The following is a 72,089-nucleotide window of genomic DNA, read 5'->3' as shown; positions in this document are numbered from 1 at the left end:
ATTTATTGCCTTAAATGCCCATATTAAAAAAAAAAAAAAAAAAAAAGAGCAAAAAATTAAGGACTTAAATGCCCCCCCCCCAGGAGGAACTTGAGAAAGAACAGCAAACTAGCCCAAAGCAAAGAGAAAAAGAGAAAAAAATAAAAACTAAAACACAGTTAATGGAATGGGAGAACAAAAGAACAATAGAAACAAAAATCAAAAATTGGTTCTTTGAGAAAATAAACAAAATCTATTAGCCAGTATCAAGGCTAACAAAGAAAACAATAGAGATGATGCAAATAAACAAAATCAGAAATGACAGCATGGTCGTTACCAGAGTCCCAGAAGAAATAAAAATAAATCAGAAATAAGATACTTTGAACACTTATATGCCAACAAACTAGACAACTTAGATGAAATGGGAAAACTCCTGGAGGCACATGAATAAGCTACACTGACTCAAGAAGAAATAGAACATCTCAACAAACCAATTCCAAGTAAGCCCAGGGCCAGATGGCCTCACAGGGGAATTTTATTAAACATTTCCAAAAGAACTAACACCAAATCTGCTCAAACTTTTCCAAAACATTTAGGAAAAAAGGAACACTACCTAACTCATTTTAGAAAGCTAACATCACCTTATTACCCAAATTGGGTAAAATTGTTATACAAAAGGAAAACTACAGGCCAATCTCCTTAATGCACATAGACGCAAAAATTCTTAACAAAAGACTAGCAAATTGAATCCAACAAAACGTTAAAAAAATTATACTCCATGACCTAGTGGGGTTTAAACCAGGAATGCAAGGATGGTTCAACACAAGAAAATAAATTAATACAGCACATTAACAAATCAAAATGGAAAAAAAAATCACATGATCATCTCATTTAATGTTGAAAAAGCATTCAACAAAATTCAAATTCATTTTCTGATAAAAATACATCAAAAGGTAGGAATCAAAGATAACTTCCTCAATATGATAAAGGGCATATATGACAAACCAGTAGCCAGCATCACACTCAGTGGAAAGAGACCGAAAACTTTCCCACTAAGATTGGGAAAGACACAAGGATGCCCTCTGTCACCACTATTATTCAACATTGTACTAGAAGTTCTAGCTAGAGCAATCAAGCAGGAAAAGGAAATGAGAGGCTTCCAAATTGGAAAGGAAAAAGTAAAACATTCATTATTTGCAAATGACATGTTAGTATAATTGGAAAATCCTGAGAAATCTACAAAAAAGTTACTTGTGCTAATAAACAAATTCAGTAAGGTGGTGGGTTATAAGCAAAAATCAGTAATATTTCTATACACAAGCAACGACCAAGCTAAGCAGTCAGTTAAGGAAAAAAATCCATTCAAAATGGCAACTAAATGCCATTCAAAATGGCAACTAAATGCCATAGGTATCTAGGAATAAACCAAACTTAACTAAGGATGAAAAGGACTTGCACAGAGAAAACTACATAACATTACTAAAAGAAATCAAAGAATATCTAGCTAGGTGGAGAGACATTCCCTGCTCATGGATAGGAGGAAGGTTAAATACAGCTAAGACGCGAATTCTACTCAAATTGATCTACAGATTCAATACAGTACCAATAAAAATATCAACAACCTACTTTGAAGACTTGGAAAAGTTAGATACCAAATTTATCTGGAAGAGAAAGATACCCTGAATAGCTAAAAGCATCCTAAAAAAGAAGAATAACATGTGAGGATATACACTTTCTGATGTTAAAACTTATCATAAAGTCAAACAGCACGGTAACGGCACAAAGATAAATTATTGACCAATGGAGTCAAATTGAAAGTGCAAAAATAGACCACCAAATCTTTGGTCAACTGATTTCTTACAAGGCTCCCAAATCCACTTGACTGGGGCAGAACAGTCTTCAATAAATAGGCATGGGGGAATTGGATATCAATACCCAAAAGAATGAAAAAAGACCCTTTTCTTATACCCTTTACAAAAATTAACTCAAAGTGGATCAAACACCTAAATAAAAAAGCCATTAACATAAAGCTCCTAGAAGAAAATATAGGAAAACATCTTCAAGACCTAATAATAAGAGGTACCTATCTATACTTTACACCCAAAGCACAAGTAACAAAAGAAAAACTAGATAAATGGGAACTTCTCAACATCAAATGCTTTTGTGCTTCAAAAGACTTTGTCCAAAAGGTGAAAAGGCAGCCAAGTCAGTTGGAGAAAATATATGGAAATCATGCATCAGATAAAAGTTTCATATCTTATATACATGAACTCATACAACTCAACAACAAAAGGATGAACAACCCAGGTATAAAATGGGCTAAAGATGTGAATAGGCATTTTTCTGAAGAGCAAATACAGATGGCTCAAAAGCACATAAAGAGATGCTCATTTTTATTAGCTATGAAGAAAATGCAGATCAAGACTACAATGAAATACCACCTCACACGAATAAGAATGGTTACTATTAAACAAACAGGAAACTACAAATGTTGGAGAGGGTGTGAAGAAATTGGAGCACTTATGCACTGCTGGTGGGAATGTATAATGTTGCAGCCACTATGGAAGACAGTCTGGTGGTTCCTCAGAAAACTAAATATCAAGTTCCCTATGATCTGGCAATATCACTACTCAGTATATACAGAGAAGAGCTTAAAGCAATGACACAAACAGACATTTGCACCCTGATGTTCACAGTAGCATTATTCACAACTACCAAAAGATGGAAAGAATCCAAGTGCCCATCAACAGATGAGTGGACTAACAAAATGTGGCATGTACATACGATGGAATATTATGCAGCAGTAAGACAAAATGATATCTGAAGCACAGCACAAGATGTATGAGCCTTGAGGAATATGCTGAGTGAAATAAGTCAGACACAAAAGGATAGATACTGCTTGATTCCACTTTTATGACCATGGTAAAAGTAAAATCAGAAGCTTATAATACAGAATGTGGGAGACCTAGAGATACATGGAAGCTAGAGATGGGTGAACGGTTAACTGATGAGGCTGAACTTAAACGTATGGGAATAGATGGAAGTGTAGGCAATTCACTAGTGGGTCTAGGGTTAATATTACCTTATTCAAGGTGAACATGTTTGAAAGGGGATTCATAGAGCCATATGTCCTACTGATTAACACTAGAAATAGAAATAAGTTCTTGCATGAACAACTACAAATGAGTAAATCTTGTACAAAGAGTATATAAATTTGAGGTATGGGGGAAAACTTCTATTGCATGCTATGGGCTATGTTAACAGGAAAACATCAATAGTACTAGAGCAACACCAGGGGTAAATAATGGGGGGAGAGATAAGAATTAGGGGGAGGTTTAGATTTTCTATTTGGTGAGGGTGTGTTTATTGGTTATCTTTTCCTTGGGAACAATGAAATCATCTAAAATTGAGAGTGTTAATGGACTGTTGACTTCAGACATTATACTTGATGCCCAATGAATGGAGGTGGCTGAAGGATCCACTTAGAAGTAGATTGTAGAACAATGATGTATACATGCGATTGAATATTGTGCTGCTACATAAAGGAATGAAGTCGTGAGGCATGCGACATTGTGATTGAACCTTCTGCACATTTGGAGAGGCAAAATAAGCCAGAAACAACAGAACAAATGTTGTATGGTCTCATTGAGAAAATACTTAGAAGAAAACAGGGGCCTAGATTGTAAGCTCTTATAGCAGTCACATTTAGCTTTGAGTGGTGATTGCTTTTTCTGAATTTTGAGAGGCTATTTTACATATGTTTAACCTGATATTTAGATATAAGAACAAAACTGATCAGGTCAAGATTAAGGTAATTCAGTATACAGGAGTAAGGAAGACATTGTCTATATTTTAGAACTTCATCTACTCTTTGAGATTGTAGGAAGAAAAATTTATTTTGTCCAGAATCTAAATTTTCTGTAGCACATAATCTAACTCAAACTGTCTAGATAGATCATTTAAATGATCAAAACTTAGGGATCTCAGAATAAGAATGAAGGCATTTATTCCTGTATGGCTTAATAAAATGCCTGGATACATCCCAGAGAATATTAAGACGATAATCAAAACGTATTGGCAAAGACCCATGAATGTTGGGAGAAAAAATATAGAACTATTACACTTTAACACTGGGGAAACCCCTGATACTCTGTCAAACATTAGGGACACCCAAATCAATAGGCCAAGTCCTTGAACTTGAGGATTGCTCGTGGGAAGCTTATTTATGTAGTGGAGAAGTTAAGCTTATCTATAGGTATGCCTAAGCATTACTTCCAGAGGTCCTCTTTTGTTGCTCAAATGCAAGCCCAGCCCTGCAAGTGAAATCACTGCCTTCCCCCTTTATGTAGGACATGATATCCAGGGGTGAAAGTCTCCCTGATGGCATGGGAAATGACTCCCAGGGATGAGCCTGACCCTGGTCCCATGGGATCAACAATGTCATTCTGACTGAAGGGGGAAAAGAAGTGTAACAAATAATGTATCAGTGGCTGAAAGAGTTCTAATAGAGTTGAGAGGCAACTCTGGAGGTCACTCTTACCTAACTTTAGTTAGACATTTCTATCTACCATAACTGGCCAACCCCCAACCAAAACCATTCCAGCCAATCCTAAAGAACACCTAGCACATTATATAAGACTCTAGAAAGATTCCACGCACTAGGGTAAATTTCCAAGAACCTACAACTTTCAGATGGGTCCCTGGACCAGATAAGTCCTGAAATGCAGAGGGGCCAGTCCTTTCAGAAAATCATCTAGTTCCCTATCCCTATCACATATTATAACCAGCCCCTTCCAATGTCAAAAAGTTAGAATGGGCATAACCTAAATACCCCTAAAGAGTGTGAAACAGATCAAAGGTAATGGTGGAGTTATACAGAGAAGGTAGGACTTAACAAATGAGTATGATTGCTGAATTATTATATCGAAATTTCTTTTAGTCTCCAGTATCTTAGAGCAGCTAGGAGTAAAAAACCTAAAATTGTGGAATAGTAACCCATATCAAACTTCAAAATCTGTTCTACAACTAATTGTTGTGATGTGCTTTGAATTTTATTGTTTTTCTATACATGCTATTTTTCACAAAAAGTGTTGATTGTGATGATAAATGTACAGCTATATGAAAAAGACTGAATAAAAGATGCAATTTTTAAAAAAATGTCCAAAAAGGAGAAAGAAATGCATCAAGGAACCAAAAAAAAAAAAAAAAAAAAAAAAAACAGTGAAGAGAAGGTCCAAAAGAGCAACAAACCTTAAAATGTTTTATTTCTTAGGAGCAAAAAAAGGTGAGCTATTTTGAACTATTTGAAGGAGACTCCAAGGAAAAATAAAAACATGGATTTGATAAAGACATCAGACTATTAGTTGCAAAGGTACAAGATGAAAGTAAAGGAAAAGTATCTAGAAACTCAAAAAAAAGAAGGAAGAAAGAAAAGAATATGAAGAAAGGTCTGTGTTCTAGTTTGCTAGCTGCCAGAATGCAATGTACCAGAAATGGCCTTTAAAAAGGGGAATTTAATGAGTTGCTAGTTTACAATTCTAAGGCTGAGAAAATGTCCAATTAAAACAAGTCTATAGAAATGTCCAATCAAAGGCATCCAGGGAAAGATACCTCGATTCAAGAAGGTCGATGATAATCAGGGTTTTTCTTTCTCATCTGGAAAGGCACATGGCAAACACAGTCACAGTTTCTCTCTGGGCTGAAAGGGCACATGGTGAGCAAAGCATCTTCTGCTACTTTCTCTCCTGGCTTCCTGTTTCATGAAGCTCCCCGGGAGGCGTTTTCCTTCTTCATCTCCAAAGGTCGTTGGCTCGTGGACTCTCTGTTTTGTGATGCTGCTCTTTCTGAATCTGCCATTCTCCAAAACATTTCCTCTTTTACAGGACTCCAATAAACCAATCAAGATCCACCCAAATGGGTGGAAACATGTCATCACTTAATCCAGTTTAACAACCACTCTTGACTAAATCACATCATCCAGGGAGATGATCTGATTACATTTTCAAACATACAATATTGAACAGGGACCATTCTACCTTTATGAAATGGGATCTTGATTAAAACATGGCTTTTCTAGGGGGCATACTTCCTTTCAAACCAACAAAGTCTGTAAAAGAAAGGCATTTATATATATATATAAATTAAACCATAGCATGATTAGGGGTGATTAGAGAACTTTAAGAAAAAAAGAATCAATTTCACATTGATGTTAGGAAATGGATTAGTGGTTTTTATTGGCTCCCTTAAGAATGAAATATTATCACCAACAAATACTTGGTACAATATTAAACACTATTAGCATTATCAAAATAGTTTATGCTGTTTATTAATTTTTAATTTTTGAAATCTTAAAGATAAATCACAAAATACTTCATTATAATGTTCATTGATAACATAAAAAGTTTTCTTTCTTTTTGTAACAGACACACAAAAGTGAAATTAAAAAGAAAGGTGAAGGAAGAGAAGAACTTTTATTTTATCCTACAAGATAGGGCAATGAAGGTGTATTGTTTATGACTGATACAGTAAGGAAGGGAACTTTAGGTGCCTGGTTGCATACCAGGACTGATCATTATAAGAGAAGTGCTGGTGTAAATGAAGAAGGGTGTGAGCAATTTTCTTTTTCACAAAGAAAAACAAAATCAATAGATAATCTCTAGCTCTGATAAATACAAAGATAATAGATTGTGCTTACTGTTTAGAGATAAAGTTACAACAAAATACATTAAGAACAAAAGCATGTAATTAAATGTGATTATTTCTAGGTAGTAGGACTAAAAAATAAAGAACAGTGAGGAAGGAGATTGTTGTCTTTCTATTTTAAATGTTTTAACTCTATTAAATACTATCTCCATGATTTTCTTAAAAATGTAATTGTATAAAAATTGAATAACATGAGAAATAGTTACATAATAATCAATTTGAACACAATATATCCTAATTTTATATTTCATACAAAATTTAAAATCCATTTTCTCCACAAAAACTCTAAACTGTATTAAAATATTTAACTATAATATACATGCAAGTATGTGTACAAAGACTATATCAGGGTTAGGAAGAAATTCTGTTATCTACCATCAAAATAAAATTTATGTTAAAAAGTAATTGTCATTTAAGAAGTAAATGCAAGTTCTAACTTGTACGTTGACATTTTATCATCTTGTCTTACTATTTTGTTTTACTCAGCATTAAATTCTAAGAGTACCTGGGTCTTCACATGTCATTTCTCCACTTAGTCTTATTCTGCAACACACAAAGAACAAGTTGCTAGCAGGGTGCATTTTTGCTTTGAGAATGTCTTAAGTCATTACAGCCCTTATGTTGTTTATGTTTCCTGCGATGCCAATACACGTCAATAAAGGGCATGAGAAGATGACTTCTGCAGGGACATTTATGTTTTCCATCTTGCCTATGTGTTAAAAACCCACGGTGTTTAAAAAAAATGAGGATTGCTGTTTTGTAGTATCAGTTCAAAAAAGAATAATCACTTGGGAAATTTTACTCAGTGTCTGTTGCAAAGTGATCCAGCAGAGAAGAAAGGCTTACAAAACCATACAAGGCAGAAAATGTCAGAAAAGGTGGGTCATTCTTACTTGTAACCATAAGGGCATTTCACTTATACTCAAGCTCATTGTTATGCTTAGTCAACTATAACCTTATGTCAAGTTGATCTTTACACTGTGGAACTCTACAAGTAACTACAGACTGAAAACTTTGAAATAACACCCTGTTCCCAAATTGGGCTAGAACTTGGCAGGCAGTTAACCCTGAACAAAATTTAATTGCATTTAAATATAACAATCAAAATTACGTATGGGCTCCTTGATTTCTAATTTTCTTCATGCGAGATTCCCAGATGCTATTTTCAGTTTCATTAATTATTTAGTTAAATTTTTCAAACTCACAAGCTAGTATATGTTCTGATATACTAAGCAAATCCAAGCAACTCTCATAAATCTAATACCTTGTATGTCTGTGTGATTAGCAGTCATATAGCATTCAGAAAAAAAAAAAAAAAGAACACTGGATTTCTGATCAGAACAAGAAAATGTAGTATTATTTTGAAATATTTATCTTATTTAACTTGTTTTTAGTTCCGTGAGTGGACCAACATTTTATAAAATCAACAAATTAAATGAAGAAACACTTAAAGGAGTTATTTCTGTTGGATTATCTCTCAGACAACTAATTAGTTCTGAAAAATTACAAATTTACTTCCTCTACAACTTGAAAATGCAAATAAAATATGTGCTTATTTTTTTCTCTAAAATATCCATCATTTAAAAAATCCATCATTTTCTAGATAGAAAGTCCAGTACATGGGGCAGGGGTGGGGCAGAAACCTTTAATCCACTGGAGCTCCCATTCAACATTTAGGAAACTAATTTTCTATAACTTTTTAGTTTGTCTGATACCTGATCCCTAACAAAATGTACTCTTTCTTCCCAAATGGAATCTGACTATGGATAAGTGTAGAATGTGGCATATTGTGTTTGTGCGAATTTCCTATTATCCTAGGAACAAATTCTTAGATGGTACCCTTGGATTAATGAAAATATACTGTCCTTACACTATGAAAGCATATATATGTGATCTATCTATCTATCTATCTATCTATCTATCTATTCATAGCTGCCCTTTTGATACCCATTGGTGCCACTGCCTGAGGTCTATGACAGGTACAAATTTTAATCCGGTTCATCCTCCAACTGAATCAGAAACCAGTAGGCGCTCACTGATAAACTTATCTAGACTAATTTCACTGCAAGAATAGATATGTGAGTTTTCCATGAACTCTTTATAGACTCTGGCTTGGAAAGACAATTTAGTTTTCCAAGCTGTCAAGCAAATACTATTAAATGGGTTGGGTTGAACAAAGGGAATTTATTTGCTCACAGCTCTGAGGCTGAAAGAACACCCAAATAATGGTATTATCTAGGTGATGGTTGTTTCCTAAAGACTGGTAATCCGTGGTAATCTGTGACTGGCTGCTGGTGATCCTTCATCCTTAGCTCCTATGTTATGCGGCAGTACAAATAGTGGCCTCTTTTGGCCTCTCCATTCTTTCCTGGGTTCCACTGAATTTCAGCCTCCTGGTTCCATTGCTTTCTCTCTGTCTGAATTTTCCTCTGTCTGTAAAGAACTCCAGTAATAAGATTAAGACCCACCCTGGTTGAAGTGGGCCACATCATAACTGAAGTAACTTCATCAAAACGTCCTCCTTACAATAGGTTCACACCCACAGGAATGGATTAGGTTTAAAACAAGTTTTCTTTGGGGTATATATGGCTTCAAACACCACAGAAGGCTATCCCAAACAATCTCTGTTCCTCTCACAGCATAGGATACCACATACCAGTCTCCTGAATACTCAGTACAGTTGCTCTCAATATATCCCATTTAAAATTCCTTTCAGTCTCGTGGGGAAACTGAAGGGTATGAACCTTGTTAGTCAGTGTGCAGACCAGCAAGTTTGGCATCATCTGGCTGCTTATTAGAAAAGCAGACTCTGAGTCTCTTTACATGGAACTGCTAGATCAATATCTGCATAATAATACACTATGAGGATTCGCTGACCTAGAAAATTAACTCAAACTCCATTTGTGCCCAACTACCCTATTCTGCCATTTTATCTTAATGTGTTCACCTCCAAGTGTCTGTAGTGAAAACCTACAAGGCAACCTTTCTCCGAAGTCTTAAATGAGAAGTGCATTAGCATCCTTATATAAGCCAGACAACATTCCCTCTCCCTCAGACTCAGGGCTGAGATCTTACTATGGACAAAGTCAGCTTCTGCACGATATGATAAGCCATGTGTCCTGACTCCTCCTGTCTTAGTCTTTGATATGATGAGAGGGTTTCAGGGACACATATGATATGGCAACACTCAGCCTGACTGACTTCCATTCTCTCGCTTACTCTACAGAGGTCATGACTGTTTCACATGACAATACCTAAATAGTCATCATTTATATCAACGTGGATTCATGGATATTAACTTTGAGCATTGAGTTATAATCAAGGCAATAATTTTGTCCATGATCAAAGTTATCACCCAAATAGTTACTCTAGAGTCCCTCTTTTCCAAAGTTCAATTGAATTTCTGTAGAAGAAATGCTTAATATTCATTGATCCAAGCAGGGGGGAAGTAACACACTTTTCAATGTATAGAAGATATATTTAACTAATCCCTCATTTTTGTATATTTAAGCTGTTCCTATTGATTCATAATTATATATAATTGTCTAATAAGATTTCTCATACATGTTAATCTCATATCCACGATTATAAGGATAAATTCTTATAGAGTTGAACTGCTATGAAAAACTTTATGTATGAATTTTAAGCACAGCCAATTCCACTTTAGAAAGTGAAAAGCAACTAACTATCCTACCAAGGAGTATAAATAGAAGTATCTGCTCCTATATACACTCTCTATAGCCCTGGCCATTTATTCTTATCCTCATTAACTGCATTCTTATTTTGTTCCAACCAAAATGTTATCAGTAACATGACGGGAATGATAGTTCTGGTTCATTTCAATCCCAATAGTCTTGACTAATGACGGGTCTGGGTAGTTCCAATGACTGTTCTGTCCACTGTGAGGAGAAGGCAAGTCTAATGGGCACTTCTGGAAAACAGTTTCTTCCCTGATAAAAAACTTTTTTGGTGAGAGGAAACTTTTATTATAAATATTAATTTGTATACTTGTTAGTTTATTTATTATTGATCTTTTTACCTGTGTCTTTACTTTTTCCGCTGAAGGCCTCCTCACTAAGGTTATTACAGCAGCTACCTTAACTAAAGAAAAAGTTACAAGACTCCAAGATATTCATTGTAGCACTCTGAAGTTGCTAAACCACAAAACCAACCCAAGAATTGGCTAATTCCAGACTCATTTTTGCATGAAGTAATTCAGTGAATTTGTACTTCAGCTGCTATTATTTCAGCATTATGTCAATTTTAGCAGAAAACCATTAGTACTAAGAAAGAGCATTGTCATACATGTTTATAAGAATGCATTACTTAGAGAAAAATGATGGTTAAGGGAAAATAATTTCTATTCTTTGTGGATATTTTATGCTCCTTCATGCAGTATGCGTTTCTGTAAATATGCTTGCTTTTAGGGGCTATTCTTCGGTATGTATAATATATAAAATTCAATGATTAAATGGTATAGATTCATAATATTTTGAATTGATGTTTCCTTCACAAGTGAACCACAAGGCCAAGAGGATGCCAAATTCTGTAACTATTCTCCCTCTACTGTTTTATTGTGTGAACTTCCACATGCAGATTTCCATTCGCCTAGTACACTCTGCTATCAACTCACGCCTGGTTTTACTCCTCACTTATTTTCAAAGACTCATCTCCAGTCTCTACTGACTCCAAAGCTCATAATACCATCAGAGCCAAATGACTTCAAAATGTCTTTTTTCCCCATTTCTCCTGTCCTTAAAAATCATCCATGGCACTATCTAAATCTCTACTCAAGGCATTTAAGTTTCTCATCTTACGACTATTTTTCTTAGTGATTTTGCCAGCCTCAGGAAAATAAAATAAATTCATTAGTACTATAAAATTTGGCAGCTGCTTTTTAAAAATGTTTTTGTAACATTTGCTACCAGAAAAATCATGCACAGCTTGCAAACCATACACCCGAGAGACCTATTATTTCCTCCTCTGCTCTGTTTCTCCACTTCAGGGGCAGTTTTCAAGTGGCTACTGTTGCTTTGAATTATTTAAGAAAGGTCGGGAAATTAGTCTTGACCCACCAAAATAATCAAGTCATATAGACTTCTGGTATGTATGACTGAGAATAATAAGTTTAGCAATTAAAACTGTTTTTCCCCTGTAAAATCTAAATGTATTCATTAGAAACTACATCGAACAGAATATGATTAAATACAGATATATATTTCATTGCCTGAACTTACGAAGCAATTAAAGATTTTAAATCAGTCAAATGCTTTCTTAATTCAGGATGCTTTTATACAAAATTCTTGCTAGAGTAGGGTAAGAAAAAGCTGATTTATCTAAAAATAATCTCTTAATTAAATTCATTAGTACTATACATTGATATTTAAAAAGAGATCATGGTATGTTGACATAAATACCTCCTTAGTTCTTAAATAAACTTCTGGTCAAGATAATAGCACCTGTTCAGAAGGAGAATATAAGGGCAGGATGTAGTAACATATGTTTGAAATATGTATTTTCTAAAGTGGAACAATAGCTTGAGGCTATTGATCATTCTTTAAAAGTAAAATGCTCTTGGGGTGAAAATATGTTCTCCTCTCTTACGAATGGTTCAACCAGTGTCTTTTAAGAAGGCCATGATATAAACATGATTTCAAAGTTAAACCTGATAGTTTTATTGTTTACCTGCACACACTGGAAAGGAACTGACTGTTATTTAGAATTGCAGATAGTTTACTATGCTGTATCTCAGACCGATCCTACATGTAAAAAATCTTACTATATAGTTGATGCATTGATAATATTTGCTTTTTTCTATTCTCCGTCTGCTCTGGCTCCTTCACTTTTTGAAAAATTTAGAACATCAAGTTGATAATATAACATTTGCTGCTAACATGAATACAACCTTTAGTTATATTTAACCCATTCACGATTGCTTTTCTGATGAGATAGATTTGGAGTGTGACAGTTTGGATTTGTCAGATGGGGTAATTAATTCCAGTGTTGTGACTGTATCAACGTCCATATATTGTAACATATAGAAAGACCTATATGTTCAGTTACGCATGATGTAGTTAATCAGGCAAGTTTACATTAAAAGATAAATAGTTTATTAGGGTGCTACTAAGGGAATGTTATTTTATACTCTACCTGTTCACTTGCTACAGTATATCATAAAGGATAAAACATGTTTTTTATTATTATAATTGAAAAATGAACATTAGTCAAAAGGAACTTGATTAAGTCACTCTGACTCTTAGGCCTCAATTTTGTCCCTGGAAAATTTTGTGTGGTTATGAAGAAAATTTATAGAGATTCTTCTAGATCTAATTTTTCTAATGAAAAGAAAGATATTCTTGATTGGTTAAGATAAACATAGAGTACACCAAATACACTTTATATCATAGAAATCATATTTATACTTCAGATTAAAGGTTTATAAATATGTCCTCACCTATAGAGATTAAGAGCTCCTGCACCTGGTAAGTATAAATGCACCACTCTATTTCTATAAGCCGTATTCCTGAAAGAAATTGTAAAATTCAAGAAAGTGCCTAGTGATTGAGAGTCACCACAGTTTAGAAGGAGGAACCAATATTTAATGGGTTCTTATACATATTAGTCTGGTCTTCTTACCGTCTTATTACTACTCAATACCTAGCAGTTTACATGAAACATGACATTCCTTCATCTATTATTTATTGAATTAATATATGAAGCAAGTTAAATAAATTTTCCATTTTTAATAGCAGATGAGTTATTAGGACCCAAGTAGCAGATGAGAAAAATGAGGTAAAGAGGTCAAGTATGTTTAAAAGTTGGCTAAGTTTGAAGGTCAAAACTGTCATTCAAATTCATAGCTGTCTGACTTCAGGAACTTAGCTTTTACACAAGACAATTATGTAAATGAGAGTGTGAATGAGTCAGAAACTATCTCACCTGTTTAACTCTAGATGAGCTCAGAATGCTGCTTTCTGCCAATTTCCATCCCTATTTGACGTTTCGGGAGGTATAACTTGGATTTTCACATTCATGTACATTCCTGTACTCTCCTATTACTCTCTAACACATGCTTAAGCTCTTCTCCAGCATTCTAGCGACTTTATGTATTTTGAGTTTGCACTGTTTTTCCTTGTTTAATGCCTGCATTTCTCATGTTAGAGGGTAAATATTTTGTAAATATTGACAATAATAGTGGTTCATTTTTATCTGCATCTATATTATTTAGATACTATTCAAGGCACTTACATGTTATTTTATTTCATTAATTCTAGGAATAATAGCTTCTATAGTTTGTCTTTTGCTGAAAGGTAAACAAAGTCCACTTTTTATCTTTATAAGATGTTTTTTGCTATAGCAGCCTTTCTCCAAATAGAGAAATACCATACATCACAAACTTCATTTAGGAATAGGCTCATTCCATTTCTCTACCAGTGAGTATTCTACAAGTTAAAAGAGCAATCAATTCTTCCTTTAAGCTCAAACTCAGGATGCAAATGGTAGCCACAGAAGGATAAAATACCATCCTTGCACTAATTTATCAATATGCTTTAGCCTTCCTTGAGGTTCTTATGACTGGATATCTTTTCTGATCTATTTCTATCCTGTCATTATAGAATAGAATGAAACTAACATTTTGTCAGTGAAAAGTAGAACTAAAATCTTGATGAAATTGTGCCATTTTGTTTGCCTTCCATAATATCTTACAGGGAGAGGATGTGGGATGGTGTGCTTCAGCACAATGGAAATGTAATGGAACAAAACCTTTTATGTTTTTAATCCTAGGGCTTTAGAGAATTCCTTGGTACATTTCAACAGAGGGAGCCACGAATGTATTCTGTTTCTTTTCAGCCTCAAAAAAGTAGTTAATATTTTCTCTGAACCATTTCTCAAGACAACTTGAATATTTTCATTGTTTCAAAGGTTGCAAAGATAACTAGAATATTTTCATTGTTTCAAAGGTTGCAAAGATTTCTCAGATAAAATATTCAATCATGAACACAGCAATTCCTAACCACATTCTACCTTAGAACACCAAAGTACAAGATATTTTGTTGCAAGTCAAATTAATTGAATAGGTATTTAAATGACACTTCCATTGGTAGAGATAAAAAGAGCTAATCATTTTCCAAATTAATAGTATGATTTATTAGGTAAGGCACCAATTCATGTTATATATTAACACATATACATTTTACGTTTTGAAAACATCTAGAAATAAAAAAACCTAAATATAGTAAATTCATTTTACTTTTCTGAAATTTAACTGTCAAAAACTTACAGTGTATATAAAATCTGTATTACTTTCCATTTCATTACTAGTGAAACCACTAATTTTTGCTTTTAAAAAGCATTGCTATAAACTTCTAAACACTTTATATGCTTGTTGAATATATTGAATTTGAAATGTTTATAGGGCAATAATTCTTTTTAGTTTGGGGACACATATCTTTGAGAATAAAAATTAAAGAAATAATAACCTGTCAGTTTTTTAATATTATTTTATGAACATTACATGATGATTGACTTTCTTTCTCATTTGTGCTTACATCCACCATTGTGTAACAGATACAAATCATTTTTATTTATTGGAAGGGCAATCTATTCAGTCTCATTTATTAAATTCTCCATTTAAAAAGCAAAGTGCTCATAATAATTTTGCATAGTATCTATTCAAACAGGTATTTAGCAATTTAACTTTAATTACAGGATAATGAGTGATTATAATTTAGTACTCAGTATCTCCTTATGCAGGTGGGTTTTGTTTCCCTTTTCTTCTTTATTCTTGAAATTATAGAATTATTTTTCTACATACATAAAGCATAGAGATACTCTATTTAAAATTAATGCTAACTGTACTAAACAGTAAGTCTGATCAAATCAAACGTTTTCTTGTTCTTGCTTCCCATGCTGTTGAACATGAATGCCACTGACCTGGATTTCTGCATGTGCGTTCCAGAAAAAGGGCTCCAGCAGTAATTTTGAGTGTAATTTTTATCCCTGCTGGTAATCAAGAGGTTTCAGATGAGAGACTAGAGCCACTACATCAATTTAAAATAAACACATTGAACTCCTTGAGGATTAAATACGACCTTATTTTCCAATGGCTTATTTCCAGGAAGGCAGTATTGTTTTAATTGTATTAGACAACTGAAATTTTATTTGAAATCAAATAAAAAAGCAGAAATGTGCTTTTCAAAAGAATCTCAAAATGTGCTTGGATTGCTAATGTTCTATATCGTTAGTTCATTTTCAGTTAAGAAACAAAGTTTCAATTGTTTTCAGATAACAAGGGGTTCCTTCTACTGTGTTTAGATAAGCTGTGTGGCTTTTTCTATTTATTTATAAAGAAAACATACTGATGCAGAGATGCTATTTTAAATAATTTAGTGTATTTGCTCATAATTCCTCCTCTATTGTTTTAAACATTTGTCCTTTTATTTAAAAAACTGAATCAATTATTATAGTATTTACTTTAGGTTTTAGCACATTGAATAACTAATAAACATTTTGTTAGAAACACACATTGCCTTCATTTATTTCCCAGGGCACATTTAGAGAAAATGTTGTTTTATTTAACAGAACCTAAAATTCAAAAAGTCACTAGGATAAAATTTAAAATATAGGACACTGTCTGGTTCTTTTAAGCAGTAATTTTTGATGTAGTTAATCATGGAGGGTGCGGTATTTAATCTTTAATTCAGGTTGTTTTTCTTGAGTTTTGGTTCCCTGCTAATCCTTTCCTAGAGTTCTGCAATACTTAACTGGATGACTTGTAGTTTTGGATGCTTGTGCCGAGTAGGGCAAAGTGCACATCTGCTTATTTATCCAAATGGCTGTTTCATAAATGGATTTATTCTTCAGTTTCTCTCAGACTGAAATGCAAACACAGGTTCATAAATAAATGGATTCTATTATGCTCCTGGTCATTGTTTCCACCACTTTAATGGGCCATATTATTACCAAATATGGTATAATCTATTATTACCAAATAGAGCTATTTGAGAATAAAACTTTCTTGTCTGATTTTATGAAAACAATATAACAGCACCTTCATATTATTATACAATACTATAATTTTGCTCAGAACATCAAACTGCATAAATCATTTCTCGAAAGAGGCATTTCAATAGAGGTTGTATGGACTATAGGTAAAATCAAACACCAAACTTTAATTAGGCACTTTAACTCTAACTGCAGATTTGCACCTTGTTGATACAAGTATGGGTAAATTAAATTGTTATCCTTTGCCCCCTCCTTTTCTTTTTTTTGATAAGAAAAGCATTATATTTCTATGACGCCATTGTTAATAGACATAAATTATTAAAATTGTATCTGAAGTGTAGATATGGAGGCCTAGTACTGATGGTGAATCCAAATAATTCCTTTCTTAAGATGATTCAAAATCCTTACACCAAAGGCAACCCATGATACCTTATTGAATTTGAAACATGGTCTGGTCCACTGCTTAGAAGTTCTGGATATAAATCTCAGGGTCACAAATGGCAAACTATTAAACCAGTAACTTTCTTAAAACCTTATGACTCACACACCTCATCTTCAATATGAGGTCCAACTGTCAACATGATTGGGGATTGTGACAGGGATTTAATCAAAATTTCAGAAGTTCTACGGCCATATTTATCACTTGCTATTTGCTAATTAATTTCTATCTTATTATTTTGTTTGATTTTTGGAAGATCCAAAGTTTTTCAAAGAATAAAGGGTAGAAAGGAAAGAAATGAATCAGAAATAAAAGAGCAGTTTCCAAAATCTAAGAGGCAGAGTATTCCCAAACCTGATGCATGTGTCTCCTTATATCTTCTTAGCCTCATTTGCCCACCCAGCCTCGGCCTCTGTGCTGCTTCTTAGACAATGATGCCTCCCTGATGGCTTGCACTGTTCTTGTGGTTTTAATTTCCTAGTTGCCACTAAGTAGCCTCATCTCAAAATGCCACCAGGTCTTTAGCCTTTTCCAGGGGTGAGGCGGAGCTTCAGTCTCGCACTCATTGGGCCTAACATGGTGGGATGCGAGGACCTCTACCCCAAGTCTAACCTACTCAGAATGAGAAACTCTGGTTTTCCCAGAGTCTGTCCAGAAGGACTGAGAAACATGATTCAAATGTGTTCGCGTCCTGATGTCCAGTGTAAGAAACTCAAGACAGAAGGCTGGGAAGAGCCAGAGGTAAATATTTTTTACTCTTCCTTTCTATACCAACTTCGCTAAAATGCAATGATTTTATACGGACTTTATGGGGCTGTCCTGTGTCATTGGGTGAGCTATTTCCCTTGCCAAACTGCCAGTCCAATGACATATCACCCTGCACTTGTATTCTTCCATTCTGTACCTCACTTTCTTTTCTCTTTTAATTTCCCCCCCACAGATGTGTACTGGGATAAAATAGTACATCATGAAAGTAGCTTTGGGCAATTTTTTGTTTGTTTTAATTGACCCGGATTAAGAAAAAACAAATCAGAAATCCTGGCTGAAATAAATTCAAATCCTAACCCAGAGATTCATTGATTTTTACCTTATTCTACACTTTTTGCTCTTTGTGGGTAGCCCCAGGTCCACAAATAAGGATTAATTAAATGATTGCTTCATTTAATACTCATTAATTTATTGTTTGATTCTTTATATATTTCTTAAGTGCCTGTGATATAAAAGGAAACAATAAACAGCAGTCTCTAGAAACATATGTAAATCATTTAAAGAATAATCAAAATGGCAGAATTATCTCATTTAACACTCAAAAATCTCATAAATCATAAAATTGACTATTCATTATTTTAAAACTTTGAGGAGTTAGAAAAATGATATATACTTCAGCATGAATTTAATCAAAAGTAATTTTTGGATTGACAGATAATAAACACCAGGTGATATTAGCAACCACTTAATAATATGGTCTATTTATCTGGAAAATTTAGTGATGCAGATTGCACAATCCTGGCATGTAAGTGTTATGTATTTATTTTTATCAGGCAGATATCAGATGTAAAAGATAGCATGTTCAAAAATGTTTATGTAATTCAATTTTTAAACTTCAAAATGCATTTTCCACATAAAAATATGTAAAATGATTAAGTCAAAAGATGATCCAAAATAAATGCAAAACAATGTTTGTGGTTGAATTTATTGAGTACTTCTATCTGAGATGGCAATGAAATGCCTCCTTTTAATGCAGGTGTCAATAAAAAAGCAGCAATTTTTTTTTTCTGATCTGTCCAATTCCCAGTTAGACCAAGGATTCCTCTAATTTCATGGTTTTTCTGACAAAAAAGATGCACTAAATTGGGCCAGTGGTCTCCAAAACTAATTGTGCATGATAATCTATTGTCCTAGTAAGTAAATAAATTAAAATCGTTTGTTATCCTTTCTGAAGAGTTTATTACATGTATATTTGATAACATATGGTACATTTGCATCATATATGGAATATTGTAAATATTTTATATATCATGACAATCTGTTCATTTTTATAACTTGTTTTGCTTTTTTCGTATGCAAAACAGAAGTTTATATAGTGTGATGATTTGGAGGTTTGGTGACCCCATTAAAGACCATGTTCTTAAAGATGATCCATTCCTATGGGTGTAGAGCTATTGAGAGTGAGACCTTTTATTAGGTTATTTCAGTTGAAGCATGCCTCAAGTTGTTCTTAATCCTCTTCCTGGAGTCCCTTATAACAGAATGAAATGGAGACAAAGAACGGGAGCTGAGAGAAGGTCCCATGAAGAAGCTTGGAGAAAAAAAATAAAAATACAGAAATAGAGAGGAAGCCATTGATGCCAGAAGCTGGAAGCCAAAAAACTCAGAAGAGAAGGGAGAGCCTAGCAGATGCCATGTGCCTTGTCATGTGACAAGAGGAGCCGAGGATCACTGTTTGCCTCTGGGGAGAAAGTATTGCCTTTTGATACCTTGATTTGGACATTTTCCCAACCTAAAAATGTACGTTTGTAAGTTAATAAATTCCCATTGTAAAAGCCAACCTGTTTCTGGTATATTGCATTGCATCAGTACTAGCAAACCAAAACAGATCTCTTGGTTAAGTTGACACATGAACCTTACCATCAAATATACACCTGGGCTAGGAGACCATGGGGCAAAGATTTTGAAAAAAATGCTGCAGTAATAATTCTAACAACTGAGAAATCAGTGTTCCCAGTTACCATTGGATTGATGCCAACAACCACATACTTTTGATACACATAAGACTATGATTTCTTAAATGTTAAGACCTGCTTGGGTGTCATTTAGCAGCCTTTTTTCTTTTGTTATTGTAGGTGGTGGTGGTTGGTTGGATTTGTTTTCACAAAAGAAGAATTTTTAGGAATATAAAGTAGAAGAGAATGGATTAAAGTGGCTTAACAGCATAAGTATACGAAATAGCAAGCTTTGGGATTGTAGAATAGATCTCAGCCCAATATGTGTTTTTGTCAATATTTGATGCAGAGAAAGGAAATAGAAAATGTTAATGACATATTTACCATTATCATTCAGCTGAAGTAGCAAATTGACACCATCAATCCCCAGAAGTCCTTCTGATGACCAGTTCTCCAAGTATTGTGTGTGTATAATCCCTGCACCATCTCTATCACACATACGGTCCTTCAAATTTTCAATCTAACAGAAGGAAAATAGAAAGTTTTGTGCTAGACTATTATAGAGACTATCAGTCACTAGATATATCCTAATCTACATTTAGGCCAACAGGTACTTAGAATTGCTCTGGGACCATTTACTAAAGAACATTTTAGGCGAAATATCTTATGCAGCCCATATACTCAGTTTATAACTAATTAGCCGCACACTCTTTCTCTGTGAGCAGAGAGAATTAAAATATTTAAGCTACTTTGCATTTCCATCTCATCTACCAGGTGTTTAGGCATCCTGCTGGAGCTTGAGGACCCTATTTGCATGTATTATAAAGTTTAAGTATTATACAGCTGTGGATACACTTGTCTTCTTTTTACATATTCAACTAAGTTTCCTACCCTCTTTCTAAATGCTGTAATTGCATCAGGCATAAGGGATACAAGGAATGGAACCTTGAATGAAGCAGTACTCTGTATGTGCAAATGTAAAACAGATGTGCAGTAAATACTGTGAGCTGTGAATCAACAGGACAACTTAAAAATACAAAGGAATGAATGAAGAAATAAGTGTAAATGATTTTTGCTAAATATTTCATCAGTAATGGAGAAGTATAACTTCTTTACAGGTCTTAAAGAATAGTTTTTCACAAGTTTTACCTATTATCACAGAGCAGGAACTAACCTAGAAACTATAAGCACAAGCAAATGTTAGCAAAGAGGAGATACACACATTCATAAAAAATGAATTTCAATATATTTAAAAGAATTTTTGAGATCCAAAATAAAAGCAGGAGAGCAATTATTTAGAACAAATGTAATGGTTTTCACAATGCATTACTAATCTCAAGCTATTTAAATGATACAATTTATATTTTGTTATAAATAAGCAAGCTTTAGAATAGGAAATATATTAAACAAAAAACATCATATTTTAGGGAAAATATTTCATGTTTACAAAAGCATTCTGTTATCCTCTACTTCTCAAAACTTGAGAAAGGCATCAGGCTTCACTGAACAAGTCACGCTCAGATTCTTCTCTCTCATCACTTCATTCAGTCACTAAGACCTATAGAAGCTACACCCAAATAATTTCCATCAAATGTTTCCAAGCTTTCCATTGCCGTTGGTTGAGATAGTTGCAATACATTTCTTAGGTGATTAGACTGCTTTCTTAATTATTTCTATACATTTGTTTTCTTTCTGTACTTAACCGTATAATAGAGCATCACCTATTTAATATTCTTCAGCTAAAACTTACCAGTCTCTTTGTTCACAAGTCTTTATTTGCTCTCTATTTTCATGTGAGTAATTAAGTACTAACGTCTTTACCGTAATTTAGCACATAGTATCTATTTATATTCCAAAATTTCCAATATTGTAATTTATATATTATGCATTCTGGTTACAATGACTGGATATTATCCTCGAAGATAAGTATTTTCTTACTGACTTTTGAAGATATTTTTGTGTTATTTCGATATATATTAGTCTCTTTTCCTTATCCAACTTCTATATAGCTCTTCTATTAAGCAGAGATATTAACATATGCTGTTTATGTCCCCAAAATAGTTATCATCAACTATATGTATAATAAAAAAGTCATCTAGCAAATTGAAAATTAAAAAAAATAAACCCATACACAGATGTAAAGCAAAATTGTAATGTGACATTAAATTATATGTATTTTATAAGTTTTTAAGTATGAGATCTCTATTAACTACTGAAACGTGTTTTCCACATTTGTTTCTACTGAGTTTTTTCCACTCCACTTTTTTCCATTTGATTTTTCCAAATTTTAAATCTTAATTTATAAGGGTAAAAATTTGCAGTGGTTTTTAGTTGGGTGTCATGTATTACTTTTTCGGTATGAAGATAAATACATTATTGCATATTATGGGAAGCTATATGTGTGCATAGAAAATTAAGAAGAGCAGTATTTTTCTTTTCACTCTAAGTTGTTCAGATTGTGTTTCTGGTTTACTATCTATTTAAAATTTAGTTTTTTTAAACAGCAGCAATTTTATAACATGTCATGATTTGTGGATCAGGATATGGTCAGAGCTCTGCTGGATGAGTCTTCTGTTTCATTTGTTCCCAATGAAGGTTACACAATAGAGGTTAGCTGGCTGGTGGGCTGTCCTGGAAGTTCTAAGGCAGCTTCTCTTATATAAATGGTGGCTTGGTGTAGATGATGTCAGGGAATTCACAGTCACCAGTTAAGTGGTCATTGCCCAGACCTCACTTACCCCTTCCTTCTTCTCTGGGGAAGCCACACACATACAATAAACAGCCACTTTCTGGCCTTCCGCTATCCCAATCTCCTTTTCTATTGTGCCATTTCACAGCTAGGGTAGAGGTTAAGGGTAATGAAAAGGTCTGGCCAGACATTTAATCGAGCAACTGGGAACAAAAGCAGCCCCAGATGTGTATCAGAACAGGAATCATCATTGTCAGGTCCCCTCCCCCTGTGATGGATAAAAACACACTTAAGCAGTATACATTTGTCACTGTTCCCTGAAACAAAATGAGGTATATGGAGCTGCCTTCTATCAACCCAACCCAGAACAGTTTTTGCCCACCCCAGTGAACCAACCATAATGGGATTTCTTTCCTAGCACTTTTGGACTTTTGTAAGTGACAAGGAGATTATTTGCCCTTCCTGGAATATTCTGTGCAAGAAACAAAAAGATAATTGGTTGAAAATTTCTGTTGTGCCTTGAACCTGTGTTCCCATGGTACACCATTTTAGGAACTCACTCCAGAGATGATTGTAAGGCTTAGCTCCGTTGAAACTATTGATTGGAATGCCTAAACATGACCTCTCCCACACGGCAGTCTCAGGATATTTCACAAATATTGTATTTGATTTTAGATACTACAGAGTGAAGTTTCCTTCACTCTGCAGTATCTATAATATCCCTTACAAGGCCCCAAACATTTCATCCCATTATAGCATTTATCAAAGTCCACATCTTAACATATAAACCAGACCCAGGTGTTGATGGGAGGATCTGTGGGTACTCTTCTCAGGAACAATTCCTCTCGGTCTTAAGAGCTGTGAAATAAAGAGGCAAGTTATCTGCACCCCTCCCTTGAAACCAACATACAGTGATGACACAGGAGATGGTAACTTTTATAGAAACTCCCATTTAAAAAAGGAAAACAGTAAGAACACAGCAATCATAGGTCCCCCAAAATTATGAAATCTTAGTGGGGATATGTTATCAGTTACTTGACTAGGGCTTCCTGGGAATCATTCTTTATATATTTTGACCAAAATCTATGCACTTTTTTTTTTTTTTGCTTCCTGAATCATTCTTATTATTCCGTAAGAAATAACTCATGCTCACAGTTGACTAGCCTCCATAGGTTGCTTCCTGCCCTTAGATATTTGGCGACCCTGAAGGATCTATTAAATTTAAAGTACCTTTTTATTCTTCAGTAAAAGCTGATGGTGCTTTAACAATAAAATTCCCTTCAAAACATGAGATCAGAATGCCTGCCTTTCATGCAGGAGACCCAAGTTTCCTGGACCATGCACCCCCCCCCCCCCATAAAAACAAAGCATATGAGGCTACTCATAATCTTATTGGGTTTCTCTGCATTTGACGATACCATACCTTGAAACCTCTTTGAGACTTTTTCATTTATAGTGTCTATGTCCCTTTAAATCTTTCTGAAATCTCATTAAGAGATCTTGCCACAGCACTCTTCATGTAATTTTTAACCTCTATTTCTTACTTTGAGAGCAAATTCAGAAACAATAAAAATTTTTCATTGTAAAATCATCAAGTCCAGCTTCATTTATCTTCCTCCTAATTTTGTTTGAAAATTGTTCATTTTTTTTAGTTCTTTCAGTCTCTATTCATATATTATCAGAAACAGCTAAAAGAAACCAGTTGGTCTTTTAAACTGCTTGGATATCTCCTTAGGCAAATCCACCAGTTAATTATGCATATTTTCTATATTTGTTATTACTGCAAGTGGCAGAATTGCTCTAACTTTGCCACAACATGACAATCTTCACCTTTTCTCTAGCGACCAATAATAATAAAAGTTGCCTTATTTTCCTGTCAGCATTTTCAGTAGTCTCAACAGTGAATTTTCATCTTTCACTACCAATCTTTTTGAAATCCTCATCTTTTACTTAAAAATCTCTTCAAGGCTCTTTCAGCTTCTTCCTTAGTCCCAAAGGCAGTGTTACATATTTTAATTTTCTCTTTCCAAGCATCTTCTGTGCTACCAAAATCTAAGCTGGTTTTCAATTGCTCTGTAACAAACTATATCAAAATGTATTTGCTTATGACAGCAAACATTTTATTGTGTGTTATAATTTTATGATTGTAATTTGGTGAGGACTTTACAGGGTTTTCTCTTGTTCCATGTGGCATCCACAATGGTCTCATAATGATATTCAACTGGTCTATCGGTTCCTCTGGTTTGTTCAGATAGCTTCATTCATGACTGGCCCTTCTGTAGGAATAGGTAAATGACTAGGCTCAAATGGAACCACTGACCAAAGCCCTCATGGATGTCCTTTCCACCATTGCTTTCTTTCTGACTCAAGGCTCCCAGAGAAGATTTTCTAAGAGACCTGGGCTGGGGGTGGGGGACTGCAGGTCTTCTTATGGCATAGCCTTGGAATGTTTCTTCTTCCACATTTTGTTGGTCAAGCAGCTCATGAGGTCCAACCAACATGTGAAGAAAGAGGAATTAGAGTCTACATCTCAGTGAGACAAGCCATAAAATCTTACTGTCATATATAATAAAAAATATAAGCTATGGGCTTAAATACTTGCAAATTCTTTATGTGTTAAATATTGTGGCTGTGTTCCCTGGGAATCAGACTCTGAGACGGAGGCAAAAGGATTATTAGGGAGTGCTTTGAATAAACATCTCTAGAATTGACTGGGAAGGAAGCAAAAATTAGTGGAGGGAGAAGTTGAACTGTGATGTAATCTCAATGGGCACCTCAGCTGACCCTATAGGAATTCAGTAAATGGGCTAACTTTTCAGAGGTGCCTGAAGCTGAAGGATTAAAGTCAAAAATTATCTGCTGGTAGCCCTCCAAGCAACTGCGGTAGTAAGTTATTCATTTCTGAAGTGGAATCACAGTCCACCACTTGTTCCCATTCAAAACAGATTGACTATGCAATTTATCTAAAGAAATAAAAGTGCTACTGTGTAAAACACTCAGCAACAATAATTGAATAGGTAATAATAAGTCAAGTGAACAGGTACTTAAATACCAATATGTATTTTTAGAATATGTGTAATTTAAGATAAAGTTAAGATTTACATACTCAAATGCCAACATTTATAACTAAAACCATTATGATGATGTATTGACTTAATATGTCTCAATCTATCTTATAAATTGTAATCAATTACCATAGTGAAACTAGTTCATTTAAAACTCCACTATTCATGAACTTTAACTAAGTGAGGAAGACTGGATTACTTATTTGTTTTCTAAACCCATTAATAATTACTTTTTATTTCTTTTCCTGATTTATCTTTGCTTTTACAATATAAAAGCATCCCTTTTGATGAAGCCAGATGTGTGTGCGCATCTGTATGTTAAAATTAGAAAGCAAGATTATTTTAAAGAATGACATAACCAACTAACTAGTTAATATTGACAGTGTCATTTTTAATGTTTTCTTTTTTTAATTGCTATCAATAGCTTGACACAACTACAGATGTTAATTTTCACTAAAACCACTTTAACTTTGAAAATAGAAGAATGTTACTGTCAAGTCTAGGGAATTATATATCTGAGACATCTGAGTTATATGGAAGGGGTTCTGGACTTTGCTTTTTGGACCAACTTGAATTGCTAGGAAGCAATTTGAAATGTATCGCATAGGCTAATCCCTCCACTCTAATTGCATATTTAAAAATACTGATTTTATAAACTTGGCATGATTGACTTTGCAAATTCAGTTCTTTCTGTGCTGAGGGATATCATATCTAGGACGTTGCTTTCCTGCATTTCTGTCCCTAGATTCCAAGTCTTCTACTAAATCCTGAATGTAAGACATGTTTGCAAACTAGGTCAATAAATCATTTGAGATTTATTTATTAACATGAATAAGATTTTCCAGCTCTTTCTCAAACTCGAAATATCAGGGTTAAATGCAAATATGTTTTAATTGAAGGCATTTTTAGTTAAATTTGATAATAGATGCTAAAATGGCACCCATCTCTATTTCTCTGAAATGCAACCATATTTCAAATTTTAAAAATCTTGTCATTTAATACAAGCCCTCAATTTCTTTACTGAATTTATGCCATTTCATTGAAAGGGGATAACTGCACAATTAGATTGTAAAATTAGGGGGAAATTATAATGCTTATTATGCCAACAAATTCTGTTTTATTTTTCAATAGTGATGCCATTTATTTCATAATTTAAACAACACTTCATTTTAAAGGATGTTTAATCCTTATTTATTTCAGTAAATTGAATTATTATATGCAAATATACTCAGGCATGTAACAGTACATGTCTTTAAGGCAGTAAACATAAAATCATCTTTAGATAAAATCTCTCACTAAAGCTCTGCTTAATTAATAAGGCATGTGACAACTTTTCCACAAGCATCCATCCGTACATGTAAATCATTATGCTAAAAACATAATAAAATGGATGTCTTCATCAGAAGGTAATCAAATTTATCATAATCCTTCTTTGAACCATTTATAAAAAGAAAAATTTATATAACTGAGTAAACTGATGTGTTTAAAGACTTTTCTTATCAGCATTATTAAGGAAAAGCAAAGGGATATTAAAAATATAATAATAAAAGTGGGCTCAAACCCATAAGAACAGAGGATAAGAAAAAGCAAGATATACATGGACAACTGTCAACACATTTTGAAAAATTGGAAATCAGAAAGAATGTAGTGTTTTACTTAGCAGAGTTTATGTACCTATGTAGTAATGGTCTGGAGAGAGAGTTTCTCTTGTGAAAGAACCAAGTTTGTTTTAAGGGAGACCAGAAAGGCACTAACAGAACTTAGAATAATCAGGCCAGGGGTATTGTGGAAACTGGTGGTGGGGGCAAATCTGAGGAATTTATTAAAAGTAATTCTGCTTTGGGGCTAGCAAAGCTGGCCTCTCCCAACTTCTATTTCTCAGGCAGAAGTATATGGGTAGGGGGAGTGGTCTCCTGAAGAAGAGAATGGTAGACTCTTCTTTTGGTGAAGCTGCAAACATTGTTGACTGGGTGAAGCCCAGAAATGAAAAAAGGGATGACTAAAAATTGGTGCATCTAGGTGGGCTCTCCTCCATCCCTTTTACTCTTTTTACTCCAGAATGCTGAGATTCAGAGGCATTCCTACCTTGTAAGAGAAATTATGTGGTGCCTGTAAATACTTAAGTACTTACATTTGGAAGGAGAGTGCACACAGACTGACTGCCATCTGATCATATGATTATTTATAGATTACTCTAATTGCATATTAATCCTTAATATTTTCATTTATTAATTATGATATGTATTAAATGAGCCCCTTCTCTTCCCACTCCTGTTGAATGTCATAAAATTATTATGATTTATACTTTTTTCAAAATAGCACAACCGTTTGAAATTATTTTCATTATTCTTTTTCTATTTGCTTACACTCTCTACCCCATTGTGAAACAAGCTCCAGGAGTTAAGGGACACTGTATGCCTTATTAATAGCAACTCTATCTATGAGCACTCCTCTGGGAGGGAGAAGTGGAGTGACAATTAATTGTGGATTGCAGGGAGTGGTGCTAGGTGGGGTTGAATGAAGAGAAGGAGTTGGTCTTGTAAATCTGTTGATAACAGAGTATTCAAAGATAAATGGGAAAGAACATGCACAAGTTCTGGAGCATGATCCCACAGATAAAAGGCCTCTGTAGACTGAGTAGCATGAAAACAAGTAGAAAAGAGGTAAAGAGAGGCCAATTCATTTGGGTAGGCATCTCATAACACAGAAGTTATTGTCAGGCTTAAATTTATTCCTGTTTTCTTAAAACAAATATTAAATTATAATGTTATTGTACTTATGATTTTATTACATTTGCTTCACCACTCATATTTGAATATCCCCTTTATCATGTATCTAACCAATGCAGAAAATTGCTTTGTAGCTGTAATATGAGCATGTAAAACACCTACTTACCCCTTTAATTTGGACTTCCTCCCCCCAAGGCAGAAATATAATCTATCTCCTCTTATAAAATTTCCTAGGATAGGAGAAATTGGTTGTGACAGCATACAATTATCATTCCACTAATCCATTTGAGGCAATATTCATAGCAGACATGTCCCTCTCTATTTTTTTTTGTTGTTGTAACATCAAGTTGCATGCTGGTTCAACTTCTGAAAAAAACAATTATCACTGTAACTTAACAAGTGTTACAGCTTCTTTTTTTTCCAATAATGTGAAAGTTATGTTCTATGGAAGATGTACAGTAGGCATGTACAGGCAGGAAATACTTAAGAACATGCAGACTTTTTATTGCATTAATATTTCCTAAGAGAGGAAATATAATGAAATGCATTGTGTCTGTTAAGGAGTCTTCATGTCTCTAAAAGGAAATATGGACAATGGCCATCTCAGCCAATACTTTGCTGTGATCTGTAGTGTGAGGACCTGAGGTGGTCATTATAACAAACAGCAGTCTTTGTTCTTTACCGAAGCGCAATATGTGGATTATTATTGCAGAGCTGAAGGTGAATCTACAGGGTATTCTGCAATCTTTATCTGAAGCTAGCAATTCCAGAGCTATCACTCCAGGACAGAAGTTCCCTGTCCACAGTTCACACCATGAGTGCCATCATTACAGTGATATATTGTGTGTTGGTCTCCTAAGCGGAATCTGCCCCAGAGGCAATAAGTATAATAGTTTCGTTTTTCTGAATCTCTCTGGAGCCAAATTTCAGCTCTTCCTAATATGCAATTTTCAGACTCAGGTTCTGAAAAGACCGACAAAATGGCAGGATATAAGAGAGCTCACATCAAAGCCCATATCTAATGATATGAGTATTGCCCTAAGGATTAGCTTGCCTTCAAGGGAGAATATCAGAGTAACTGGAAGATTTTTGAGGTGTATGGTAATGTATATGAGACTGATCTACATCCATGGATTGCTGGGGTTTTCTACTTGGCGCATCTATTTTTATTACCTTACAGATTAATATAAAGTGTTGTCCAGAGTGCACTTTTTTCCTTGTAGATTTTGTGTTAAAATTGAGACAGACATTTACAACTGTGGGAGTGTGTTTTGTGAAAGTAGTTTCTGTTATGTAAAGAATAATTTTATAAACTGAGCCAGAAGTAAAAAAAATGCCCAAGAAGCTACATAGTCCAATTCCAATGATAAAAGTCCCAGCCAATCTTTCCATTTCACAATTTATGATTTTCAGCGTTCCTTACTCTGAATGGCATAATTCAGAAATGTTATACTATGGAGGCAAAACACAAGATTCCATGGTGAAAAGTGAAACTCTAGTCAGCTAAAAGTGACAAACATTTTTGATATTATAAAATTCAGTTATTCATTTAGCAAACATTAAACTTATAAAATGGATAAAATGCTGTAAACTCTCCAGGTCATGAAAATCTAATTGAATAAAGAGTGATTATGATTTATTCAAAGAATTTTAATACACAGTGGTAAGAGAAAGCAGTAAAAGAAAGACACATGCAGATGTTTAGCATTCTAATATTTGCACACATTTTACTTTATTTTATTTTTCACCACAGAATCCAAGATGGCTTTATTAAAGTGAACACTGAATTAATCATTTAGCAAAGTAATAACCATGACTAATGCTTGAAGACCCACATCTACACTCATAGCAAATATGCCCATGAAGTTCATATATGGTCAGCGCAATTTATAACTACAGAACTTCCATTTGCCTAACTCTCTGGAAACTTGTGAGGAACAAGAGTTGCTGCCACTTCTACAGTCACTCCAATACATATATTTGAAATTATTTCCTTATTCATTTGATTATTTGTTTATTATATCTACCACCACAGAATGAAAGTTTCAATAGGACCCCAGGGTGTTCTTATTTATTACAACAGTATACATATAGAATAGCTACTCATAAATATCTGTTTTATGAGTGAATATCCATAAACTTTGTTTGGGTCCAAACCATGTTCATGCAAAGCACAGGTCAGTGCTGCTGCAAGACCAAAAAACATGCCGGGCATAGAGGAAAACATAGATTTATTAGTACTTACAAACAGGAGAGAGTCTCCAGTGGTGGCAGTCCAGAGGGTAGTGCTCCGCAGAGGGGCAGGAGTGCAAGGGGCAATATGTATATGATTTTAGAACAAAGACATTCCATATAGCAGGAAGACAATGGGCCTCTAGCATAAACATGAAAGAGACTTAGGACCTTTTACTAAGATTAATGTTTAAGACTAAGAAACAGTCAGTGTCATTTCATGTTTGTGATTACCTACTTCTCCCTTTGGGGAGATTGTTTTCTTTCTTGACCTTTGTCCTGGTTAAGCAGGCTTTTAGATGCTTGAGGTTTCATTCTCATTTAGGAGACCCTGGGAAGCCACAATCCACCCCCACATAAAATGTTGCATTGATCATAGGACAAGCACTGCATTCATATATCACAACAACAACATAAAGACAATAGAATAATAATAAACCAACGCATTGGCAGATAATCCTACAAAGAAATGTTGCCAAGGCTTAGTAAGATAATTAAACCAAGTAGAAAGCAGGTCAACAGTAATTGATCAATAGTGTGTGTGTACTCTTGTAGGAGATCTAAAGCTTGTGAAATATTATGTGAGAGATCAGTAGTATACACACATTATATGTTTATACGGTACTGTTTCCACTCTCTGCCACACTTAAAATGTCTAAAGCCATTATGTATATATATGCACACACACATATATGTATGTATATATATGTTTTTTTTTTAAATGGGCAAGCATCAGGAAATAAGCTTGGGTCTCTGGCATGGCAGGTGGGGATTCTGTTACTGAACCATCATTGCCTGCCCAAGCCATTCTATTTTATAAGACTACTTTCATAATTGGGTTGCCATGTCATTTAACAATGGTATTGCCAACCTAGATTCATTAAGCACATGAGCTTTATGATTACCTACAGCTGTTACATGCTTTTTGGTAACCATCGCAGCTCCTCCTGGGCAAGAATAATAGCTAAAGGATAAAACCATCATGAGGTATACTTCACTTGATCTCTAGAGTTAATGATTTCCCAATTGCTAAGAGTGTGTGGGAAAGGATCACATAATGTGGCAAGGACATACAGCTGTCCCCATGTACAGTGTCCTGTCCAGTTGTAAGGTAAATAGGGCCATCCATATTGCCCATAGGTCCATAGTCACACCCCCCACCCCCGAGCAGACATGCTCCATGTTTGTGGGAGGCATTTTTCCATTGGAAAAGGCTATTATTTTATAGCTTAATGGTAAAATTATATACTTCTGAGGTTAACCATCCCATATCTTGGCTCCCATTAAGATATTCTAGGCAGATAGGGGCAATATGGTCTAAGGTCTCTGCTTCCACTGTTAGCCATCTTAACCCATTATGTACAGTATGCCTTAACATAGGCCAGGGCTTATTTACTTGTTCCCTCACAAGGCAAAAAAACATAAGCTCAAGTCTCACTATAAGACAGTAATTGGATTTCAGTCTGAAAAACAGTAGAATTTGTCAGTGTGTTGAGTTTTGCCATGTCAACAAGGCATTCCCCGTAGTCAAGTTAGCAGGAGCTATGGTCCAGGGAAGGCCAGAAACACCTGAGAATGGCAAGTCTGCACAAACCTAACAGAGGGTTCAATTATAGGCATCAATTACCACTAAAGCCCACTGTGGAAAGGTGATTGCTAAGGCACTATGGGCAAAAAGGGAGATGTTTATTGGGAAAAACAATGGGTAAATCTGTTGATCTAATAATATACATGCAAGAGTTCCATTGATAGATAGTAAGGTACCAGGCAGATATTCTCACCTGATAAGTCTTGGAGAGTCCTCCACTGTGATACTAATAATTAGTCTAGGCATAAGAAGAGCCCACATAGTTATGCATAATAACTTTCCTTGGAAATAGGAGGCCCCATATTGGTGACAAAAATTTTAACAGATTTATTTTTGTATAAATTATGACTGCATTACAATGTTTTGGATGTCTCCTATTCCCCATGGGCTAAGATTCCTAACCAAGCCAGTTGCATAGGCCAGCACCAAAGCCAAACAACCTCATTTACCCCCATTTGTATGGTCTGAAGCACAGGCAACAATAAATTATTATTATTCCCCTTTTAGCCTGTAAACCAACAGCTTTTTCTACTGGTTTAAAATTTGTCATGTACCCTTAAAAAGCCATGTCCTTTAATCTTCATTCAATTTTGCTGGGTGGGATCTTTTTTGTTTCCATGGAGATGTGACCTACCCAATTGTGGTGGTAATTTTTGATTAGATGGTTTCCATGAAGATGTGTCTCCACCCATTCAAGGTGAGGTTACTTACTGGAACCCCTTAAGAGGGAGCCATTTTGGAAAAGCTTCAGAGCCAACAATGTTGAGACCTTTGGAGATGCAGAAGGAAAATACCCCTGGGGAATCCTTATGAAACAAGAAGCCAGGAGAGAAAACTAGCAGACATAGCTATGTGCCTTCCCAGCTAACAGAGGTGTTCCAGATAGCATCAGCCTTTCTTGAGTGAAGGTAATCTCTTGTTGGTTTATTAATTTGGACATTTTCATAGCCTTAGATCTGTAATAAATTAATAAACTTAATAAATTCCATTTTTAAAAGCCATTATATTTCTGGTATATTGCATTCTGGCAGCTTTAACAGGTTAAAACACCCTTTTATTTGTTTTTTTATATGCATAAAAGACTCCTTATTTTTGACTATATGCATTTGGCAATAGTATCAGTTTGAAAATAATTTTGAAGAAACTAAATCTGAAAAGAAGAATAAACTGAATATGAAACTGAAGATGAATAAATGAATTCCATATCTTTTCCTGAAAAAAGGGAATGGCCTTTACTATCAATCATATTTGGTTTGAAGTTCACCTTCATCTGCTGTGTGATTTGAAAAAGTTATCCTTTATGAATCTATCTCTCATGTGAAAAGAAAATGTTGTAATAACATTTCCCATTTGTGAGAATAAAATGAATAGCTTATGCGAAAATATATATCAAAAAGCTTTCTGATACAGAATTGATATTCAATAAATACTCCCTTCTTTCTTCTCTTTTGCCTAATCCCTCAGGCTAAGTAAAGTTCCAAATTCAGCTAGAGTTGAGAATTCTAATTTGCATTAGGCCTTGAGGGTGATGCTTAATAAGCCTGAAGGTAAACCATTTTGCCTTGGGCCTCCCAGGAAAGTATCATTTTTAGATAACTGCCTTAGAAATATTGGAGCTATAAATTTAACTGCAAGAAGGGAATATTCGTTAAGTGAATATCTACATCTCAATTTAAGAAAATTAATTGATTTGTGATGAGAATAAGCTACTGCTTGAATTTCTTTGGTTTTAGAAGATATAATGCATCTGTAAAAATGCTTAGAGAAATCATGAATGAGTGACATCTCCAAATTATTTTCATGCAGTAATATGCTATATTTTGTTTTGACTATTGTGTAGATTTCCTTATGTTTAAATACATTACTTTTTTATTTTAATGCAATGTTTTTGTTTTGTTTGCTCTCCTTTTTTGTTAATCTTAAAAGATTTACTCATTTTATTATTCTTTTCAAATAATTTATTGATTAATGTACCTGCAAATTTATTTACTTCATTAATTTTTGCTTTTATTTGTGTTTTTCTTTTCCTGCATTTGGTTATCTTTGCAGCTGCTTTTGTATTAAGATAGATACTAAGGTCTTTCTTCTTTAATAATGAAAGAGTCTTTAGACTTCAGAGCTTCTCCTGAGATTCAGTTTTGCCAGAGGCCTTGCTTGCTCCTTCCAAACAACGGCTTTTAAAGCACAGGTGAAGATCATTAATTGGATTAGATCAAAGAAAGAAAATATCATGGATTTACTTGAGTCTCCATCTTCCCAACATTACTGAACTTGACCTCTCCCCTCCAAAAAAGAGGAAATGAGAATACACAAAATACTGTGGAAAAGATAAGAAAAGTTACTAAAGATTTACTATTAAAAGAAGGCATAAGGCATCATATTAATAGAATGAAGAAAAAAAACAAACACAGAACTATCTCAATTGGTGCAGAAAAGGCAGTAACAAAATTCAGCACCACTTCATGACAAAAGCAGTTAGAAATCTAAGATCAGGAAAAAGTCAAGGATGCCCATTACCACTCCCACTACTACTGAAAGTTCTGGCTAGAAGGATTAGACAGGAAAGATAAATAAAGGGCTTCCAAGTCAGAAAGGAAGATGTAAAACTCTCCATATTTACAGACATTGTGGTATTATATGTAGAAAATCCTGAAAAATCCAGGAAAAATTTCTAGAGCTAATAAACAAATTTGGAAAAGTACTGGGGTACAAAATCGACCCCCCCAAAAAACAATAGTGTTTTTACACATGAACAGTGAACATTTTGAAGAATAGATCCAGAAAAAGTACACTTAAAATAGCAACTAAAATCAAATATCTATGAATAAACTTAATTAAGGATGTAAGGATCTCTATACAGAAAACAACAAATCATTGCTGAAAGGAATAAATGAAGACCCAAATTAATGGAAGGGCAGTCCATGTTCTTGGAATTGAAGGTGAAATGTTTTTAAGACGTTAAACAATTTTACCCAAAAGAATTTACAGATTCGATGCAATACCAAACAAAATTCCAATAACTTTCTTTACAGAAATGGAAAAACCAATCATCAAATTTATATGGAAGGATAAGGGGCTCCAAATAGTCAAAAAAATGTTGAAAAAGAACAAAGGTTGAGGGCTTACATTTCTCAACTTTAAAATTCATTACAAGGATAAACCAATCAAAACAGTATAATACTGGCATAAGGACAGACATATAGACTAATGAGATTGAATTGAGAATTCAGAAATAGAACTTCACACTTATGGCAAAGTTATTTTAGACAAGGGTTCCAAGTCCACTCAATAAGGAAAGAAATATCTTTTCAACAAATGGTGTTGGGAAAATCGAATACCTATATGTAAAATAAAGACAGTGCACCCCTCCCTTACACTAAATGCAAAAATTAACTCAAAATGAATCAAAGACCTAAATTTAAGAACCAAAAAATTATGCAACTCCTAGAATAAAACAGACAGAAGCATCTTTTGGATGTTGTGTTGGCAATGATTTCTTAGACTTTATACTGAAAGCACAGGTGACAGAGAACCTACAGATAAATGGAATTACATCAAAATTCAAAAATTTGTATCAAAAAGGATCACATCATAAAGTAAAAACACAACCTACCAAATGGGAGAAAATGTTTTGAAGTCATATATCTGATGAGGATTCATTATCCTGAATATATGAAGAAGTCCTACAACTCAACAACAAAAAGGCAAACAACTCAATTTTTAAAATGCACAAATGACTTGAAGAGACATTTCTCCAAAGGAAATATGAAAATAGTCAATAAGCACATAAAAAGATGCATAGCATCTTAACCATTAGGGAAATGCAAATCAAAACCACAGTGAGATACACTTCACATCCACTGGAATGGCTATCATTAAATGAAAGCAGGAATTAATAAATGTGGAAGAAAATGTGGATAAATAGTAATACTCATTGAAATAGTGCAACCACTGTGGAAAACAATTTGATGGCTTCTCAGAAAGTGTAGAATTACCACACATCCAACAATTCCATCTCTAGGTATCATGGTCAGGTTCATGTGTCAACTTGGCCAAGTGGTGGTACCTGTTTGTCTGGTTGGGCAAGTGCTGGCCTGTTTGTTGTGATGAGGACATTTCATGGAATTAAATCATGATCACATCAGCTGCATTCACAGTTGATTCTGTTTGTACAATCAGCCAAGGGGATTGTCTTCTACAATGAATGGTGCTTAATCTAATCACAGGAAGTCTTTTAAGGAGGATTCAGGTGAGACAGGCTCTATTCCTGCTTTGGCTGGCGAGCCTCTCCTGTGGAGTTCATCCAGACCCTCTATTGGAATAGTCAGCTTCATAGCCTGCCCTGCAGATTTTGGACTCCACATTCGCACGGTTATGTGAGACACTTTTATAAATTTTACATTTGCTAGTGTTCCTTGTTGATTCTTCTTCTCTAGAGAACTCTAACTAATACACTAGGTATACATCCAAACATTTGAAAACTGAGACTTGAGATATTTAGACAATGATAATCATAGTGGCATTACTTGCAATTGTTAAAAGATGGAAGCAACTCAAATATACATCAATAGATGAAGGAATAAACACATATGTTATGTACATACAATAAAATATCATTGAGCCAAAAGAGTCATGAATTTCTGACAAATGTGGATGAAACTTGAAGACATTATTTTGTATGATAAAAGCCAGACTTAAATGGAAAGATATTGTAGGCCCTTACTGATATGAAATAATCAGAATAAGCAAATTCATAGAATCAGAAACTAGAATACAGTTACCAAGGGCTGGGTGAGGAGTAGCAATGGGAAATTAATTCTTAGCTGGTGCAAAGTTTCCATTTGGGATAGTGGAAAAGTTTTGGTAATAAATGGTAATGATATTAGTACAACATTGTAAATGCAGTTATTACAATTCAATTATATACTCGAATAACCAGCATGTAAATTATGGACTAGAGTTAGCAGTATAATTGCCCTAGGATTATTTCATCAACAGTAATCGAGGTACCATACTAAGGTATTAATAATAGGAAAAACTCCATGCGTGTGTGTGTGGGTTGGGGGCTTATATGAGAACTCTGTATTTTCTACATGATATTTCTGTAAACGTACAACTTCTCTAATGAAAACTGTTAACTTAAAAGGCATCGAGGGGGGTTCAAGGGTTGTTCGGTGGTAGAATTCTCACCTGTCATGTGAGAGACCTGGGTTTGATTCCTGAAAGCAAATAAACAAGCAAAAGAAAGAAAAAAACAAACAAAAATTCAACAAGTGGTGCTGCAATAATGGGATACTCACATGGGAAAAGAATGAAATGTGAGCCCACCATACAGCATAAAAAAATAGACAAAAAACCCCCAGCATTAGTGTATTTCCGTTAGTCTGATATATTTGGTAAAATGTTGTGCCTTGTAGCTGGATTTCCAGCAAGCCCTACACCTTAGGGGATTCTGATGTGAGGGCGTTGGAGAGCACACTTTGAGGAAACACTCCATTAAAGGACTGGACCCTTGGGAAGATGCACTGTGTAAAATTCTACCCTAGAAATATTAATCTACTGGCTGAACATACTTGTAGACATAGCAACAAGAAGCAAATTCCAAATATATTTTAGTAGGTAAAACAATAAAATCATAGATTTTAAACCTAGAAAAATACGTACACATAATAAATTTGAAATTATTATCCATGGATTTTTTTTCATCCCCTTCTTTACCTCCATAACATTTGATAGGACATAATACCATAAATATGAAATCATGGCATCAAACTTTGAATTATTTGATAATGCATTATCCTTCATATCATTATTTCTTTTCTTGTTTTGCTGGTTTGAAATTGTTGTGCACTTCAGAAAAGCCATGTTCTAATCTTGACCCAATCTTGTGCTGCCAAACCTATTGTTTAGGATTTAAACTTTGATTGGATTGTTTCCATGGAGATGTGACACACCCAATTGTGGGTATGACCTTTTGATTAAATGGAGATGTGACTCTGCCCATTCAAGGCGGGGCTTGATGAGTTAACTTGAGTCCTTTAGAAGAGGAAAGAAACATTTTGGAGACACTCAGAAGTGGCAGAGTCAACCCAAAACTCAGATGTTAGGAATTGCAGAAAGAAAATGCCCCCGGGGAAGCTGCTTAAACCAGAAGTCAAAGAGACCAGCAGACACCAGTCCTGTGCTTTCCTAACTGACAGGGGTGCTCTGGACCCATCAGACTTTCTTGAGTCAAGTATCTGTCCCTGGATGCCTTAGTTTGGACATTGTTATGGCTTTCCAACTGTAAACTTGTAACTTAATATATTAACTCTCTTTTTAAGAGCTGTTTTATTCTGGTATATTGCATTCTTGCAGTTTTAACAAACTAAAACACTAGTGTTTTGGTTTTGCTTAAGTACTTTTTATATTCTTCTATTTTCCCCTTTACCTAGGCATCACCCAAGTCTATTTCACTAGGATTCTATTGTCCCTTTTCTAAATTTCTTCTTCAGAATGATGACTTCCAATCATAGGTTAATTTTTCGTTGATAAGCTTTATGGTAGTTTGCATCAATTATCACCAGCTTTTTTTACTCTGGTTGATAACACACAGTGGTAGTCCAAGAAAAAATGTCCAAGGAGCCAAATTTATGAATGAAGTCTTCTGACATTGCAGGAGGCGAAGAGTGGGAGTGGATTGGCTAATAATAGAACTTTCAAATCATGGGTTGAAGTGAGAACTAATGTGGAGGGAGTTGAAAAGAATTTTCACACACCAAGGAGGAGTGTCTGTGCTTGAGGACTGAGAATCCAAATGATTAGTCATTAAATGGGAGATTCTTTAGAAGGGGAGAGAACATTGCATGGGGCTTGGAGCGCCAGGGAAGGGAGTATTAATAATAGAAAAAAGTAGTGGCCTGGAAGTACAAATATCAGAGATTCTTCAAGACTTACACTATCAAGAGTGTGACTTATAATCCGCCATCTAATAAGACTTAGGCCAGATGTTTACAAGGTTCTGCTAAAGTCCAAAATACTATGAAACTATAACTCTTCTTATCAAACTGATAAGAAGATAAGGTATCTTTATATTTATTTGATAAATAGAATCTTTATATTTATTTGATTTGATTCCTTAAGGTAACTTAAATATTAACCTTGATTAATAATTTCATATTGAAATACTGCATTGTGAATTTGATTTTGTCTAACTACACAGAGTAGTAACCTGAAATGATTCTACAGATGGTGATGTTTCAGTACCAGATTTCAATAAGGATTCTCTGAGAATCAATCCCTAAAACTGAAACTGTGTATCATTCTTCCACCCACATGCCTCCCCCCCAAAAAAGTCCATCATATTTTTGACACATCCAGAGGCAAAGAGTCAAGGTCCACAAAAATCTTTCCTATTTTACTTTTTTACTGATTTTAATATGAACTATTAAAATTGTGTAGTTAGAGCTATGGGAATCTAATCAAGCTTTCTATTTTCATCCTGCTGTGATCAATAAATGATCCTGCTTTTCTATTGGTCTAGTGGCTCTTTTATTTCTACCTTCATTCTCTCACATTTCTGCACTTTTTGCCTGTCAAATGTTAAAATTTACTTGAAAACTGATAAATATCAAGCCATTGTATTGACAAGGCCTTTCATTTTTTAATATACTGTTATCACAACAAACCACATTAAGGTCCTAGAAATGAGAGCTCAGGACAAGAGTGAAAATCCTTACATAATTTATAAAACATAAGTGCTCTAAATTAGTGTACTATGTTGTAGAAGATGCCAAGAGAAGAAACCATGTTGTCTGTGCTGAGAGTTTGTATTTTTTTTGAGACAATTTGTTTTCTGCTGTGATGCACAGGGTCCAGACCACAGTTACTGCAAACAGCATGGCGTGTGGTTATTGCTCTTCTCCAGTTATTTGTTTTTCTGTCAGCAGAGACTGGCAATGTGAAAAAAAAATGAGTATTTGGATGGGAAGCAGCAAATATAAACTTAAATCCATTTTTATGACTACAGAGAACTGTCATTCACTATTAGATACAAGCTGTAGCTATGTATGCAGAGTAAAGGCTTGCAAATAATTCTCCTTCTATGGTTTTACATTGTACCTTTCTGTTTTTTCCTGTTGTGCCAGTTTGAAAATATTATGAACCCAAGGAGAGCCATATTTTAATCCTGATTCAATACGGTAGGTTGAAAACTTTGATTAAATTATCTTCATGAAGATGAGACATGCCCAATTTTGGGTGTGACCTTTTGATTAGATGGAGATGTAATTACCCATTTAAGGTGGGTCTTGATTAGTTTACTGGAATGCTTTACAAGAGGAAACATTTTGGAAAACCTCAAAAACAGCAAGCTGACAGAAACTTCAAAGCAGAGCTAACATTGATGCCAACACTTGGAGAACAGAGACACAGATGTTTGGAGATGCTTGGAGCCCAGCAGATGTTGCCACGGGATGTTAAGTAAGTCAGAACCTGGAAAGAGCCAAGGGAAGCCAAAAGATGAAAGCCAGCTCTGGGGAAGCAAAGTGATGAACCCCCACAGGAGCAGAGGCAGAAAGCAATGGAGTCCAGGAGCAACGGAACAGCCGATGCCAGCCACGTGCTTTCTCAGCTGAGGAAGGTGTTCCAAACCCATTGGTCTTTCTTGAATGAAGGTGGCCTCTTGTTGGTGCCTTGATTTGGACACTTTGACCTCTTTCGAACTCTGGACTTTAACTTACTAAATTCCCATTGTAAAAAGCCGATCCATTTCTGGTATGTTGAAGTCCAGCAGTTTGCAAACGAATACACCTGCTTGCTCTTTTCTTTTCTTTCTATTTATTCTTACTTAAAGCAGAGATCCGAGTTACACTGTGAATCATGTCAATATGGCATTTTGAACCACGTTCCTACTGGTATCTTGTTTTCTCTGATTTTCTTTGGGTCTCTCAAAAGTTGTTCCTTTAAATTTCCCTTACCTTTTATCCTTTATGCTAAACTGTGTTTTTATTTTCAGGTTTATTGTTCCTCTATTCAGCAGAGCTTTCTGATATTTTAATCTGTCTTAAGTCAATATCAGTAATTCATTTATTCATTCTTAAATATTTATTGTGCTTCTTTTCTGTGCCAGATTTTGTGCTAAAATGTGAGGATATGGATTGAACAAGACTCAATTATCCCGCTCTCATAGAACTTAGAGTTTACTAAGAAATAAAATTATTAAGCTGATATTAATAATAATGTGATAAGTAGGATGAGAGAACTATAAGTATCTTTGTAACATAAAATACGTGGAAATCATCTTGTTCACGTATCAAGGAATACCTCCCAAAGAAACCATGTTTAAAACAAACTGTGGAGGATATGTTGGAAGGAAGGTGCAAAAAGTGTGATAGCTAAAGAAACTTATGAAAATGCTTTCTCATGAGGGTGTGCATAAGATAAAGAAATGAAATATGAGGTGCTTGGACTTTATACTAAATAAATAGGAAACTTAAAATGTTACCAAATAAAATTAAAGGTTAGGATTTGATATGTGTGTGGAGGTGGTTTAGAGCTTGAGTGATCAGAAGAAAACAGATGCAGCTATTAATGTGGAACCAACATCCACGTACCTCAAGTTCTTGTTCGCACTGTGGCTTCCAGATCATTCCATCTCTGGTCATCTTATAACTCTGGAAAACTCTCTTCTTAGAGGCTTAAACTACAGGCTACCCATCTACATGATCTTTCTTACCTCCTTTCTCTACTGACTTTCAACTTCTTATAATCAGTAAAGTTTAACCCTTGTCTCAATTTCCTTCTTAATTGAAATTCTGCCATTACCCTATGACTTGAGAATTCACGGATGAATCCAGAAAATACCCTGGTAACTAAGTACTTAGATGTACATCCTAGATGACGGTCCTTCATTTTCCACATTCTATTATACTAGGCTGTGAAATTATTTTCCTAGTCTATAAAAATCCATTTTTTTAAATGAAACAACCACAACACAATATAATTCCATTGTAACATGGAAGAGTTTGAAAAGCTATGCATGGTTAGGTGGTAGTAGAGGAAACAGCAAGTAGGCTATTATAATGTCTTAATGGTAAGGAAGATAAGGCATTTGCAATGTCCTAATAGCCATTCTCAAATAAATCCCCATAGTGCTGGTGGTGGTACTTGACTTCCTGTCCTGATGTCCTGTTATTAAACTGAAGACATTAAATGCTGGGTCCAAGGAAAGATAGCCTTGTAATCATTTACTATGGTAAAGAAATTTACTATGGTCAGAAATTGTCATGTCCTGAATTCCAGATGCATTTGATCCAAATAAAAATGTAAACGGTATCATTTATAAAGTCAATCAAATGATGAGAGAAAAATATTAAAGCTCGGATTAATTTATTGGATTGATTTTATAAAAAATATATTCATTTTCCAATGGCAATGTAATAAAGTTAATAAGTTAACATCAAGAATCTAATAAAATACGCGCTGTTAAAACATACAAATGAGGGGAGAAGGCGTGCCAGTGCCGTGAGTGTGGCAAGTGCTACTCCAGGTCTTCAGCCCTCACCCTCCATGGGAGGATCCACACCCGAAGCGATCCTTCAGGTCCGCCAGTTGCAGGACATCCAGCTCGCAGTGCAGGGGGAACGTCCCCACCAGCGGGAAGCCCTACCAGTGCAGCACGCATGGGAAATCCTAACCGACCTCACCATACACCAGAGAACTCACACCGGTGAGAAAGAGGAGCGCAAGAAAACCTTCAGCCGGAGGGCACATCTTTCCATTCACCTGGGGATATACATGGATGAGAAGCCCTCCAGGTGCAATGATTGCAGGAGAAGCTTCCAGAAGGTCTGTTTCTGCTTCAGCATCAGGCAATTCTCAGTGAAGAAAGGCTCTTTGGAATGTACTGTTTGCGGAAGGCTTTTATCGGAAGTGGATGCCCATTCAGCACGGCCAAATCCATGGCGGAGAGAAGCCGCATCGCTGTGGGCAGTGTGGAAAGGCCTTCTGGAACCAGCCTACCCTGACCATCTACTGCAGGATCTACACTCGGGAGAAGCCCTTTGCATGTCAGGTGTGCGGCAAGGCCTGCGGGGACGTCGGAAATCTCATTTGCCACCAGAAGACTCTACCCCTGAGAGACGCCTGCCCATCGTTTCGGTGGGAGGTCTTCAGCCCAAATCCCTGCTACCGGAGCATCAGGGGACCGGGCTGTGGTGGGTGACTAAGGATATAGTCAACTTTTCACCCTACACATCTTTAGAATCAATTTAGGGATGTTGTATGCTGGGGACAATAGATTCTCTTCCCGGGTGAGCGAGCAGTGCAGTCACACAGGACCCCATGTTTGGACTGATGCACAGTTGTGGCTGTCCTGAAACGAGGGGCCTCAAGTGTACCTTTTGTCCTGACCCTGCAAACTGTGTAGCCCTCCCTGGGGTGGACCTTTGTCCAGGGTGAGCAAACCACCACACAGAGGAAAGCCAGCCATGGCCTGCTTTTGTATAGCCTGCAAGCTACGAAAGGCTTGTCCATTTTAAAAGGTTTGTTAAATTAAAAGCAATGTGGGATCGAGCTTTACCTGGCCTGCAAAAATTTAAAATATTTACCAGCTGGCCCTGTATACAAAAAATATAGCAACCCCTGGGCACAGACCAGCAGTTATTGATGGGAGTTACAGACTCACTTTGGACACGCTGGAGCCCCGTCTTTTGGGTTCTCATGATGTCTTTCCATGGTTCCAGGTGGTGCCATTCACTCTGATTCCAAGAGGAGCAATTCAGAGATGAGACGCCCCTCCTTTCTGGCTTCTCACCAGCCGCCCTTCTCTCTTGGGTCTTGAACGCCTGGGCTCTGTGTGTCTGGCACTTTCATGAGGGTTTAGGATTGAATAAATAAGGTTTTATGTTAAAAAAAAAAAAAGTACAGATGAATAAGTACTTTGTTTAACATTCCCTCCAATCAATATTTTATAGAGCATTTCTTATATATTTTCTTGCATTTCTTATATATTGAATATAAAACTAATATATTCTCTTATTCAGTCATAGGTGTTTCTTATTCATTCAATCTCTATGCTATTTTTTTGTCTCCCTACCTCCCACCCACAGGCTAGTAATTTCCATGCTGGTACATGGTTTTTCAGAAAGTATTTCTTTTTATCCTTTTTATTTTTCATACCACCTTTTTCTTCTACTCATCTTCATGGATTTTTTTTTTGCCTTCTTCTGACTTGTATTTAAATCCTCTTTAGTATTCAGTAATGTCCTCTACGTTTTCTTCACCTACCAGCTCCACTTTGTATTTATTAAAAATGTTGGCAGTGCAGTCTCTTCACAAGGATAAGTTTTAATATGACACATATATTCATTTTTTGTTTCTTTCTATTTTGTCAAAGCCTTTCCTTTTTCACTTATTTATTCTCACGTTCATATTTTACAAATTTCTTGACATGACCTCTGCATTCGTTAATTATTAGAAAAATCAATATCACATCAAATGATAATAAAGCAAAATTTTAAGTATGTGTGTGTGTCAATTAAATGAATTTGGTATTCACCTATATTTAAAATTCCAATTAAAAGTAGGCAAATACCAACATAAAGAGTTTATATGCATATGCTAATGTTATCATGATAAATTATGCCATAGATGATGGGGGCAGAAGATATGGTTCCTAATATGTTTTTATTTGTAGCAGTACCATTAATTGTTGTGCCATGCTTCCTTTCCCTCCAGCCTCCAGAAGCAACTTCCTACTGCTTACTGCTTCTTCATCTCTTGGTGTTTCTGCACCATCCTTGTGCTCCTGCCTGTCTCCAAGTCTCAAAGGCTTTGTCACTTGTTTCAGTCTTTGTTACTTCAGCACTCAACTTCTAGGTTTCAGTTGCTCTATTACATGTCTATTGCCATGCAACAACCTCAGATGTTGTGCTTTAAGACAATGATTTCTTATTCTTTCACAGTTTTGTGGTTTGGCTTGGGCTCAGATGGGAGCTCCTTCTGCAGATCTTCCTCGGGTCACCTATGTGACTCCATTTAGCTGGGGACTCAAAGGGGTTTTCCCTTACAGAAGGTGGCTATCCCTTTCCAGGATCCCATTCCGTACAGTCCCTACTGATTTGGTAGTCTAGACTGGACCATCTTAACATAGTAAAAGTTGACTCCACGAAGGAGCAACAAAATCTTTTCAGCTATGAGCTTGGAAGCCTCAGAATGCTCTTTTCACCACACTGTACTGTTTAAAACAATTCTCAAAGAAAAATCCCATTCAAGCAGAGGTAGAATCCACTTCTTGATGTGTAGAATACTATGCACATATGGTGGTGGAAGGTTTCATTGGTGGCTATATTTTGTAACTGTTTATCCATACCTCCTTGTACCTCCATTCTGTTTCTCAGAAACCTGTGCCAAATTGCTTAACCATTCTGAATCACATTACACATTTGTAAAAAAAAGGAAGTACTGTTAAGGCTTGTGATTAATTGATGTGATCAATGCATATCGGTTAAAACAACTGACACATAGTTTGTAAATAATAATTATAACAATTATTATCTTATTATTGTCACAATTATCACCATTTTAATAGAATAATCCTTTTGACTGTTGCTCAGTGTGTAGTATTAAAAATATTTATCAGAGCACTATTTAACAATTTAACTTCAACATTATCATGGATGAAAGTGTTACTTTCTGTGCTCTGCCACAAATAATTGAAATATTTCCCTAATATCTGAAATAAACATTGAAAATACAGCAAGAACTATTACCCATACTAAGAAGATTAGCCACCACCCTCTGCAAATTTTTCTTTTAAATCAATAATTTTAGTTTACTGGCTGTTTTCCTACCTCCATTGTAGAAGACAAATGTAACAAATCATAACTCTGCAGTGGTACCCAAAAAGAGACAGAGAAGACTGAAAATGTTGGAGTCTCCATTTCAGACAAGCCTTGTAATAAGTGGGATGTTACTAACATGGACACTATTGTAGAATAATAAAAATTACCTGAAGTATATCATGTTATAGAAAACAATGCAATACTACATCTGACCCCATACAAAATAAATTTTTAAATTAATAAATCCCAGTATTCCTGTTTTTAAGGACTGTATGAAGGAAGGTCATTTTAATATAAATCAATATATCATAGCTCCAGCTTTTTCATTCTGTGTCCACCTAACATTGATAAATGATTCTTTCTCTCCCGTTATAGCTCCATTCCCAGCCTTGATCAGGTCACCAGAAGTTTCTTAGTTTTTCCCTCTCTATTAAAAATATCATTCCCAGAAAATTTATTCAATAAATTTATAACATATTGAGAATTATTAAAACCTACTAAATTTGTAATAAATAAATAAACATATTATGTATTGAGTAATACAAGTTGTTCTTAATTTTTTATCTTTATAAAAAACAAATGGGGATATGTTCTGGCATGTAAAGGGCTTGGATATCATCCATCCTGTTTTCATAACAACAAAGAGCTGAAAACTGAAAATCAACCATTCTTCTTAAATCCATCAGAGATCTGAAGCCACATGGCAAACCACCACCTTGAACTGAAGAGAGAGGCAGATACAGAGAATCCCAGTTTATAGGGAGAAGAAATTGTAGTGGGAGCCACAACTGGTAAGAAGACTAAAAGGGTAGTTGACTAATGGATAGAGACTTAGCATGGGAGAGTTTGAGAGATAAAAGCTCTTGGAGGCCCAGCTTTAGGAAAGCACCTACACTTTCAAGAGTTTTACTTCCAGAAGCCTCACCAACTTCCCACTGAGAAGTTTGGAGAAAAATTCCTACTTGCTTCTTTTAGAGGGAAGGGAGAAGTAAGCATTTTAAAATGTTCTCAGAGTGATTTGTTCTCCTTAACAAAACTCTGAGCTCCAGGAAAATTCTTTAGCAGTGTCGGACACAAATGAAACAGAGGTCACATACTTGCTGCAGAGATAGAGCAAAGCTGTCTGTGGGAAAAGGTACCTGATGTCCTGAAAAGACTAAAGTGTTGCAAAGCTGCTGGAGTCTGGGGTGAAGGAGGCCTTGGGAAATGTGTAACTTTTTGACTCATCCTGTCACAAGGAAGCAGATGGTTCAGCTCCTGTTTCCCTCTGCCCTGTTCTTCAGTTACATCTTTCACTTTCTTTACCTTGCAGCTAAGCCATGCTGAACCTCTTGGGGTCTTTGAGTCTCCATGTGACTTCAGAGTCCCACCTGGTCCCAGCTTTAACCATATCTTTGTCTCTTGTGTTTCTTCCTCAATTCCCCATCATCTCCCTTCAGTCCCGACATTGAGCTGTGCTGGTCACGCAACCAGAGTCCAACCAGTGTGGGGAAAAGAAAATTCCTAACCCCAGTCTCTCTAGCCTTCCTGTCTCATTGATGGGATGAACAAAGAAAACTGAGATGCTCTTGTGAAGGTCACAGCTCAGGAACCCAGGCTCACTAGACAAATTAATCCTAATCGTAGGATTATGTAATGCTCCCTCTCTCACCACGTATCATATCTTCCTCTCCCACCATCATAGCACCAAGGCTCCTGTATAGTAACAGAGGAGTAAAGCTGGAAAGAACTGAAAGGTTCAAACCCTGTGTAAGAAGAAGTCTCTAAGGAAATCAAAAGATAACAGTGGAGTCAAAAACAAATACACCAGAGGTGTCAGGTAGCCTCTGACATCTACAGATAAGCAAACCACACACATAGATCAATATAACCATATAAAACATAAAATATCACATTAAAGAATGTGATTATCTTCATTCTTTTAGCTCCTATATCACGTTCAGTTTCCAACAAAATATTGCAAGGCTTACTAAAATACTAAAAACACTTTGAAGAAATAGAGCAGGCATCAGAACCAGAATCAGATATGGCCAAGATTTGGGAATTATCAGAAAAGGAATGTAAAATAACTATGATTAATATGCTTAGGTTTCTTACGGAAATAGTAGGGAACATACAACAACATATGGGCAATGTAGAAAGAGAGCTGGAAACTCAAAGAAAGTATCAGAAGATGTTAGGAAAAATGTAACAGAATGAATACTGTCATCAATTGAATCATTAATAGACTATGCATAGAGCTTAAAAATGTGCCAGTAGTAACTTTTCAAACTAACATACAAAAAGAAAAAATATTGGAAAAAAACAGAACAAAATATACAGGAGCTGTTGGACAGTTCTAGAAATCATATGTGTGGTGGGGATAACAGACAGAAAAGAAAGAGAAAAGAAACCTTTGCAATAAAATATGGATAAGAATTTTTCAAAATTATTAATTTTGAAAATTATTATTACTTAATTATTAATTAGACACCAAATCACAGATCCAGAATGCCCAGACAATACCAAGCAGGAAGAATACCAAAAGTTTTAGATATAGGAATATCATTTAAATTTTAGAAAATCAAAGCAAAGATCAAATTTCTGGAGAAGCTAAAGGGTTAAAGAAAGTACCTTACTATTATAGGAACAATAGATTTCTCATCAGAAACCAACAAGAAAGAAAAGAGCAGATCATAGTGAAATAGTTAAAATATTCTTTTAATAAAAGCACCAAACTAGAATAGTATATTTTGAGAAATTATCCTTCAAAGGTAAAAGTGAAATAGACTGTCAGAAAAAAAAGAAAGGAATTGCTGACTGTAGACCTTCCTTGAGTTAAAGTTCTTCCAAGAGAAAGAAAATGCTGAGGTTAGAAACTCAGGTTTATGTAAAGAAAGTAAGAGCATTCAAGAAGGAAAATTTAGGTAAAATAAATTCATTTATTTTTCATGTTCTAATATGATCTAATAGATAGCAGTTTGTTCAAAATCATAATAGCATAATATATTAGGTAATTATAGCTTATGGATAAGTGAAATGAATGATAACAATGTTATAAGGGATGGAAAGGAAGAATTGGAAATAAGCTGTTAAAATATACCTACACTATCATGAAGTTGAGTTTCAAGCATAGTGTTGCTTGAAAATGGAGTTAGATTATTTTTTAATACATATTAAAAACTCAAGTCAACACTAAAAGAATTTTACAAAGTATAATTGATAAAAGAGAGGAGAGTAATCTGAACCAACAATTAATAATCTTCCAAAACAGAAAGCACCAAACCAGAATTGTTTGACGTGAAAATTCTACCAAGCATTTAGAAAAGAAATGATACCCATTTTTCTACTATTTTTCCCACAACACATAAACAGAAGGAAAACTTTCTGACTCATTATGAGCTAGCATTCCTAATTCTAAAACCAGACAAAGACATTACTAGGAAGGAAAACTGCAAATCAATTTCTACCATGAGCAAAAATTCTCAGCCAAATAGTAGCAAATCAAACCCAACAATGTATAAAAGGAATTATGTATCATGACCAAGCATTCCATTATGTAAGGCTGGTCCAACATTGGAAATCAATTAATGTAATGCATCATATCAACAGGCTATAGATAAAAAGCCTATGTTCATACAAATAGGTAAAGAAACAACAACTGACAAAATCAAATATCCATTCATGGTAAAACTTTCAGCAAACTAATAGAGGAGAATTTTCACAAGATGATAATAATATCTACGAAAAACAGTCACAACTAGCATTATACTTAATGGAGAGAAACTAGATGCCTTACTCCTAAAATCATAAACAAGGCATGGATGTCTCTTCTCACCACTCCTATTTAACATCATACTGAATGTCCTAGCTAATGCAATAAGACAAGAAAAGGAAATAAATAGTTTACAGATGGTGAAGGAAAAAATAAAGCTGTTTTTTGTTCAGAGCGTACATGATTGAAAATTTCAAAAATTGACAAAAAGGACCCTGGAATTGAAAAGTATATATAGTAGAGTTAATATTCAAAATACAACTGCTTTCCATATACCACTGTTTCTTTAGGCCATCGACATAAAATTTTGCCTTTACCAAATGCCATTACTTCATCTTCAACTTCATATACCTCTCTGCAACACTTGCTACTGCTAATAATCCCTTCCCTCTTGAAACTGATTCTCTTGAATTTAGTATTAATAAATTCTCCTGGCCCAAAACTTTCATTTCCTCATATTCTAACAGCTATAGATTTTTTGGGGGGATATGTTTAAAATGTAAATATCAATGATTGGTAAAAAGTATGCATCTAAAACTAGAATAGTATACATAGGATTATTTGCAAAAATGTTACCTATTAATATCAAGGCCCTTATACATAAATTCAAGTCCATGTATAGATCCTTAAGAAGCTATATATCTAAAGTTAAAATCACCAAATTTATTACATTTGCCTTGGAATTTCATTGGTTTCACCTAATATGAGCCTCACTGCACTGAGAACATGAGTGATATGTACTTCATCCGCTCACACGAGGCCTATAACATATGGGGTAGTCATTGAGTTCAATTGAAAGAGTAAATGGATCTTAAAAGTCACGTTTTTTGTCTCAATTGCATTCTTAGCTCTAGTTCTATATTGTATTCTTATTTGTAGGTACTGATGAGTTTTGTAAAGCAATGTATATACAAGTAAATTAATAACAGAAGCATAAAATTCTAGGAATTCTTTCTTTCTTTTCCTTGTTTTTGTCATGTAATCCAGGCCTGAAACTTCAGAAACATGTTTGACCTTCTCTTCTTCATTCTCTGTGTTATTCTAATGCTAGCCTTCTATAACTTCCCTCAGGAAAATTTCACAATCTTTGTAGCTTATCTCATTATTTCTCACTTTGGCCTAATGTGCATTGAGCCCATTTCCATATTAGTATTTTAAAAGAATAATTCTGATCACATTTCTGCACCTTCAAAACAATCTTTATTAGTTCATATTTACTACAGGATAAATAAAATTTGTTTAAACTCCAGTTGAAGATAACTTTATTCTCATCATGCCTTTTCAATAGTATCAAATAATTAGTCTGCATCTTTCTGTGCTTTAAAACCTGAATATTCCTCCTTGTCTTTGCTTTGCCTTCAACTCTACTTGGAACTCTCACCCTATCTCACTTCTGCATGTTTAATGCTGCTTATCTTTCAAGACAGCACTCAAATGCTGCTTATGATTCTCAAACCTAGCATATAATAACCTGATAACATTAAGTTAGTAAGAGAAAAGAATAACATGATCAGCATAGAAAATAAGTTCTTAAAAAAAAAACGCTGAAAAGCATTAATACAGCTGTTAATAAGTGAAAACTACCAAAAAACAGAATACTCTAGAATACGCTTAAAATTCTTTTTCTCTTCCTTCCTTCCTTCTTTCCTTTCCCCTTCCTCCTTCTTTCCTTTCTGTTTTTTTTTAAACAAATCTGCCCTTGATTCTAAAAATTAAAGAATTACTTCAGCTGATATTTAAACGACTAAGAAAAACTAAAATCCAAGTATGTGACAGCAAGAAAGTATTCAGGCCTAACAGATGCAAGAATATCATACATATATATAGCTGTGTTTGTTTACCTTGATTCTTGGTTTGTATATTTTAAAGAAATGCAAATAGAAATCACAATTATGAAAATGAAAATGTAATGAAACTAGGGAAAGAAGGAGGCAGTTTCAGGACTGACAGGAAAGAGCAATGATGAAAATTCATCTTTAATAAGATGATGTGTCCAAATCAAACCACACAATCTAACCACAATGATATTTAATACATTTTTGTTGGAAAAGTGGAGTCACTGGTGTTAGGTTTTGGACTTTCAGTGGTGACAAAAGGTCTTGATGTTGACCCTTAATCCAGTAAAGTTTTATTTTGGCTAAAACAAAGAGTTCTGAATTTTCTGCAATAAGTGTTAGTAATTCTGGAAAACACACACATTTTTCCTTCAACATTTGAATGTGGTATTAAGGGTGTAAAATCACAAATATTTTATATTATTTTTCACATTTTACATCTAACAGCGTAGATGGAAATGCAAACTCATAGTTATTTGATTATGATTACAACAATTTTATAGTAAATAAATATAGTTTATTATAAATAAAGTAAACAAAATAATTTACTTTTCAAAAAATAATAATTTTGAAAATAAGAGCATTATAAATTATGAAATAGAGTTCAAAATATTTTTAGCTAATGAAGGGTTTATTTAGTACATATAATGTACATTGAACTATACTATAACTTACTTTTTTCTCTTAGGCAATATTATAATATAATAAAGAAACCTTACTTCTAGAAGAACTTCACTAAGTATAATAAAGTAATTTAATATAATGGCATACATCTGGGAGAAAAATGTGAAGAATCAATGTAATAAACTTGTTCCAAAGGTATTTTTAGTGACCGCACTATTTTTCAAGGCTATCTGCAGTTTAAATCACTTGAAAATTTAATCATGGGAATTCAAAAGTAATCATAGTTACTTAAGCTCTCATATACTCACACTGTCAATTAACACAACAAATACTCATTTCAGGAGATTTCATTATCAGGATCATTCATGTGAGTGAATATCTGTCCAATTTTCCTCTTTGCAACCAGACAGATATAAATAATAGCAAATACAAATCTAGGAAAGAGAAAAAATCTCAAGCACTTCCTCTTAGATAGATCCTTGAGCTCCATTTTTTTCTGGCAAACATTCAATGATAAAATAAAGAAAAAAAGGATTCTAACCATAAGCAAAATCCACAATTACTAGTTTTACAATACAGGAGGAGATTTTGATATGCAAAATTGTTGTTGTAAAGCATTTTCTGGTGATGAAATGAAATAATTTGGCACATGTATGTCATGTTGGAATTTTTAAGAGAGATGAAATGTCACATAAGTAGCATTTATTTAAGTGTAGTTTTAAACTTCAGTTTTCACAAATCAGTAGCATTAGTTGTTTGGATCAAATGAGTATATAAATGGCAACTTGCGGAAGATGTAGACACAAGAATGTGAAAAAGGAGCCTTCTTTCTGTTCCTTCTTCTGGTCTTGCCAGCAAAGCTGTTTCAGAGAGAATTTTTTTTAGTAGCAGTACCTTGTCCTTAGCTTCTTGAGTGGTGAGAAGCATTTGTGGCTCTGGTGGACCATCTCATCAATCAGTTGTCTCATCTCTAGTTTTCTTTTTATCAGAGGCCTAACAAAAACATGTTCTTAATTCTTGAATCACAGCTTTCACTGTGTATTCTTGAACTGAATAGTTAGTTGTACAGGCTTCTGTCTTTGGTCTCAGCCTGTGGAACAGTCCCTCAGTCCTTCTCTCAGATTGGCATGTGTCCAATTCTCAGCAGTAAATAACTTTCTGATTAAAGTAGTTGGGTGGTTTTTGTCTTCTATATCTGGACCCTGACTGATATAGCAACCGTCCAACCAAACAAGCAATACTTTAAAGTGTGTGACAATTCAGATATTGACAAAATGAATCCCCAACCAGGGTATAACTAGTGATTATCCATGGGAACTAAAAATAATCAACTTGGCTTAGGTGTGGTTGTTCTATAATTAAGAAATGACAGAATTCACAAAATCAGAAATACTGATTGCTAGTATCCCACCATTTTAGGTCCAAAGGAAGAAAAATAGACTACCAACTTAATAAATAAATGCAAAAGTGCAATGATACCATAAAAACATATTTCATGAATATTTGCATTTATGTTTATTAAACTTAGGTTTTCGAAGTCAGGGTCTTATTTCAACTGTATTCTAGAAAGTTAGGCTTTGTTTTCTGAACAAGAAATCCACTGTTGTCTACACTGTTTTTGTTTATCAGAATATAAAGTCCATATATGATAAAAGATTTTTATTCTAATTCTTACAGAATTTTAAAATAGACAAATAGAAATTTATCTATATTAAAATTGGGTGATAGAGATAATTATGGAATAAGCATACATCCTATACACATACAAACACATACATATGTATTTTTAATTTACTGTTATGTATAACTTCTGTGATAACTATTAAAATAGAATTTAAAAAAACAACAGTAGTAAATAAAAATGACACCCATTATTACTTTTTAATGATACAGTAAAGTTTCTATGATGAACTAAAGGTTATTTCAAATTCTTGGCAAAGATGTTCATTAAATTAAAAAATTTTAATTTAGCATGTTTTAAATTATGTATATGATCTCAGCCATATGAGGAAAAGTGATTTTTACCATACGTTTCTGCAGAGTTGCCCAACTTATTGTCATTCAATGCCAAATTTTGATTTTTAAAGTAAGAAAAGAAATTGAATAATTTGCAAATTAACACCATATTAACCTTTAAAATAGTTCATCCATCTTAAAATGTTATCTTAAATGCAAAGTTTTGAATTATATGGATTTTTCATTTAAGTAATTTTTTTTTAATGAAAAGATTATTATACTTCAATTTTTGAAATCTTAGAGTTTTGATAACATTTTTGGTACTAACAGTTTTGTTTATTTATTCAATGAAGTTCTTGTTAAGAGGATGAAGGTGATATCAATCTGGAAAATTCTATGGCTCAATTTTAATTTTTTTAACATTAGATTACTCTGGTTTGTCTAGGCTATGAATAATACATAGTCCTTTACTTTTGAAATTCATGATATTTGGCCTACAGGATGTCTAAATCAAAGCAGCTTTTTATTAAAATAGAGTTATATGAACTAAATTAATGCATAAATTAATAAACAATTTGCTCAAAAGTATATTCAACAAATATTTTATTTGACTTCATAGTGTTTGCTTTATCATAAATAATTGTTTTAAGATACTTGGATGAGACATAGAGTAATTCTCACAGATTGGCCAGAAAGATGAACTGTTTTTATTCAGGAGATTTTTATTTCTGTTTAATTACAACACATAAAATATACCAACTTGAAAGGATGGAGCAAGATAATTAACTATAAAAACAATAATCAACTGGAAACACTTGCATCAAACTAATCAGTATTAAAGACTATTTCAGAGATTGGGTGATATTTTTTCATGTGCTCATATCTAAATTTCGAGACCCAGAAAATTTCAGATGTACTTAAAAAATTGAAAGTATTAAAAATTATAGGTGTATCTCCATGATAAAACATATTTTATTGAATTTGTCAATTAGAAACAAATTCAGATAAAAGCCCGAAGGGCACCATAACACCAGTCAAACCACTTAAAAAATCTGAATCAGTTTCTAAACCTGGAGAATGGGAAATAACTAAATATTATCTGCTTTTATTATAGGTCTTTTTTTGGTTTTAGAAGTAATGTTTATTTACAGTTTCTTGTTCCTTCATTTTTAAAGTTCTTTGGGGGACCCTACTCCTCTCTCAAACCACAGACACTGGGGATTTAATTTCTTATTCCCTTCTACCTTACTCTATTATACTCAATGTCAGAAAGTTTTGGACTATTGAAATATTTCGGGGTGAAACTAATCTAGGGCTGAAATATCCCAGTACTGTGGCTCAGATTTCCATTTCTGTGCTGAAGCTCCCCAAATTTATAATGTGAACTTCAAATTTCCACCCAAACTCCAGACTTGCATATTCAAATATCTATTTGATATCTCCGTGGATGCTCCGTAGGCAGCTCATATTAATATAGGACAACTGTGAACCCTTCCTCCACAAGATCTCTACCTCCGCAGCTACCAACCTCATTTGCCAACTGGAGTTAGTCTCCATTCTGCCTTGCCTCTTTTACTTTCATTCCCCTTAAAAGCGTATATTCTACATGTAAACAAGTTTAGTTACTTCCACTGTTATCTCTTCTCTAAGCACCATCATCTCTCCCTGGAATATTCCACTACCTTCCTACATCTGCTTTTGGCACCTCCTTTTCACCTCCATAAATCTCATCTTCATACAGAACCTAGAAGGATCTTGGAAGACACAAATCACATCATGTCACTCCTCTGCTCGGTGATCTCCAATTACTCAGAATGAAATAACACTTGAAAGAAAACCCAGTGTCTTTCCTGTGACCTATCAGGTCCTACCTGGTATAGTCACAGCTAACTCATATATTCATAAAATTTTTCATTTTATAACTGTTTTAGGTTTACAGAAAAATTGTTAATGTGAAGAGTGCCCATATACCTCATACCCAATTTTCCCTAGTATTAACCTCTTATATTAGTAAGATACATGTGTCACACTTAATGAACCAATACTGATACATTATTATTAGCTAAAGTGCATAATTAATTCAGATTTCTTTAGTTTTTATCTGATTACTTTTCTGTTCAGGATCCCAGTCAGAATACCGCATAGCATTTAGCCACTGTGTCCCCTTAGGATCCTCTAGTCTGTGACCATTTCTCAGGAGTCTCTTGTCTTCGATAATTTTGAGAGTTTCTAGTACTATTAAGATATGCTGTAGAATGTCCTTAATTGGTATTTGTCAGAAATTTTTCTCATAATTAGAATGCAGTAGTTTTTGAGAGGAATGCGACATAGGTAAAGTGCCATTCTCATCACATACCATCAACATGACTTACTACTGTCAATATTAACCCCGATCTCCCGGCTTGAGTACTCTTTTGCTGGTTTCTCCTCTGTAAAGTCACTTTCATTCTCTTGCTTTCTGTACTCTTTGGAAGGAACCTACAATTAAGCAGTGGCAAGTTATGCTCCCCTACTTCAGGGTGGAGTATTTACTTAAATTATTTGGAATTCTCATGCACAGGAGATTTCTTTATTTATAATTTTTATACATTTATAACATGTATTTATTTATTCAGTCGATTATAACAGGATGGATTCATGGAAACTAATTTTACACTTTCAGTTATAACTCAATTCCTTTCACTTTTGAAATTGTTCCCACTTTGGACATTGAATTTCTTTTGATTGACTCCTGTGTCCCTTTTATATAACCTCATCATCATGGTTTGGCAGGGGCGAGCAGGACGTCCTTACTTTCTGGCCCTACAAGGTGCTCCAAGGTCATCTAGTTTCTTTCCTGCCCTTGTCCTAGAATCATCCACTATTTCAAGAAGCACTGATTTGTTTTAATGGGGAATGGCATTAGCAACCAACGTCTGGGTACTGGGTGTGTGCTCATTGCTACTGAGGTATCATTCCTTATAAATCACTTCAGCTGACAGAGCAAGGTAATATTTGCATGCAAACTAGAGTTGTTATAAATATATATCTATACATATTTCTGTGCTTAGCTATCTATATCTTTATTAGACTAAATGTGTTCATATTGATGCTTCAATTCTAATCCATTACCACATGGGTCATTCTGGCCTCCACCCCTTGATAATCTGTAACTTGACATTCCAACAGTGATAAATCTATCTTCCATTATATCATGCATTTACTTAATTGCCAGATTCAATTATATTTGCATAGCAATATCAGAATTGTCAATCTGTACCATCTTGAGAGACAACTTTATCAACTAAAGTTAAGTCCTTCATACAGTTACTGCTTTTACTCTAGCAGACTTCAGTAAATTCCACAATAATTTAAGTCAGCAACATTTTCCACCATCCCCTTCTTCTGTTGGACTGACATGTTTCTAAAAAAAGTTGTTGTGTTTTTTTTACTCAACTTGCATTTCATCATTGAATCCCCTAACTTCTGAAATGATCTTGTTTTAATTTACATATATTAAGATTTATTCTTTATCCTGTGAAAGGCTATGGATTTTAACAAAAGTACAGGGTCATGTTGTCATGTAGTCACCATTATAATGGTGAAGATTTTACTGCCCTGAAAACTCTTTGTGCTCCATCTATTCAATTCTCTTCTCCTTCCCTTGAATTCTTGACAACCACTGAACTCAAGACTTTTGTCTTTTACAGAATGTCTTAAAATTGGATTGATATAGTATACTGTCTTTACAGATTGGCTTTTTTCATGTAACAATATGCATTTAAGAATCATCCATTTCTCAGTGTGCTTGAAAGCTCATTTTTAATCACTGAATCATATTTCATTATATGGCTGTATCACAGTTTGTTTATCCATTCACCTATTGAAGGTCATCTTGGTTATTTCCAGTTTTTGACAATTATAAAATGAGTTGCTAATTTTTTTCACATACAAGGTTTTCCTTTGAATATAACTTTTTAAGTTAGTTGATTAAATACTTAGAGGTATATTTCTGGGTCATATGATAAGAACATGTTTAGCTTTGTAAGAGACTGCCAGACTGTCCTCCAATTGAATGCACCACTTTCCATTACCACCAGCAATGAATAAAAGTTCTTATAACTCCACATGTTCATCAGCAATGTTGAGGTTTTAGCCATTCTATTGAGTGTGGAATGCAGTTTTAATTTGCAATTGCTTAAATAATGTTGATTATCATTTCATATGCTTACGTGACCTGTCATATCTTCTCTCATTAGGTAACTGTTCACATCTTGTGCTTATGTTTAAATTGTGTGGTTATTTTATTATTACTCAATTTTAGAGGTTTTTTTTTGCAGATTTTGGATAATGTCTTTCGTCAGATAAGCATTTTACAAATATTTTCCCAAGTCTGTGGCTTGTCCTTTTACTCTTATAGAAGATTTTATACATTCAGTGCAATGCTGATTTAAACCTGAGCAAGCTATTTTGTGGATACCAACATACAGATTCAAAAGTTTGTACGGAAGGCAAAAGACCCAGAATCACCAACACAATATTAAAGAAGAACAAAGTTAGAGGATTGAAACTGCTCAACAAGAAAACTTACCATAAAGCTACAGTAATTGAGATAGCATTATATTTGTGAATTAATAAAAATGTGGATCAATAGAGCAGAATAGAGAACCCAGAAACAGAATCATACATATAGTCACCTTGTCTTTGAGGAAGGAACAAAGACTATTAAATGCAGAAAATGTAGTCTTTCCAACAAAAGATGCCTGAACAATTTGATGTCCACATGTTAAAAAAATAAAACTAGACACAGACATTTTAGAATACAATAAACAACCTGTACAGAATATATGAACCAGCTATACAACTTAAATAGAATATATGGAGGAGGTATTTGTGGACTCTGAAAGCAGATAGGAGGCAAATGAGAAGAAAAGAGGAGAATTCAATTAAAACTTGACCTGTGGTGGGTTTACTATTTTTCTTGCCCCTGGCAAACCCCAGCCTAAACTCATTACACTGTAAACCAGGAAGTGATCAAAAAAAAGCACAGACAGTGAGAGTTCAAGATAAGCCCACTCGTTTTAGCCTGTAGAGCAAGAAAGAAAGCACATAAAGCTCCCAAACAGTGTGAAATACCATGCTTTTTTCATTTTATTCCTCTCTGTTCCCCCACGCTCCATGCTTCACAGCCCATAGTCGTAGCAACAGAAACAAACTAGTAATCAGAGTCCACATAAGACAAAATTCTGATGGAGGGGCTGCTGCTTCTATATTCTATAGAACCTCAATTCCAGGAAGATGGGGCCAATTTACTTTTTTTTCCTCTATCTGTCCTCCGGTTGCTTGCTCCTCAAAGTGGGTACAGTTGTGGAATTCCAGAGTAGAATGGTATAATCATAGCCCCAGCTTTCTAAACATAGGTAAAGAAATGGAGTACCAAAGAACTAAAAAGTATAGGGTAGATTGTGGAAAGTGAGATGGTGACTCCTTTAAGCTAATGATGATCTCTAAGTCTGTGAATGCATGTGTGCACCTGATCCTATCCACAATTCTCACTAAACTTAACAAATATACCATTACTTAGGTAGATTGTTGATGGTGGGGTAGAAAGGAAGTTCCTAGAATGAGTCCTTCCACCAGAACAACTATTAAACATGGAGGAACAGTGTAAATCATCTATTTGAACTCTGGAGTCTGGTAGAACACTGTACAGCATTCAAGGAAGAATGGGAGGGATAGACTGGTAAATTGCAGTAAACACCAATAATAAATTATTCTTTCTGCACAACAATTACTGTTGAATACCCACCATTCTGGTGGCAGGGAGAAGTCAGGTCCAGACCTCAGCATAGCTTGCTGGTGCCAGAGAGGAACGTAACAATCACTTCCTCCACAACCCGGTGGTTGGGGACACAGGTAGATTGTTGACCACTGCTTTTGATTAGCTACTTTAGATCACTAGTAACCTGGCTCTGAGTGTGTCCATTGTTCCAACCAATCTTGGACCAAGGAGCAGAGGAAACATGAAGACAGTATGCCCCTACAGAGCTGTGGGGGACTGGTGAAGGGCTGAATTTTCTGGACAGGAACCAAAGTAAGAAATAACAACTTGGGGAGCTATAGAGGAAGTTCCTGATGCCTGTCATGAGCTCTTCCTCAGGCCTTCCCCAGGTGGTTGGGAGCTGACCAGAGCACCCATTGTGGGTCCTAGGTCTTGTTCTGGTTGGGAATGACTGATTTGGGAGACTCATCCCCGGTGTCCTACCCCTCCCAGAATTTGGGAGGTAAACTTGAGACAAAGAAAGAAGAATGAAAAACAATTGAGAGGGTTGGCTTAGGGCAAAGGGATAGCATCTTTAAGCCTGGTAGTGAAACAATTGGTTTTGCTAACTCCTAACACTCAAGAAAATGTCTGTGTTATCACTACTTGGTTATAAACTCAAGAAATAGACACCTCTGGGAATAAATTCCAGAGTTAACATTTTAAAATATTTAAATGTGCATACATTATGCAATGAAAGATTGCAAGACAGACAAAGAAGTAAGAAATCATGGCTCATAAAAAGTAAGAGAGTATAAATCCAGAACATCAACAAGGAAGAGCAGACTGTGGACATACCAGAAAAAGGCTTTAACAAATGATCTTCAATATATTCAAGGAAATGAAGGGAAATACAGAGAAATAAATGAAAGAAAAGAATGCATAAATAATATGGGAATCTCAACAGAGAGACAGATATTTTAAAAAGGAACCAAACAGAACTACTGGAGTTGAAGTCTACAACAACTGAAGTGAAAAATTCTCAGGAAGGTTCCAACAGCAGATTGGAGCGACATAAGAAAAAGTCAGCAAGTTCAAAGACAAGACAATTGAAATGCGTTAGAGGAGCAGAAAGAAAAATGAATTGTGAAAACAGAAAATAGACTAAGAGACCTCTGAGACACTATCAAGAATCAATATATCATTGTGGGAGTCCTAGAAGGAGAAAATAAGAGAAAGGAGCCAAAACAATATTTAAAGAAATAACGACAAAAAAAACTTCCCAAACTAAACAAAGGATGTGAATATGCACTTCTAAGAGGCACACAGAACAATAAACAGGATAAATTTGAACAAAAATATGCCACATACTGACCAAGCTGTCAACTGTAAAGGACAAGAGTTCTGAATGCTGTAAAATAAAACAACATGTCATGTACAAAGGAATCCAAATTAGATTAAGAGCTGGATTCTCATAAAAACCATGGAGGTAAGAAGGAAGTTGTTTGAAATACATAAAGTGAAAAATGAAAACAATTATCAACTATGAATTTTATATCCAGCAAATTTTTCTTTCAAAAAATTTGGGAGAGATTAAGACATTCATAGCTAAACAAAAACAGAGGGAGCTCAGCACACTAGACCTGTTCTACAAGAAGCTAAAAGGAGTTCTTCAGACGAAAAGGAAAGGACTCTAGAAAGCATTTCAAAGTGACATAAAGGAAATAATTTATTCCATTGAAAGTAATCATTTTGTGTAAATATAAAGCCAGGATTATTGTACTGTACTTATTGGCATGTAACATGACTTTTTTAACTTCCTACAGTTGTTAAAATGCAAATATAAAATATACTGATAAATCTATGGTTTGGGACATAACAATGCACAAAGTCATAATTTGTAGTAAGTGAAAAATAGGTGGGTGTATGGAGGGGTATAGCAACAGGGTATGTGTAAGCTATTGAAGTCAACTTAGTATCAAATCAGATATGATTGTAAAATACTTAGGGTGTTAGATTTTAGCCTCATTGCAACCACAATTCATTCACCATGCAGAGGTTATTACATCCTGGAAGTTATTTGGTTCTGCCTCTTTTTCTGTTATTCTGTCAGATGCGACCTCAGAAATCTTCAGATGTTTTACTTCTACTTCCTTTCAGTAAAAATTAATGGCTTTGACTAGATGTCCCCATAGATTGCTTTCTTGCCTTAAAATCTATGGTTATGTAATACTGTAATCTTTTTATTTACTCATATAATTTCATTAAAAATGCATATACGCAAAGAAGTTAATGACTTGGAAATGATGAAATGTTATTTCTTAAACTTTGGATTTACCTTTTCTTGCTGGCTTCATACTTTTTATCTGAATAATTTTTCATGTGACTGTAATGGTTGTGAAATGTGAAAAACTGTCATATATGAATTTATGAGGCAAATCATGATTTGATGTAATGACATTTGCATGTCAATAACCTTTTTTTTTTTTTGTAGTAAGTGAAAGAAAGAACCCTCATAAAAGCTTAATCCAGAAAGGGATTACTGAGTAGCTCACAGAATCAAATGAACAAACCAAAAAGCATCAAGAAGGGCAGAGATGGTTGGAAATGAGTATTGCTTAAGAATCTTTTTGTATCTTGCCTTTCTCTCTCACTCTGTGGATGGCTTCATTCACCCTCACACTTTTCCCTTCATAGTACAGGTTTAGCCACTAGTTTATATGTTTTGCCAGCATAATTCTTTCTGTAACCTAAATACTTCCAAATGTAATTTTAAAAGTCTGAAAGAAGGGTTCTAATTTATAGCTTTGATTTCCTTTTTTTTTAGTGGCCTAGAGAGAGTTTATAATATTCACCATCTTCCAAAATGCATCTCATTCATTTTTCTGAAATTTCTAATATATAAAGCATCTTATAATTCAGTCCGACTCTACAAGTGTCATATCATAAATTTCTTAAAAACTTCTTTCTAGGTACCATTAAAGTGAATACTAAGAACCCTGATAATATGTTGACTTCCCATGTGCCTAACTACAGGTGTTCGAAGTAAATGTACTATTGCATAACTCATGTTCAGCAAAAATGGTTTCCCGTCCTTATTTGCTCTTTTTAAAATTTTTTTATTTCAACCTCTTCAACATAATCCTCATTTTCAGCAGTGCTTATCTGTTCATTCCACTTTAAATCCATTCCCTATCTTTCCAATTTTAGGAGGAATATTTTCCTTCTATTTTTAGCAAAAATTAACCATCAATCAATATTTAGTTCAAATGTTACCTCTTTCTGTCAACTCTGTAAATAATGCTTATTTTGTTCAGCCTCACACCTGACCACACAAGCTATGTCCTCGTGCAGCATATTTTTTCCATTTATTTCGTGGCACTTTTTATTCCTTCCTTTGTGTTAAAATAGTGTGTTCATGCCTGGTGTCTCATGCAAGATTTATGCAATTTATATGCAGGAACCCAAATCATCTTTTTCTTTTCAACCACAGGAAGGTCCTTCAAAAAGTAGGAAATCAGTAAATAAATCCACAAATATTTGCTTTGCCTCCAGTCTTTAAAGAGGCGCAATGCTAGAATCATTTGGGTTAGTGGGAGAGTCAAATGAGTTCAATGAAGAGGAATAAGAATCAGAAATCCAGGGTGTTAATGCCAGATCCACATCAGTCAGTGACTTTGAACATAATTCCTAGTCATTTGGGTCCATTTCTTTCATTTATGAAATGTTTGGACTTTGCTTTTTATTTTCAAGCTTTGTGTTTGACTTGCCACGGTGTCTTCAAATGAATTAATGTCTAACTGGACAAAAGAAAATCATTCCGAATTGAGAAGTGTTAACGGACCATAAGCCTGCCTGCTCAGTCCATGTTCATTTCTCTCATGAAGTGACCTAAGCTCTAATCAGCACAGGTTAGACAGTGGATCTGGAGTATTTTTTCAAAAATATTTCTATTTGTCTCTATGCATGAATAAGTCAAAAAAATCATTTTTCTAGCCATTTGCTCTGATGCTATCTAAAGTCCTCTCTAGTTCCTTAATGAATCATCATCATTATAGAGCAATACCTGCTAATTCCTATCATTTATTAATAAAATTCCAATAACCATGTACATTTAATATACCAATATTGATATTCTGATTTACTCATTTCTGTTGCTAGAAATGAGGGGATGAAAATAGTCTGACCATATTTTAAAATTGCACAACTTATGAGACATAATTACATAGTAAACTAGAAGCATGTATAAAAGATTAACTTCATTATGATGTTTTCTAAGAAAGTGGAATGTGAAAGATGTCATGTAAGAATTAATTCATAAAATTATGCTAACAACATTCACAGCCAAGAAAAATACAATTATTTTATGATATACCTAATAAGATAATTTAGGGCTGAACAATGCATGTGTTATAAATTAACTTTAAATCTTGACAAAGACAAAAGCAATTCAATAAGAGAAGCAATTGCTATAAATTATTATAGTTTTTAAATGTGTTTATTTGCAATCTGTATGTCTCCTTTGGTGAAGTGTCTGGTCAGATCTTTTGCCACTTTTATAATTAGTTATTATTTCCTATTGTTGAATTTTTAGAGTTCTTGTGTATTTTGGGCACAAGTCCTTTATCACATATGTGTTTTGCAAATATTTTCTCCCAATCTGTGTCTTGTCTTTTCATTGTGTGTGTTTCAAAGAGCCTAACGTTTTAAGTTTAACATGGTAACAATTTGTATATTTTTTCTTTCGTGGATCATAATTTTGTTGATCTATGTAAAAACCCAGCCCAAACCCACTGTTCCTTGATCTACTCCTATATTATCTTCTACAAGTTGTATAGTTTTGCTTTTAAGATTTAATTCTATTGTCAGTTGTGCTTTCCTTTTGTGAAAGGTATAAGGTCTGGGTCTATATTATTCTTTTATGATTATTTCTGAATATGGGAGTTCAGTTGCTCCAGCATTATTTGTTGAAAAGCCAATCCTTTCTCCATTGAATTGCCTTTGTCCCTTTTGCAAAGGTCAGTTGACTTTGTTTGTATTTCTGCTTCTGGAGTCTCTATTTAGTACTTCATCCCTCACTCAAAACTGTGACCTGATAACCAAGGATCAAGCATTAATATTTGAGGGTAACAGTATTAAAAAGAACCAGTATGAAAAAGAACAAAAATTGTTAGGTAACAATGGTGGAAACATTTTATGATTGCATTCAAAGTGTTTCCAGAGGAGATAATTTTCAATCCAATACAAAATTGCTGTTAAAATGGAATTATCAGGAAATGAAAATTTTTATTGTAAACTAAAAATAGTATATTAAGAAATGGAATTTGCTATAGACCAAAGGTTTTGTCTAGAAGATAAAATGTGTTAAATTGTTTTGATTATAGAGGAAAAAAACAGTGTGATAGAATTATTTAAGAAACGTTGGATTCCAGCTAGTGCAGGTTTTAATTTTCATTGGGTAACAATGCTAGAAGGAGAGGAAAAAGGGAAATGCAAAAGAGGAAATTAGCAAAGATAATCAAGAAAATTCTCAAAATTAGATTCACGTCCTTTTGGTCCTAGTAATCGGGTTTTCCTTTGCAAGAATATAATGTATCTGCTGTGGAGATGATGTGCTTCTCTTCTCAAATTATTATTAGACATGTGACTCAAATAAAGCTAATTAAATTGTTTTTCTTGTTTTTAAGGATTTTGTTTTTAAGTCTTCCTTTTGACTCTGTGAATTGTTAATTATCCCCCCATTACTATCTCTTTGGTTAAGTTGACATTATTTAAGAAAATTCTTAGAGACTTTTCCTCAAAATGTAATTAACTGAAATGGGGCAAAATGTATTCTAATGAAGACAAGATCAAACGATTCCTCATTTTTATGGGAGCATGGCCTTTCACAGCATTCTCTTGTACTGTGTTTTAACATGAGCTTCTTTAAAATACAAAGAAACTGTAACTCAGGGCATTTAATCTTCCTATTAGTGTAAAATGTGGCTCAGTTACCCTGATTCCTTTTCATTCTCCTCCAACCTTTATGGTTAATTCTCCTCAGTTACTGTGGCTGGTTCTTACTGTTTTCTGATTTCTTCATTTTGATAGGGCCCAGGGGATAATCCTTGAATTTCTTCTCATTTAACACTTCTACTAACTTCCACACAGTCTCATCAGGTTACATGCTTTAAATGGCATCTGTATACATTGATGAAAACTAAATTACATCCATAGCATGTACTCTCCCCTGGACTGCAGACTGAATTTCTACAAATGCTGGTTTGAAGTTCATTGCATATTTTATCACAGGCAGCCTACCATTGACAAAAGCCAACTGCTGATTTCTCTTCCTTCCAACCTAAAATCAATCAATGTTCTATTTCTAGGAAATGGCAACTCTAACTCTTCAGTTGTCAGACCAACAATCTTAAGAGTTTTGCTTGACTCTAATCTTTCTTGTTCATTTCCACAACTAATGCACAGCAAATCTTGTCAACATAGCCACAATCCACTTACTTCATACCCCAAATTACCTTGCCTTTCATAGAATTTTCCAATAGCTGTCTAACTTCTAACTGCTTTTCCTAATTCTGCCCCTACCACACCAGTGCCCAGTGTATAGCAGAAAAATACTTTTAAAATATAGTCATATCATGTCATGCTACAGTTTAAAACTCTCAATATCTGTAATCCTTACCATGATGGCATAGAAGTCCAACATGACTTGACCAGCACTATCTCCCTGACCTCCATTTCTTACTATTGTGACGCAGACTCACTCTGCTCCAGACCCGTCAGATTCATCCTTGTTTTCCTAATCTTAGCCTGAGCCTTTGAACTTGCTCTCTCTTCATGAAATATTCTTCCCCGGATTTCATTCATGGCCAACTCCTTCTCTTCTTTTAGTTATCTTCTCAAGTACCCTGCTTTCTGTAATCACTAGAAATAACACACTAACTCCTGTCTCCTGTCTCCATCCCTTCACCTCTTGAGGCCTCAACACCCTGCCATAAAATAAATTCCTTGTTTACAAGTTTATTGTGTGATTCCTCATTAAAAAATGTAAATTCCAAGTTGGACGAATTTTTGTCGATTCTGTTCATTCTGCACCCCAAGCACCTAGAACAATCTTTCATTATTGAATCAAGTTTGAATGAATGGTTAAATCAATCTATCATTTACTCTTTTGGTATCAACCTTTCAGCCTGTCAGATATGATAATAAATAGAAGTAAAAATGTCTGATGCTAATGGTTTATTTACCTTTAAAATAAAACCTCGGTGTTAATTAAAAAAATAAATTGTGCTTGTCAAAACCTGTTTTGGATGAAGACTGTTAACTGTACAATATAAGAAAGTTCTTACATGAACTAAAACAAGTGTACATCACTACTACAAGGTATCAATAATAGGGTGGTATATGGGAAAATACAATTAATGCTAACTATGGACTATAGTTAACAGTAAAATCGAAATATTATTTCATCACTTGTAACAAAGGTACTATACCAAAGCTAAACATCACTAATAGGGGGGAATGAGGATTACGGGAATTTTTTGGGGGGGCAATGAGAATTTGTTCTTAAATTGATTGTGCTGGTGAATGCACAACTCTGTGCTTATACTGAGAGCCACTGATTGTATATTTTGGATGGATTGTATGGTGTATGAATAAAACTGTTAAAAATGAATTAAATTGGAATATTCAGCAATTTGTCTATGAAATTTCGTAAAAAGTATTTTTTTAAGTTTTTAAAAAATTCCTGCTTGTGAAAATACAAGAAATCACGTTAAGAATTCTCCTTTAATTCTATACCTCAGAAGTAACCACTGTTACTTTCATCCTTGCAAACAGTTTGCTTGCTCAATTTTCATCCTTGCAAATATGTCAGTGCAAACATGCCAACATATAATATAGAAGGTAGCTTTTCTTCTTGGAAATTTTCTCTAACAGAAGTGTAGATTCATATACAGTTGTGATAATGCAGAGAGAGTTTTTGTACATTTTCCCAAGTTTCCCACAATGCTAAAATTTTGCAAAACCATACTACAAAATCACATAGCAGGCTATGTCCCACTCATCTTATTCAGATTCTCCATTTTACTCGTACTAGTTAGTATACGTGTGTATTAAGGTCTATAAATGTTATGTTATGTAAATTTGTGCATCCAACAAAATACTGAACAATTCTAATATCACAATGATCCCTCATGCTGCCCTTTTACAACCATACTTACCTCTTACCTCTACTCCCTTCCCCATCCCAAACCCCTAGCATCTGTAATTTGTCTTCCATTTCTAAAATGTTCCCATGTCAAAATGTATAAAAATGAGATTAAACAGTATGTAGCTTTATGGGATTGACTTTTTTGCACTCAGCTTAATTCATAGATATGTTGGATAGAGCTCCATCCAAGTTAATTGTGCATATCAATACTTTGTTCCTTTTTCCCTGCTGAATAGTATTCCATGGCCTGGATGTACCACAGACTGTTTCATCATTCACCTATTGAAGGACATGTAAGCTAAGTTCCAGTTTGGGACTATTACAAATAAGGTTGCTATGAACCTTTACATACAGGAAAAAAGAAACACTTATAAAGGTTCTACATGCAAAAATAAAAGAAATTTAAGACAACTTTCTGTAAAGAAAAAAGGCATGGAAATTTAATACAATTATAATAAAATTTCTTGAAGGCAATAACTTTCACCTGAAGTGTGTAGCCTTGATTAGTATTATTTAATGACACAGATTATGTGTTTGTAAATAAGTTCATATACCTGTCATATTACTAAATTTATGATGGATTCTGATCTTTATTTTTAATCTAGTCATTCATCAGATTTACCATATAAATAGGTAGTTAATTTTTCTACCAAAAATTAGTCTGTGAATGATAATATTATATGTCCATGAAACATTTTGACTTTCTCTTATAAAAGTTGCAGATAAAACTAAAGGATAATATTAAAGGGCACAATATGCTTGATGGTATGTTCTAACAATTGCATGTTCTAGCAACAACTAATGCTTTTCATAACTCTCTACAACAGGACAATCTCTTGATGTTTTAAGACTATGTCCTTTCCAATATACTTCATCAGACGCTCTATAACTACCCTAATAACACACCTAAATAAGTGGTTACATTTGGAAATTAGGATAGAAATGTTCACACTCTCATGTCGTTTCTCATCCTTGTGACATATTGTCTAGCACTCAAACAATTCACTGCTTTGCCTTCTTATGTAACTCCCCTCACCTATATACGATGTAGTTTCAAGTTGTTTCACAAAAGAATGATGAATAAATAATCCAATTTAATTGCTGATTATTAGTATTGCTCAGTACTCAAAAATCGTCATGTAATATGTTATCAAATCCAATGAGTCTATTTTGACTCTTTCCCTAGTCTATACTATCAGGGAAACAAAATTTCTTTAATCATGCTCATAAAAAGGCTGAAATTTATAATAATATAAGTAAAAAATATATAAATCATAACTAATATAGATAAAATAAATAATTATATAATCTTTATAAATGGAATAGTTCATTAATAAAAATAATTTCATCAGTAGCTTGTCATAGATCAAATTATTGACTATGTTAATACTTTGCACAAAGAAAAATAAAATACTAAGAAGGTATTTCTCCACTTATAAAAAGTTAAGTGAAAAATTCAGGTGCTGTCTGAGATACTTCACATTTATTTTTACATCTAAGTGCCCCTTATTGTTGAGCCTTTGCTAATTATAGCATTGGGTACTACACACCCAATGAATGTTTATTTTGTGAAAAATAAGCATATATATTTTAGCCTGTCAACACAGAGAGACTACACTGTGTTCTGTTTTTGTTTTTTGCATGAGTAGGCACCAGGAATCAAACCTGTGTCTCTGGCATGGCAGGTGAGAACTTTACCACTATGCCACTGTCGCACCACCCTACATTGTGTTCTGATTATCTGGTTTGAGCCATAAAAATTCAAGTTCACAAAAATGACACTAAATAAACAAGAAACATGCTTTCATCTATGTTTTCTTCAACTACTTATGAATTTCTTTAAGTATATTCTGGAGGAAAGACCCATAATTTTACTTCAGGACACAAAGCCTTAGTCAGTATATTATACTCTTAGTTCAAAGCATGCAAGGAAACCAACAAAGCAAAGTTGTTTGATATTGCTTTGTGTTAGAATCTTGGAAAAATAAATTCTTTGATCAATTTTGTGCCTTGAAAATATCTTCTAGTCAAACTGCTTACAAGTAGATTTTGATAATGATTGTATATGTGTCAATCCTCAATTGAGTTTGGTGCATACATTTTGTAAAGGGAAAACAAGACAAAGTTCTCTAAAATGTACATACTATATTAGTTTCTATCTTGATAAAATAAGGAAAATCCCTTTACTTTTTAAAATTCACAGTCCCTAATTAGAAATAATTATACTTTTTAAATGAAATTATAGAAGAGATATGTGAAAGTGAATGCATTTTTAATTGTACAATATTTTCCAACATGTGAAAAAAAATCCCAATGTTTAATCCCTTTAATATACATGTTACTTCTGGAAAAAAAATGTGTATGACAAATCAAAGTGTAATGTAGTTACCGAAGAGCTTCTTTACAATTAAGATGCTGGACCTATTTTGTAAGCACTGAGGAAACAGATGGTTTCAAAACAACCTATTGGGCAATACACATATAACTGTTCTCTTATGCATTTAACCAACAAGATGACTTTTCTAATGGACAGTTAATATACATTCCCATCTGGAAAGGAGAAAAATTAATATGTGTTATGGATACTATTCATTATCTGTTCATTCTATTGCAGGTAAATACTTTCCAATAATCCTCAAAAGCTTTTACAAGTAGATATTATTATTCCAATTTTTCAAATGAGAGAAATGATTTTTAAAGAGTCAAAGTGATAGTAACAAAGCCAGAAAGTGTTAGCTGAAATTTGAAACTCTATCTAGTGCAAAAGATGTCACATAAAATACAATACATTACTATATATAAACAACACTACCTTCCAAAAAAAAAAGAGAAAATTTCATGAGGTAGAAAATTGAAAATTGTACTATGTTCAGAGACAATATCAGCAAGTGTATCTTACTCAAACCATGAGTTTTATATAATAAAATTTCCCAAAATCATCTGCCCAATTCTGGAAGTAATATCCAATGGTAAGGTAAGAGTAAGGAAATATCTTGGTTAAAGTTTTTGGTTATAGAAACATAAGGCAATGTGTATTCCCTATAACTGGCTATTTATAAGTCAACATTGATACCCATATACAGAAAAATTTTGTCAGGATGTGTACTAGTCAGGGTTCTCATGAAAACAGAATCAACAAGAGCTATCTGTAAATATGAGATTTATGAAAGTGTCTTATGCAACTATGGGGATCTGAGAGTCCAAAATCTGTAGGCCAGGCCATGAGCTGGTAGCTTTGATGAAGGTTCTCAATGATCTCCCCAGGAGAGATTGTTCATATTTCTGCTAAAGCAGAAACAGTGATTGTCTCTTCTGAATCCTCCTTAAAAGCCTTCTGGTGATCAGATTAAGCATCATTCATTGCAGAAGACACTCCGCTTAGCTGACTGCAGTTGTTACTAGCCATAGATGCAACCAATGTGCTGATGATTTAAGTCCATGCAACATCCTCATAGCAACAGATAGGCGAGGGCTTATGCGACAAGACAACCTAGGCATGATCACCTGGCCAAGTTGAGATGTGAACCCAATCATCACAGGATGTCATTTTACTTGTATGGATTTTATCCACTATCCAGATAAGTAGGTATTTTAGAATAAAAGAGACTCAAATGTTTTAAATACAATGAACAACTAATTTTCATAAGCGAAAAATACTGTTTCAAATAATTCACTCAGTGTTGGAAAAAATCCTTATCCATTGCTGTTTATATAAAAGTATAGTTTCAGTGGAGAAGCAAAATGCAATATTTTAAACTCTCCAATATTGCTAAAATGCAAATTGATTTTTTACGCCTTCTTAAAATATCTTCTTGCATATTAATACAATCCAGTTACCTGTATATTTGAAAAGAGAAAATGCAAATGTCTTCATTCCAGAATTTTTTTAAATAACAGAAGGAGTAATATTTTATTTATGTCCATCAAACGCCAATTTTACATGTCATTTTCTTAATATGAACTATGAACTACCTTTGGCTATATGAGAAGCTTCTGTGATATATCTTTAAAAAGAATCAAAACATGGAAAAGATGGCAAACACATTTATCAACAATT

The sequence above is a fragment of the Tamandua tetradactyla genome, chromosome 22, assembly GCF_023851605.1.
Source record: "Tamandua tetradactyla isolate mTamTet1 chromosome 22, mTamTet1.pri, whole genome shotgun sequence".
In the NCBI taxonomy this organism is placed as follows: Eukaryota; Metazoa; Chordata; class Mammalia; order Pilosa; family Myrmecophagidae; genus Tamandua; species Tamandua tetradactyla.
The sequence above is the reverse complement of the archived record's forward strand: the minus strand, read 5'-3'. Positions refer to the sequence as shown.